This window comes from Camellia sinensis, chromosome 6, assembly GCF_055761805.1.
Source record: "Camellia sinensis isolate YWXY chromosome 6, ASM5576180v1, whole genome shotgun sequence".
NCBI classification, from domain to species: Eukaryota; Viridiplantae; Streptophyta; class Magnoliopsida; order Ericales; family Theaceae; genus Camellia; species Camellia sinensis.
Window position 1 is genome coordinate 163,122,457 of NC_138966.1, and position 72,089 is coordinate 163,194,545.

Sequence of the window (72,089 nt, forward strand, 5' to 3'; positions counted from 1 at the left end):
GTAACTTTTCCACTAAAGCATTGACTTGGAAAGACTCGCTCAGAGACATACCCTCAGAATGAATATCATGTAAAATTAATTGAAAACTTTGAACTTGAGAAATTACCGTTTGGGAGTCTACCATAACGAAGTCCAGAAATTTACCGACAACAAATTTCTTCGTGCCAGCATCCTCTGTCTTGTATTTCTTCTCCAAAGAATTCCACAATTCTTTTGCTGACTTTAAAGGACTGTAAAAATTATACAGCATGTTGTCAAGGCCATTGAGGATGTAGTTTCTGCACAGGAAATCTGAATGTTTCCAAGCATCTACAGCGGCAACAACTTGTCGATCACTTTCACCCTCTTTAAGTGCTGGAGCCTCTTCATGGAGAAACCGGGCCAAATTAAGAGTTGTAAGATAGAATAGCATCTTCTGCTGTCATCTATTAAACTCAGTACTGTTAAATTTTTTCAATTTTTCTCCATGATTTATTGGTACATGAACATGGTTCTGGATAGGGACCGGTGTTGGTGTAGCAATCGGAGTACCACTTCCAGTTGCAGTTTCAATAGCAGTAGCCATAATCTCTGATTGTAAAAATTAGAAAAATTAAAACACAAATTAATTTTCTAGTTACTAAAACCAGAAAATAAATTATAACACAAAATAGTTTTATTTTCCTTGTTACTAAAACTAGAAAAATAAAATATGACAATAATTTTCTGTAACACAAATTTAATATTCTGCAATTGTTAATGACATCAGTATATTTCTACTAGTTATCAAAGAAAATAGACAGTATATTATCACTATCTGTCAAAAAGCATAAACCACTATTTGTTTTTCCAACCATAATATGTCTTTATGAAATCACAGAAAATTAAATACAATGAAGATACCAAAAATATTATGTCTTAAGATTGTTGGACAGTCTTCACTATATTTAAAAGATTAATTCTGTTTGTGTATTTAACAATAAACAGAAAACAAAAGAAATAAAGGAAATGAGAGAAAAATGTTTGATTACAAAAATTAAACTAGAAATAGAATTAAATAAATAAAAACAGATTTTATTTTGTTACCAAAACAAAAATAAAATCTAATTTAAATAAATAATAATAAAACAGAAAATAAACAAATAAATTACTTGATTAATATCTTGAATATTATTCTGATCAAGTCCAGTGTTTGACACTGTGTCCTTAAGACAGATTCGTCTTCTCCACGGTGCTTTCAGAATATGGACGTCTATAACGAACACACTAAGTGTTTATACTTTTTCTGACAAAAAATAAAATGCAGCAAAATGAAGAATAAAATTGCAGAGGTGAAGTACGAAATTTCTGAAATGTAAAACATCAAATGAGGGCTGTCCTATTTATAGATGTATTGGTGGCTGCAGGTTTTGAATTAAACAGGTGCAAACCTATTTGAACAGGTATGAAACCTGTTTGGTTTTGAATTTAAACAGATTTGAATTTGTTGGGTTCAAAATTCAAACAGATAAACACGGAAAGGGACTTGTTTGGGTGTACAGAAAAAAATCGGACCAATTTATTTCTGGAATTAATTTGAATTCTGGATTTTATTTTTCAAAAAAAATAAAATAAAATTCAAATGTTTTTTACCCAAAAAGATAGGTATTGGGCCGGCCAAGCCCAACCCAACCTCACACCACCCGATCGGACGGACGGCGGCGGCAACGCGCTTGTGGTGATTTTTGGGTCCAATGGGTCTAGCCCATTTTGCCCATAACCTCCCTCTCTAAATGTCACGCCCCACTTTTTATTACTCGAAATCATTACCAAATTCATTAGTTTAATTCAATATTAGAGATAACATGCAAAAAAAACTCTTTGGTTCAACAAATGGAAATAAATAACGATTCTCTCATTCGTATGCAAATTATATACAACATGAGCACACTAAATAAATTGCCTTTGGGCTTATATCATTAAAAAGCTAAGAAGAAGGGTATAACCCTTTTACATAAATGGCCTTCCGCCAACACAAAAGAGGCCCCGTGACCAACAAATAAGAAGATCCAAAACCTTGTAGCACATTCTGGCTATCACCTGAAAAAGATTCAACAACGTGGGATGAACATATAGTCCAGTAGGGATCTCAACATGATCTCCAACAATAACAACTTACAGATAGCTATGATCATGAATGCCCAATCTCATACTAGAATAGTAATGTGAGAGTTTATACAAAATATACATAAGTATGAACTTTCTCGAAAACAGCCATTTCATTCAATGCTATAAGCGATTCATCTTTCCTTTTTCTTTCATTAACCCCAATCTTTCATAGCATTAACAATTACTTAGGAAATAATCTCACTAAGCCCATTACTCTCTTCCATTTTCCACACATACAACAGATGTGCCTTTTCAAAAAATATTTTCTTTAAAATGTTCGATCTCCTTCACACTTTCCAAATGACAAAATGACATTTTGGTTTGTTCCCAATACAATCATAACTATACATGCATACCTTTATAAAAAGGGAGATAACAACTCACTAACATGTATATAATCAACCAATGCGGTAACTTGGCCCTCCGAAACTGTAACTAACCAAATCCATGATGTCCTCAAATACAATGGAACAACAACAACAAAACTTTGCTCTACCAGCTATGTGCGTAGTAAGCCAAAGATACACCTCTCACAACAACATACCAGCTTACCAGGTGCTAGCTGGAAGGGTGTGGTGCCTTAGATTCTCACCGCAGTTAGTTCTCCAGGCGTTAGCTGGAAGGTCACGGTACCTCTGATTTTTAGCGCAAGGTATAACACCACCAACCAAAATACAACAGGGCATAACTAACATGTATAACGCATATACATAAACCATCAAGATACAAGCAATGTGTTAAAGTATATGAACACATAATTAATTCCCTCCGAACAAGTATACATATATAATGTATCTCAACACTTCCTCACATACAATGTTCAATCAACAATGGTATAATGCATACACGACAATTCAACACAACCATGTCATACTCCACCAAGGACAAAACCTCTAGATGCAAGTATTTAGTACATCTATTAAAGGCTCAATTACTATGAGACCACAAACCCAACAACAACACTAACATGGTAGTGTAAGATACAACCCCCACGTGTGTGTATATAACACTCAAGAAACAACAATCTAATTTTCATACTTATATCAAAGATACTTTTCTCATTTCACAAAACAAACTCCATTTCCTTTTGTTTTCACAAAACCAACTCCATCCCTTTTGTTTCCACAAAACCAATTCCATTCCTTTTGTTTTGCAAAACCAATTTTGTTGATAATAAAGCCATAACTCACATTAGTCCACTAAATTCGTTTCAAAACCATTCCAAAGCCAAAGTTAACCCCTTAGGCATTAACACCTTCACCCAACTCACATTAACAATAGAGATTTACAACATAGGTTAACTACCCTACATTTTTAATTTACCAAATCAAAATATAATTTAGGGCTTTCTCTTCTTTCAACAATAACATGCTAATTTTACTCTCTAATTAGTCCAAACCACAGTCAATGATAACAAAACCATTCTCAAACAACCAACCCGAGGTTCCCCTCATGATTTTCAAACAAATCCAATACGGATATGGTTTTCATGCAATACAAAACTACTACATGTCTATCTATAGACGGAGTATTGAAAAAAAACAAAGAAATCCCTACCTCAAATGGAGAGACCAAATGGAGAAGATGAAGCATTTCGAAGGTGCTCCAAACCCAATAATTTTCGAATCAAAATGAAGAGCAAGCCATCCCTTCCTCTTCCTCCCTTATGAAAATGCTTACTCTCACTCTAAACACTCTTAATCTAAACTCAAAATCTAAAAAAAACAAATGGAGAGAGATATGGGAAGAATCATAGAAGTTGAGAGGTGAGCTCAATTTATAGGCAACCTTGATGTAGTTGGTATTGAAAGGTTGTTATTAAAGCCCATTAATTGGAAAATGAAAGGACAAGTTAGAATTAAATGAACACTAATTGAAATTAAATGAACACTAGTTGGAATATGAATGGACAAGTTTGTCATAAAATCCCACTAATAGAATATGAATGGATCACTAATTGGAATTGAATGAACCATTATGAAAATTTAATAGACACTAGTTGGAATTAAATGGACATCAGCCCTTGGTTTTCAAACACAACCAACCTGTTTCAAACCTGCCCAACACGACCCAAGACTCATGTACAAAGAGTAAAGGACGGAAACGGGAATAAGACAACAACACATCTATGGAACCGAGTCCGGAATACAATTAAACAATGAAGGGAAAACCGGGATTGCTATACTAAAACACTTGGGTACCCCTTGGGGCACACCCCAAGTTCCAATCACATGCCTTATAAACCCATTCAAAACTTCCCACCAAATCAATGTGGGACAAGCCTTATTCAAACCTTTAAGAATTTTCCACCAAAACTTCATTTCCATGGAGCATACTTTGGCTTCAATTTCCCATTCACTTGGTAATGGTTTTGAGCAACCAAGTACGAAATTTCTGAAATGTAAAACATCAAATGAGTGCTGTCCTATTTATAGATGTATTGGTGGCTGGAGGTTTTGAATTAAACAGGTGCAAACCTGTTTGAACAGGTATGAAACCTGTTTGGTTTTGAATTTAAACAGATTTGAATTTGTTGGGTTCAAAATTCAAACAGATAAAAACGGGAAGCAGCCTGTTTGGGTGTACAGAAAAAAACCGGACCAGTTTATTTTTGGAATTAATTTGAATTCTGGATTTTATTTTTCAAAAAAAATAAAATAAAATTCAAATGTTTTTTACCCAAAAAGATAGGTATTGGGTCGGCCAAGCCCAACCCAACCTCACACCGCCCGACCGGACGGATGGCGGCGGCAGCGCGCGCGCGTTATAATTTTTGGGTCCAACGGGTCTAGCCCATTTTGCCCATAACCTCCCTCTCTAAAATACTTGGGTACCCCTTGGGGCACACCCTAAGTTCCAATCCCATGCCTTATAAACCCATTCAAAACTTCACACCAAATCAATGTGGGACAAGCCTTGTTCAAACCTTTAAGAATTTTCCACCAAAACTTCATTTCCATGGAGCATACTTTGCCTTCAATTTCCCATTCACTCGGTAATGGTTTCGAGCAACCAAATATACCACGTGAATCACAATGCGACATAGAACACGTTACCACTTTGACCCGCGAAAATCGACGCATAGGTCCCACCTAAATATTAGACCAAAATTAGGAAAAAATCTATTTTTTACCCAGATTTTCCAAACAATTTCCAACATATTTGTAAACATTGGTTTACTTAGTGAAACTTATTTTCTGACACTATTATCTCCTTCCTTCTTTTACTTTTGTGATTAGTTCTTCTGAATTTTCTCCTAAAATAAGCCACCAGTAAAAGTCCTCTTCATTGAGGCTAAAAAAATTTTGAAGCAATTGTTTGTTTGTTTGGTTGGCATTTATCATTTCTGTAAGGATTTATTAAACCTCATTGGCATGCTCTAATTACATTCTTAACTTTCGAAAGCGAAAAAAGCCAACAAGTATATTTGTACAGGAGTAATGTTATACAAACAAAAATATCATACATAATTTTTATACATAATGATCCAGCTCATTGTAAACTTTTCACTTCAAAATAAAATACCGTTGAAGTTGAATTTATTTAGAATAATATATTTTCACATCATTCTTGTGAATTTTTTTAGGGGAAATTACACAAAATAGTGTGTCAAACAAAATATTACAAAAAATAATAAATTTAAAAAATATTAATTGTTAAAATCATAAATTCTTTCACTATTGTATAATAATTTTTAAAATTACCTCCTACATAATAATTTCTCTAATTTTTTATATAAATTTATGTGTGAATTGAATTTTTGGTTCACACAGTAATCTTTTTGGATGGTTGATGAGTTTTGCAATATGATAATGATATTTGACAATTGAAGGCCAGCTACTGATGAGTTTTATATTTACGCAAAAAATAGTAAATTAGTATCCAATGCATAGAGCTCATTTGGAAAGTTGAGGTTTGGAATTTTTTAGTTAAAATAATTATAAAAAAAAATAAGTTTTTTAGTTAAATAAGACAAAATATCACGTCTAATCCATAATCATTACATTCTTTTTCTCACAAAAAGTTAAAAAAATCAAAAAATTCTTTCCAAACGAGATATTTTAGCTCAAACTAATAAAATCAAAAACTCGTAAAGCCAACCCATTATCCAAATGAACCATAGCTCTATAGATCCGCACATTAATATTTTCTTTCTTTAGCCAAATCCTATAATATTCCACATAAAATCTACTAATAGACTCAGTTATGGTGGGATCTATTTATAAAATAAATTTTATTCTGTCAATATATTTGTTAATCTATATTTGATCTTTCTTGTCATAATTTCTTTAAAAAATTCTTACAAAAAATTTATACATATTACATTTTTACAATATGCTATATGTGCCAGAGTACTGCTAGAAAATGTACCCTTTAGATTTAAGGTTAAAACATTTTTCCTCATATTATCTAAATTCAGTTAGACAGTCCCTCAGTGATTTTGGGATTAGTGTAACTCGACGTAATATGATTTTAATATCTCTAAAGCCAATTGCCTTTTTTTTTTTTTTTCTTTCTTCTTCTTCTTCTCTCTCTATTATATGCATAATTTTAATTTAACCAACATTGATTTAATTAAATTATAAATTAATCATAAATTTTTAATTATTTATTTTAATTCTTAACTTTTAACCTAATTTTAATTTTATTATATTTTTGTTTGCTTTTTGGCTTTCGAATATTAATATTGTAATTTTAAACGTGCCAGTAAGAATCAATCAATCCTTACAAAAGATTAATTGACAACCAATTATCAGACGATTGTATTTTAGTTCTTTCAGCCTCAATGAAGAGGACGTTTAATGGTGGCTTGTTTAGGAGAATTTAGTAAAGAACAATTAAGTGAAGAATAATTACAGCATTTCATTAAGTAAAAATGAAAAACTTACAATGATCTGACCCAGCCTCGTAGAGGTTTACAACAACAAGCTATTTGAAACTACTCCTATGAATGAAATGCAATACAAGAATTTGAAGTAGAGAAATGTAAAGAACTATAAAACTGGAAGGAAAATAAAAGCAGATAAAACTGATTTTTTGATCTGAGTCTAGAACTTCCTTTCTGGGGTCTTCTTTGCTATTTATACTTCTCAATGACAACTGTCGAAGTGGACTTCTATCCGTCGAAATGTCCCTCCATGATCGCTGATCATGCTTTCTCACAGTCAACCCCACTACGCCATGTTTGCAGTTAGACTTCCCTCATGATTTTGAATTGAACCTTGTGAATAACCATTAGGCCACATCACCTTATATGCTTTGATTATTCTAGTGCTATGCATATCCATTATTACCAGTATGGGTTGACACGTGTCTGACTATGGTTGGCAACTTATATTACCTCCCCAAATTGCCCTTTTCATGTCCCGTGTCAATTTGCAATTTACTTATACAAATTATACAGCCAACATTACCCTTCGCACTAATATATCCAATACTTGGTGATATTAGTAGATCGAAGCACTTTACCCACGTCCCAGGACGTGCATGGGTTTTCATCTTCTTAGAACTGTAACCGACTGCATTAAATTCTTTTCTATTCCTTGAACATTTCCCACTATCTGAGCATTCAAAAAGACTAATACAACTCGCATGGCCAAACAAACTTTCTTTGACATAGATCAAGCATACGAGGAGTTGTTAGATAATGATATTCGCCCTTGAAAGAATTTTCATGCATTTATTAGCCACATTTATCCATCTCCATATATTCAAGTCATGAAAGCTTTTGCAAACTATCGACCTTTGGATTACGAACCTATTATTCATAATTCTTTAGCCCAAAACCTTGCAAACATGGATATTGGAAGCTCTTCTTCTAACCCAAAACTTTCTGTGTGGGATGAGGCTGCGACTTCTTCTTCTTCCTCTTTCTACGGCTTCTGGTTGGGGAAGTTGGCCAAAACCTGAGGAATCCAAGCTGAGAGAGCGAATTAATCAATCGATTCGTCGAATTCACTGATCCTCTATTTTTTCCTCCTTTCGCTCGGAGCTCGGTGGTTTACCCGTATGTATCCATCAATCGCCGACGCAGTTTGGAAGACAACTTACTTATAGCATGGTACACATCCTCTATGCCTATGAAGATAGTGCATGCCACTCGTCATCCAGAGGAAGCACAAGGGTACAACCCGTCATTCTTAGCCCAGAGGGCAAAATTTTGCTCTTTCGACTGGCTTAAATGTGTAAACAACCCCCAGTTCCCTTTTTCTTTTGAAATGGATCCTCCTGCATCTCCTCTTCCTTAAAACCCTCACTGGATGGAAGAATTGAGACTAACTCTATTTGGGAATCAGTTTCTTCCTTCCTATGAACCTCTAGCTCCCCCCACTATATTTGAGTGATATCAACCTCAGCTTTTACTTGCGGCATTTTCTTACTTGCCCTATAATCTTGAGGGTGATGTTCCTCTTAAGAACTTTTGATGGGCTTGTGACGTTATGACCCGGGGTCATGTCCTCAACCCCATTGCCCAAGCAGAGCTTTAGATGTTTTTGGATCAACTCCCACTATTTCTTCATTGGCACCAAACTTCTTTGGCTACCACTCAATCTTTGGACAAAATCTTAGTCCGTTGAATTCATACCCAGTATGAAGTAGAGAACCTTATCGACAAACATAATGATTTCAAGAATAAAGACTTTGCATGGAACAAGGATTGAAGGAAACATAGTTCGAAATAAAAGCCGAACAACTTTTTTATCAAATAAGAGCATATCAGCTTCAGCAACTTAACTTGGAGAGGATAGAAGAAAGAATAAAAAAGGAACATAAATTCATTGACCACAGTTGGAACAAATTCCATGACCTTATCATTTTCTCTATTCCTTGTTTTTATGAAATTGAATATATAGCTAAAAAGGCTTTCTGATGTAATTATTTTCATCTTAATAAAGCTAAGTTTTCCTTTCTTTATTCGGCATGGTCTGATTTTATTCTATTTGTCCAAAACAAACAAAATCAGAGCTTCGAATTCACCAATTTTGTCATTCGAAACCTGATTTGAACATATCTAATGGAATATTGGAAACCTAATTTGAACTTCCCCAACATATGGAGTGTAATTGACAACCTTTGCCTTAGGTCTTCCCTTTCCAATCATATGGTTAACACAATCAACAGTTTCAAATCAACTATTTTTGCTTTGAATAAACAGTCTACATTTTCCGAAGTATGGAAACTTCCCTTAAGGATTGCACTGTTTTATTCTATAAAAAAAATGATTCCTTTTGTGTCCGTCACTGCTTAACCAAATATTGGTTTTATGTCACTTTGAAGTCTAGAACAAACAAATTTTAACTGCAGAGTATTTCAAATTTTACTTTGAAGGATTTTACTTTCAACAAGAAACCTAAAAGCAGGTCTTTAATCCTCTTGAAGTAAACAAATACCAGAACACTCTTGTACTCTTAGGTGTGAAATGTGCTTCGAAGTCAGCTTCCTGCTTTCGAAGCTCTAGCTGGATGTTTGTCACCTGATTTTGGAGCCAAAGCTTGGCTTTGAAGCCAAATATTTGATTTCGAAGCCAATATAAGTATTTGAGATATGTTTCCCTCCCAAATTATCAACATTAAGAGAAACTTTTCGCATCCTTACCTTCAGTACTTCTTTATGAATTTTACCCATTTAAAACGATTGGGTATTTTTCAGACAGAAAGGTTTAAAAACCCTTTTATTTCGTACTTTTAATTCACTTGCTCGCCCAACACACAAACCCTTCATCTCTATTGACTTCTCCTTTCCCTTACCCTCTTTCTCAACTTCGTCTTCTGAAAACTCCTATTAATGGCTTCTTCCTCCTTGAAGATACCAGTCGTGGAGCGTGTGAGTCCATCCGTAGCCTTAAAAAGGATCATTGCTGAAGAATGTAAGAAATACAAGGCTGGTGAGAAAAGTGCTATTGATGGGTGCATCTTCATTCCTCGTCGCCATGAAAAACAAGAATATGTACTTGGGCCTATTTTTAAAGAGGTCCCCACTGAGCTTCCATCTCTGTATCCACTTCTATTGCCTCCTTTATGAAGGAAGTCTTGATTGGGGAAGCTGGAGGATGAACCGACTCCATCGCTGCTGGCCCACAGTAAGGCCAGAATGAGAGAAATGGTATGATCGGGTCGTCCCTACTTGGACACTAGATCTTCAGGAGCTTTGCCTCTTTAACGCCTTTCAATTGTCCAGGTTCACCATTTCAGAGGACCCATTTTTAATACCTGCTACTCTTTGTTTTTGGAATTCTGCTTTCAATTTCTTCCAATTTAGATGTGGGATGATGGCTCCTACTGTCCTTGACATCTGCCATCTGTTAGGATTATCCCCTATTGGTACTTCCATTAGTCCAGACTCTCCTAACCTCAAAACCCATTTTTCTCTCCCCCCCTCTGAACTCATCCTATAGTGACTTTGTCAAGGTTGAGAACAAAAGAGAAGGCCTTATGACTGATAGAGAATTCTTTTCTTTTTTATTATATTAGCTTTGCAAATTCCTCTTCTGTACTTCTTCTCAGAAAATCATGCCTGAGTTTGCCCCTCTTGCCAAGGCCTTTGTTTTGCATAAAAAGATGGCCATAGCTCCATATGTTTTGGGTCATGTCTATAGAGTTTGTTCTCTCTTTTGTGAAAAACTCATGGATGCCAATTAAAGAAGCCCATTTTGGATACTCCAACTTTAGGTTTTTGCATATTTTACTGATTTACAGTCTAAATGTTTAAAGTTTTTAATGCCAAATCCTACCACTCATGGTATGAAGTTAGCCAATGTTTCACTTTATCCTTCCAACTTCGCCTTCTACTCTTCTTTATTTCACCAACTCCCAGCTTCCCTTCTTCTCACACCTTCTGCCCCTTTGAAGTTACCAATATTGGCCCAGCCTGGTTGAGGACCTTTTTGTGTGATAAGTCCTGCTCTAGGCCTCAGTACAAAAACACATGAGCTTCTATTTTGATTCCAAGAGAACTATTCATTGGTCTATGAACCCCAGAGCTTATAAGTACATCTCTGAGCCCTATTGCCTGCCCAATTTGCTAGGGGACTCTCACAAGAGGTCCCTATCCCTCTCTACAGTCAGTCCAATTTAAACCTTGCCAGCATAGATTTGAAGGTTCTAAGATCCATATTAGAAGAAGCAACTTCCAAGTTTATCCAAGATCTAATTGATTTTGAGTACCTACCCTTCATACCTCAAAACAATACACTGAAAAGGTACTAGAACTGGTGGATGGCCAATATGGAGGTGCACTTGGCCATTTCTCCTCAAGATTTATTAATGGTACTATACGTGCCTCAAGCCAAGTCTAAAAGGACTGGAGTTGGTATTTCCTCCACTGCTCATGCTACCCTAGTTCTTACCCCTGCTACTACAAAGTCTGCTCCTACTGCCTCACCTCTTCCTAGAGTTACTCGAGCTGCTTCGAAGAAAAGTATGCACTGCTGCTTCTTTTCTTTCACATTCTTTATGATACTTTTTCTTTTTACTTATAGTTCCTTCTTTGGTGCAGGTGGCGTAGGCGCCTCACAGGGAGACTCTCCTCAAAGAGCTCAAGCTTTAAATCTCCTCAAGAGCAAGCAGAAGCAACAAAGGAAAAGAAAGCTCTTGCTTGATCCTAAAGAAAAGGTACCTGAGGCTCACGTAGAAGAAGAGGAAGTAGAAAAAGAGCAAGAGACACCATTAAAAAGAAAGAAAAAAATGATAGTCTCTCTCTCTGATTTCACTGGGGACCCTACTCATGAAGCATCTGCTAAAGCAGTGGAAGCGGAACACTCTAAAGAAATCGTTGTGTTCCAGAGGGCTGAGAAGAGGAGACAAGCTTAGGGATGAAGCTGCTACTGCTAATGCACTCCAAAGAGAAACTGCAAGGAGACAACAAACTGCTAAACATTATACTCTTCGCAGTTCTCCCACCATTGCTACCACTTCTGAAACTAGTAATTTCCTTTTGTGTCTCTAATTTCCTTTCTCAAGTTTTGATACTGAAACTTAACATTGCTTTGTATTTCTTCTTTTGCAGCAACAACTATTCTAACTAGGACTTCTTCAGTTTCATCTAAAGTTGAAAGACTGTTAGAAGCACCCTCAAAAAGGAACAAAAAGACTAGCACTAAAGTTCCTCAAAGTGTAGAGCCTATTCAGGCAATATTCCCACTCTCTGGATCTATATTTTTCACATCTTTTGTGAGGTAAAGCATTCCTATATCCTTATCCTTTAGCTTGACTCCATACCTTCCTTTTCTAACCTTTAAATCAACCCAATTTATTCTCCCTACAATCCTTGCCGCTCCTTCCCCTTTTGAGGAGATCCCAGTTATTACTTCATCTCTAGTGATAACTGATTCTTTCAGAGAAGATACTGGTAGCTCACCAGTTCTTTGTCCACTATCCCTATCCAGCTCCAGTCCCTCTTCTCTTGACCTACTGGTAGCCATGACTATGGAAACTGTTAGGGACACTTCATCCTCCTCTCATATCCCTATGCAACCATCTCTTCTTTCTACTAGAGCCCTTTCTGCACCTACCATGTCAATGGAAGAAGTGGAAATCTTCGAAGTTAGACTAGTTAGCCTTTTTAACATGCCTTCTACCATTCCAACAGCTAATAATGAAATTGAGCCATTGGTTCTGGCTGATTCTCTCTTAGAAATTTTTGAGAGCTCTTCCACCATCAGTAGGGCTTTCTCACCTTCACTGGATTTGGGTAGTTGTTTGAAGTTGCTGACATTGTTCTCGAGGATCCCTTTTGAAGCCTTGCAAAGACCCATTAACAAGAATGGTTTCCTCTAGTGCTGCAAGGTTATTGAGCAATCAAGTATGGCTATTTCAAGTTATTTTCTCAAGCGGCAGCTACCATTGACTTTTATATCAACATTTGCCATGTTGCCAAAGTTGCAGAGGAGAAATTGTTGAGAGACCAGAAATTTGTTTCCAAGATACATGCTGAGGTGTTTGAATTGAAAGAACAACATTCTTCTTTCTCTTAATTTCGAGCCTAACTTTTGGAGAAGAAAGCTCAACTAGAAAAAGAGTTATCAGCAGTTAACTTGGCTTTGGATCGAACTGCCACCAAGTTGTAAATTACCAACTAAGGACTGGCTAATCAAAAGCAGGAGATGACTACAGCCATCCAGTTGTTCCCATCTCTTAAGAGTAGAGAATCAATTGTAAAGGAACAATTGAAACATTGTATTGACTTTTGAGTCAATCTATGACTGCATGTATTTAATTGCTTATGAAATGAATTCTTTATTTATCATTTGAGTGTTTTCGTGCTTCTCTTGTTTAATACTTACTATACTCCTTGTGTTTCCATACAGTTGGGTAATAAGGCTTCAAATACCTGTCATTAATTTTCTTAGGGTGTACATACCCATTCAAATTTCTCAAATGATATACTCCCCAAGGCAAGACTCTATGAACTTGATATGGTCCTTCTCAATTAGGTAACCATTTGCCAAACTTATGGCTTTTAATTCCTATTGGGAGTATTGTCTTCCATACCAAAGAACCTTCATCAAAGCTAATGTGCTTGACTTTCTTATTATAATTTTTGGCTGCTTTCTTCTTTTGAAAAATAATGCTATTTAATGCCAAAATTCTACCTTCATTCATATTCTTTAATTCTAAGAACATACTCTGATGGTACTGCTCAGGAACTAACTGATCCTGGCATCTCACTCTCAAGGACTTGCTGTTAATTTCTACAGGTAACACTGTATCATGCCCTTATACTAAGGCATAAGAAGTAACTCATGTACTTGATCTTGGAGAAGTCCTATAATCCAACAGTAAGTTATGCCAATCCCTGGGATTGTCTTCCATAACTCTTTGTATTCCTTTTTTCAAAGACTTATTGGATGATTCTACATGACCATTTGCGTGTGCATAATAAGGGGTAGAATTAACGAGGCTAATTCCAAACTCTGCCACAAAAGACTTTACCATCTTCCCATCAAATACAGTCCCATTATCCACAGTTATGGTCTGTGGATGCCAAACTTATGGATCAGATCTTTAATGAATCCAATAACTTCAGTTTGGTCTACAGCCTTATATGGTTTAGCTTTGACCCACTTAGTGAAGTAGTCTGTGGCAACTAAGATGAGACAATGATGCTTCGAAGAGGGTGGATGTATTTTCCCTATCATATCCATAGCCCATCCTCTAAATGGCCAAGGCTTCACAACTGCATGCAAATCAGTTATTGGTACACGTCTTACCGTGCCATGCTTTTGGCATGCTTGACAACCTCTAGCATACTCTATACAATCTTTAAGGATGATTGGCCAATAGTAGGAATGTCTTTCGAAGCAGCCATCTCATCTTCATTCTAGGCAAATGAGCACCACAGATGCCCTCATGAACTTTAGCCATGGCTATCAATGCCTCCTTTGGCCCTAAACATTCCAATAACAACCCATTTGCTCCCTTTTGTAAAGAATATTACTAAAGACACCCCATTTTTGACCGTCCTCAAGACTTGGATGTCATTGTTTGAACACTCAGTGATCATCCATTTTCGTGTTCTTTTTGAGTTCTCGGAGGTCTCTGCTACGCGCCTTGCCTTAAGATCTCTCGACTTGCTTGTTTTGTGTTTGGTTTTGCACCAAACACTTGTTGCTTTCCTTCTGAGGGTAGGGAATGGCTTGTTGGTCATCCCCACACCTCACCGGCCATAGCTTGAGACCACCGGCCCTGTTTTGTTGGTACCGGCCATTGGTGATAGCCGGTCGGCACTCTTTATGGTCGGCCGACCATTGTTTTGGTCAATTTGTCATTTTTGGCTAGCCAACCACTGTTCATCTGCTTTTGGTAAATATTTTGTGCCAGCTGGCACAGCTGACACGCACAATGCCCCCCTCCATACACGTATATGAAGGGATTTCCCTCTTACTTAGCTTGTTTTGTAAGCTTTGCAAGATTGGAATTCCTATAAAGGGAGGGCTTCTCCTCCCTTCTCAAGTTTTCCAAAAATTTCCAGAGGTCTGATATTAGGGTTAGAGAAGTCGTATATCTATCTATCTCTATATCTCCCTCTCCTTTTGATTTGTGTGTGTATAAAGATGTTTTGTTCTTAGTTTTGCACTAAGACACATAGTATTACACCATACCTTGGTTGCTGAGGTGCCAAAGGGTTGTTCTTGGAGTTTTTGAGCTGGTTTTGACCTAAGGAGGTTGCTGGAGTGGTCTTCTTGAAGAAGGTCTTCAAGGGTAAGAACCTTACTCCATTATTCCCCATTTTTGCACAAGCTTTTGACCTATCTTGCATCTGTTTTTTAGCTTAGTGCATAACTAATAAAAGTTTTAATTCTGTGTGTTTTAGAACTTTTTTTAAGGTTGCTTTGAGGTTTGGGGTTGTTTCCCTCCTCCAAGACCTTGTTAGGCCTTATTTAAGGCCATACCTTTTGGCCCTCGCTTTGAGCCTTGCATGACCTCTCTACCACTGAAATCTAGAGGATTTTCAGTGTTGGAGAGGTGGTTTTGAGGTCCTAAATGGGAGAGGGTCATCCCCTCTCCATGTTGCCTTTGATGCTTGCACAAATGGCTTGTGTTGTAGCTTGTATGCCTAGCTTGCTTTAGCTTCATTTCAGCTGGTATTTGTGCTTATTTTGTCATGATATAGCACTGTTTTAAGTTGGTTTAGACACACCATGCATGCTTTTCATACTTGTCTTGTAATACCACGAAATTGCCCTAACATGCATCATGATGTACCATGACTTTCTAGCATGATTTTGGCTTAGCTTTGTGGAGATTTTATGCATGTTTTGGTATGCTTAAGGTCTGATTTTGGTTGTTTGGGTCATCCATGACTTGCTTTGTATAGCTACCATGCAACCTAGCTTGTAGGCTTTGAGTATTAGATCCTCTAGCATGCTTTACTTACATCATTTTAGTGACTTGGACTCACTTACCATATCATTTCAGTCCATATGGCATGCTTGTTTACTCACAATTGATGCTTCTTTAATGTCTTAGATAGTTTGTGTTTCATGCTCCATGTTTGTGCCATTATGTATGCCGTCATGTGTAGGCATTTGGGATGCCATCTAAGTGTGTCTTTGGCCTTGTTTTGGTCTGCCTTGGGACTGCTTTGAGTCCCTTTGGCCCTTTGAAGCTTGGTTGGCATGGTCATGGCTTGAGCCCCTTGGCTAGCCTTGAGCCTTGGACCTTGTTGCATGCTTTGCTTGATTTGTTTAGTTGGTTTGGCACCTTTTCTAACATGATTTCAGAGCTTACAATGTGTGCCATTTGTCCATGTTTGTTCCTTTTAATTGTGCTTAAAAGTTGCCTCTTTATGCTTAAGTATTGGGCCATGTATGCATGCATGTTTGTATGTACATTTGCCTCCATTTCCTTGGCATATTGGCCACTGTTTTGGACCTAGTAGAGAGCTGTCCATCTTGGTGTAAGTCCATCCTTTGCATGTTGTTGCATGCTCGCCTTGCGTGTTGTTGCATGCTTGAATCACTTTGCATTTGGCATGCATTTTCTTTGTTAAGTTGCTTTACATGTTTCCATGCTAAGTCCCCTTCACATGTTGTTGCATGTTTGTCATTAGCATTGTTGTTACATGCCTTGCATGCTTGTTTGCTTAGGTTGTGTGCCTAGTACACATTGCTTGTTTGCATGTTCATGTTGCATACTTAGCTTGCATGCTTAAGATGCATAACATTGTGCATATCATGCATGCCTTGCCTCTTGATGAAGCATGATAGAGGTAGGGTCCTTTATGTGTTTTGTGTGCATTCCATTTGACATTGAAATTGCACACTTTGGCGTCTTGGACCATCATGCATTGAAATGCGCGATTGGTGGCCCGAGGGTCGAAGACCAAACTCCCTTGAGTCCATGACATGATAGGGAGGTTGGTTGTGCAAACATTTGATGTGAAATGCATTGCCATGTCTTGTCTATCCTCTGCTGCTGTCAAAACAGGGTTCTGCAGGAAGATATGGTCGACCGACCATTTTCAGTGCCGATCGACCAATAATGGATGGCCGAGAGCATCATAGATGGTCGATGACCACTTTAGCATGGCCGGTGACCATTCTTCTTGGTCGGTGACCTTCCACAGTGATCAGGGAGTGATGTTGAAGCATCCTTGGGACTTGTGCAGTCTTCAGAGATACAGAGCAGTGTAAACAAAGGCAGCTTGTGCATGGTGGTGGATTTCCAAGCGGAGCCGAACACGCATGCATTGGACCCTTATCCTAAGGCTGTTTTACCGCTTTATTTGCTTAGTTAATTTGCTTAACTAGTTAAGTGGTTTGTAACTATTTAATTAGCTTGTTAGTTAGTTAAATTTGTATTATTCTTTTGGTCCCTTTGAGAAAGGGCAATTTGTAATAAGTGTGCATGCGTGTGTGCATGTCTTCCAACCCCCACTTCTTTCTCCCTTTTATTTAACCGCTTATGATGGTTAGTTTTAGGGCATATTTCATTTAGCATACCTTATGCAATGCATGCGTGCATCCATTCATCTGTATTGCATGCATTGGGCTCGGCGCATCATACTAACCGCACAGTATTTCAATTCCAATTTGAATACGTGCATCGAGTTGTTGCATTTCACATGCCATCCTTAGATTAGCCGAGCCTATTCTAGTGACATTTTGTATGCGATGCATTAGCCATTTTAACATGGACTTGGATCATACATTGATTGCTAACATGTTCTTCTTTTTGGCTCGGAGTACACTGTGAGTGTTTATGCTTTAGCATATTGCATGTATGTGAATATGAAAGCATGCTTGCCATGAGGCTAATTGCTTTGTTGATTTACTACCTGAATGCTTGTAGGTGAAGGTTAGGTTGCTTGAATTGGAATAATTCGTCGAAACTCGTGTTTTAGCCTACTTGCGAGTAGCAAATTTCAATCCATTTTCAAAACAAACGGATATGCGATGTTTTGTTCCAACTTAGACAATCTAGTCTATACTTGTGGCCTCGTTTGGGAAGTGGCTATTTTAGTAGGCTATTTTAGTTTTTGACTATTTTAGTAGGTTAAAATTTTTGTGTTTGGGAAGATGATTGGATTTTTTTGTGGTTGGATGTGATGTTTGTGAGAGAAAAAGTAAAATGATTATGGGTTTGATGTGATATTTTGTCTTATTAGTTATTTTAGCCTATTTTGTCTTTTCATGAATTTTAGCCTAAATTGGTCTCTTTTTTTTTTCCCAAACACCCCCTATATGCTGTGTGCATCACATAGTAAGATTAGCTAAATAACCGGAATAAGGATGCATAATGTTTTCCAAACTAGATATCATGGTTAATAGAGGCCGATCTTTGATCGGGCAAGTGGGGGTGCTCATAGCTGACCTTCCCCAATCGTACCCAAGTTCCCGAGCCGAGGCAACTTTGGTGATGACGGACACGTGGCCTTAGGCAAACGAGGCAGGGTTTCCTAAATTCCCCCATAAAAAATATTTAGGTGGCGACTCTGTATCTGGCAAAGCAGTCCATGTTTGGCACTTCTTTCTAAAAATTTGTTTTTCAAAACGATTTGCTGGATTTGGACTCTTTGGTGATTTATCAATCTCACATTGCACATTGTGAGATCAGATTAAGAACCGTGACATTTGAGTCCGAACTGTAGTGAGCCTAAATGAACAAAATGGGGGATTCCCACCCGGGGCGTTCAGGGACGTCTACAGTTTCTGGCGACTCTGCTGGGGAGTTAGAGAACTTGACTCGAACTCATGATATCTTGTTTTGACTACACTTATGTGTTTCTTTGCATTGCATTTGCGTCGGTGTGCCTAAGACACCGTGTTTGCCGTCTGCTATTCCTGAATGGTTTGTCGGAGGCTCGCTTTGAGAAGCGTGCCATAAGGCTGACCAGTTACGGGCTCTGTCACGATGGGAACACAAACCCTGATTTTTACCAGGGCACCCCTTTTGACCATTCGATCTAGTGCATATCAGAATCCATAGTGACCATCCCAAACTAGGACAGGTTGCTTACCCGATTGTAGGTTATTTGAAACCGTTGTATGCGTAGTGAAACCCTAGTTCTTGACGAAACTAGGACAGGGAAACCTTACCCCAATATAGGGGTGTATTGGCTTTCATTTGCTTGTTATATGTGCTTTTAGAGTTGACCTCTACAGGGAACGCACATATCTGTTTGCAAGTCTGGGCATCAGGCCTGCGGGCATCAGTGTTAGTGTTTTGAGAATCAGTAGTATCTGCGGGTATCAGATTCAGTTTTGGCGCAGTAGTTTTGGGGAACAGTGATCAGTGATCAAATACAGTTGTTCAGTTGTGCTTACGATTGTTTGGGTAAAATTGGGCTGAGACGCTGCCTATTTTCTCTTTCAGGAGGAGGGAGGGTTTCAGAGATCTGAGTTCTGAATAGCCAGTGTTCCCCTTCGCTGAAGCAAGGCAGATATCTGATCAGTCAAGTCACCAGTCACATCACCTCCGTTCAGTTTAACGGATTTATGATGTCACAGAATTCAGAGGAAGTTGTGGTTATGGCAGCCGCACTAAATCAAGGGATCATCTTACAAGGTTAGACCAATGTTGAGATATCACACCCGCCCAGGTTGCCTGTTGCGCGCCCGATCTGGGAACCCCAGATGTTTCAAGCTCGTGAACCCACCATGTTTGAGTTAATGGGAATGATTGGCGACCTCCAGAGATCTGTGGCTGATCTAGCCTATGGGATGTCGGCTCCACCACCAGCCACATCATACGCCGGGAACTTCATGCCACAGGAGCCCTCGCTATTGGGGTGAATTGTAATTGAGCTCAGCCAGCCTGAAGCTATCTCGAACTTCGACAATGACATATCAACGACAACGGGGCTTTGCACTGAAGCAACAACCCAAACCTCCTACCAAGCTGAGGCTAGTTGGAAGAATAAGATGAGGGCAGATACAGATCCCTATGCACAACTCCAGCAAGCTATTGAGGCTCTAAAAGCCGAGGGGTTGAATAAGCAACAAGTACTCGTAGTTATGGCTAAGACTGTGGATGACATCTTCCCCACTCAGACCGAGAGTAGTTCAAGCCAGAGGGAAAATCGGGATAGGGACCGTCGTACCAGAACCGTTCCTTTCAATCCTAACCCTGCACTTGGAAAAGATCAGAAAGCCAAGGTGGCACCTGCTGATTGCTACCACGTCCCGCAAAGATCCACAGACTTCGAAGTATCTGCCCCGAGGGTGCAGGGCTTTTCATGCTCTCTACATGCCTCTGCCTAAGGCGTTTCACATCCTTGTTGAAAAAGGTCATCTCAAACCTATTGAGCCTCGGCCTCTCCCTGCTCATCTTTCACCGGGTCATGATGCTACCCAGTACTGTGCGTACCATCAACAGGCTGGTCACACCAGCGACAATTGCTTTCATCTTCGCCACGAAGTGCAAGACTTGATCGATAATGAGGTCATCCTCCCGCCAAGCTCAGCCAAATCTGTTACCACCGAGTTTGTAGACTTCGAAGATAGTACAAGTATGTGATCAGGGGTTGGACCACCTACGGGCAGCGCTCGGCTTATTTCAGATATAGCGTTTGGCACGCACTATTTTGAGTGTTTTGCAAATGATGACTGTTGTACACTCTGACTTGGGTATTGAGTCAATTTTGTGGTTTTGTTTTGAGTCTGTCTCTTTGTTTTGAGTCAGTCTTTTTGCTTGAAGGACTGTCTTGTTGTATCAAGTCAGTCCTGTTATAGAGGAGTCGGGTGATCCCGGAGTTGTTACCTCGGACACCATTGTCGTTTTTATGCTTGTCCTTTCCTTTCTTTTGAGTCTGTCTCTACTGTGGAGCCAGTTGCAACCAAGAAATCTGATTGAAATAGCTGTGGCTGTCATGCTTTTGTGCTTGTTGCCACTTTGAGCCTGTTGTGTCAACAATGTTCAGAACGAAGTGACAGTGCTTTTCACTTACTTTTCTGTGCTTTGAACTCATTGTATTTACCGAAGTTTTTTCAAAACCTTTTCAAACATTGTGATGAAAACGAAGAGGAAGGAATACCTCGGGATTTGCAAAAATTTGATCAATTGAGAGAAAGAGAGACGTGCTAAGCCCTTAATAAATGAGATCATGTTTGTTAATGTGAGTATTGAGAAGGATCCTAGCCTGATCTAGATTGGTTCTATACTGTCTTCAGCGCGAGCGATTCGTCACTTTCTTAAAAGTTTTCAAAAAATGTTTTGCGCGGTCCTGCGAAGACTTGTGTGGAATCACTCTTGAGATTGTGCAGCCTAGGACCGCAGCCTCGAGACTCGACCCCTCATTTTCAACCTTGGACTTAAATTCAGAATGTTCAATGGTCGACCATCAAAGGAGGCCTGTGTGGCCAGATTTGAAGTAGCCCTCAAACAAGAGGCACCAAAGGCAGATCAAGAAGATCAGATGTCGTCAAATGAAGCTTGCGATGGTAGATCAAAAGCGTCCCTCGAATTAGGGACAAAAATGTCAAATGTGCTCAAAAGATAGATCATTCTGCAAATCAACAAAGAGTGGCAAGAATGCCAAATCCCAGAACGGGAGAAAATGGATTCAGATGACTTCGAGGTCTCAAAAACCATTTGACATGGACAAAGCTACACTTTTACCCTTGAGAGCCTTGCTGGGCCGAAAACCCGGAAGGGCGACCCAGGCAAAAGTTAGAGCAAAGGAAAAAGAAGAAAAAAGAAAAAAGATAAAAAATGCAAAGATAAAAAAATGAAAATGAAAATGAAAATGAAAAAAGAAGAAAAGAAAAGAAAAAAAGAAAAGAAGAAAAGAAAAGAAAAAAAAGAAAAAGAGAAGAAATGAAAAGAAATGAAAAAAGAAAAGAAAAACAGAGCTCGCAACGTTGAAACCCCGGAAGAGCGGCCTTGGCAAAAGTTAGAGCGCAAAAGGAGAGGTTAAATACCTGAGTGTCCTTTAACCGGAACTACGTAAGGCTTGATTCCCATGTTTGGGATACGTAGGCAACTTCGTCCTGAAGTCCAGCCACAAACACTTCCAAATTGATTATGTCCATGTAATGGTTTTGATCATCTTTGTCTTATCTGTATCCAAGAAGTTTGGTTGTGTTCGTCACTCTGAGGACTGACTACAATGCACTGTTGTGCCATTCAAACAAGGGGCAACTTTTCGTTGCCATTCAATGCGCTGCGGTGCCATTCAAACAAGGGGCAACTTTTCGTTGCCATGCAGTGTCCTTCAGACAAGGGGCAGTTTTCCTTCTGATCTGAGGTTGTGCATCTCAAGAGTAAGCTCTGTGCTTGTTGAGCAGTGGCTGTTTGCCAAAATGGTTTTTGAGAATTTTTACTGAGGTTGACTGATTCTCTTGAAAATTATCCCATTTTTTTCCAAAACTGGACCATTTCTTGGACCCAAAAAGGAAAATTTTCAGTGCTCATAGCCTGACTTGCATGATTTTAAATCAGAAAGTTGAACGAGCATGTTAATCAAACTTTTATATTGATCAAAATTGTTTTAGTAGAAAACAAAAACAAAAAAGGGTCAAAATGATGAACTAGGGGTACAGTTGAATCAGGCTTCCTGTCTTTTCCCCGTTATCCATGCGTTTGCCAGAAAGGGCACTCTACCTGCCAGAAAGGCACACAGCTGAAGCTAACAACAAAGGACTGAAAGCTCTCCACATCCTCCGAGCAACGAGGTATCAAGCCAAGTGCGAAGCATGAACTCGAGTGGATCAAGTTACTCCATTCCTTCCTCTAGGGCCTTGACTAAATGGCATCGGAGAAGATAGCCGCGAGCTAATAGTGTTGGGCATGAACCCACAACCTTTTATTTATCCATCAAACCACCCAAGGGAGGGATAAAAAAATGAGAGATTGAAGAATAGAGAGATGTGCGTTGAGAGAAAAAGTGAGGAAAAGGGCTTTTTTCAGAGAAAAACAGAGATTGAGTGCCAAAGTGATGTGAGAATCACAAATGAGAAAGGGTGGGAAACAATACCCGGAGAAACTGGCCTCTCGCTTTTGTAACACGTCCGAGTGTCGTGTCTTTTGTTTGTCTCGATTCTTGTCTTGAGTCGTTTCAGGTGTCTGTGTTTGTCTTTAGGTTGTATACCTTTTGTTTTCTGTTATTGAGTCTTTTTTCACTATGTTCAGTTGTAGGCTCAATACCCGATTGAGAATTCATTTCTCGATTTTCAAAATGAATCGCTTTGTGCTCAGAGTGCTGTGCCATTCTCCACATTTGTTCTTCCACATATGGAGCATCTGAGTATGTTTCAACTTTTGCCAATCCCATCTTTGCCTCCCGTCTGTTCGGATCGAACTGTTTGTTTAGGATTGGTTGTGTGCCGAATAAACCGAATGTTGTGTTATAGGCTGTGGGTTCAGAATGAGCAATGTTCAGAATGGGCTGTGTGTTCAGACTCCGTAGTGTCCTGTATGAGCCGTATGACCAAAATGAACAGAGTACTGTGATGCGAGCGGTGTGTTCAAAACGAACACTTTATGTGTTGAACATATTGAGAACTTGTGATTAGTTCCATTTCTAGTGCCTTCCAGTGTTGATTTTGCAAAGTCACACCTGTATTACTTCAATTTGCTTATCGAGTTGTTGCTCATTTGCTTATCGAGTTGTTACTCATTTTTCTTATCGAGTTGTCGCTCATTTGCTTATCAAGTTGTTACTCATTTGCTTATCGAGTTATTGCTCACTTGATTACCAAGTTGTCGCAATTTTATTTATCGAGTTGTTACTCTTTGTTTATCGAGTTGTAAACTTGTCAAGGTTTTATGGCTGCTTATTGAGTTAAGTTGCTACGTTGGTCTACCTGACCTGATGATTCATGCTTACTCCATTTCCAATTCAATTACATTGTTATGTAATATGATGCGATGCGATGTATGAAATATGCGATGCAACACTTTTTGGGAAAAAGTTTGTTTCATTCCATCATCTTTTCAAATACATAGTTTTGAAGAAAACAAAACCTGCCTGCGGTAGTACAATGTGCTCAATCTACCAGCAAAAAGAAAAAGAAAGAAAAGCAGCAAAACTCTGGATCAATGTCAACTGGTCTCAGGCATGAGAGTCTGTCCTCGTCCTCTTCCTTTTCCTGGACGAAGGTCCAGGAGCATCGTCGACGACTCCACCATCTGAGCTCGGGCCCGAATCATCTCCAGTCTCATCCTCCGATGACTCTGCCTCTGCCTCCGTCTTGGACTCATCATCATCCGGAATCAGTGCCCGTGAGCTGCTCCCAACATGAGTGCGCCCCGCCTTGGTGCGGGGGTGTACTACAGTCCCTTGCCCTGCTCTCCCTCCTCCTCGGGTAAATGCAGATGGTCCTACTGGAGCACCCTCTGCAACCGGAATCTGGAATGGAGGCTAAAAAGCACAAATGACAAACGCATCAGTATGTTACTCAAAAGGAGGGTATGAATATCAAGTACAGTGATTGAATACAGTGTATGAATACTGTGAACAGGTATTAGTGCAGAATGCAGTGACTAGGTACAGTGTATGAATGCTGTGAACAGAGTATTAGTACAAAATGTAGCGACTGAGTGCAGTGTATGAATGACGTGAGCAATGCTGTGAGCAGTGTATGATTATAGCATACCAATGCCATGAGTGCCGTGTATCAAGTGCTGTGTTGGCGGTGCGATGCATCAGATTATGTGAAACAGTTTATGTAGAGTTTGAGACTGTGTTTGAAAGACTGTGGTTGACAGAACTTACCGGGATACTGTAAATAGCCAGCAGGTCGAGGCTCCGCAGTAGCATCCCCATCACGGAGGCGGTCAACTCTAAGGACTGGTGAGTATACTCGGAGGAAGCCTGCAAAAGTGTGCATCAGTATTCTGCGGAATATCAAACGGGATGAAATGAAATGACGGTACAGAATACAAAATGCAGTAGTACATACTGGGGACAAGTCGTAGAACCCGACTAACTCATGATCAGCCAGAGAGGGAGCGATGGGGATCTGATAAGTCTCCCCACCCTGCCCTTTGCATGTCATCATCGTAGGTAGCGCTGGCCACCCAGCTCCCTGCCCTCTCCGGGGCCCACTCTTACCACGGGCCCGAGCCATCCTCGGTGCTCCTGCTCTTGCTCCTGCTCCAGCCACTGGCGCCACAGGCCTCTCCCTCTCAGCTCGGCCAGCACTATCCAAAGGCCGCATGATATAGGTCTGGACGTACTCTGCATAGTCGCCCTCGCCTTTAAAGCTCTCTAAGTCCCAACCGATCGTATAAAGGGCCATCTCCTCTGGGGTGTATATCACTGTCTGCCTCATGGTCATAGGAGGCAGCTCTGGAACTGTCTGCTCTGGCACGCCTAAGGTCTGCCGTAAGAAGCGCTCGCCTAGGCACCAGGCCCGACAGACCGGGCCCTCTAGCAAAATCCTGAACTAGGAGGTCTCCTGAGCGCCCTTATACCGCTCTCGTACTGCGATGGGCAATGAAGCCCATGGCTGCCAGGTGATCTATAAACAAAATACAGTTTGTTATCTACTGCTATTGAAAATGCAATGCAAAGCGAAGCTTAAATGAATTGTAATGTTTGACATACCTCTGCTACGGTGATGGTATCGAAATAACGGTGGAAGAATATAAAAAACTCCCGAGGTCTCCGCTCGCACCTCACGTCGAAGCGGTGAGAGAATGGGATCATGGGAGGCATCTTCTCCTCTGGTACTGGGGCAAGCCTCGGGAAGTAGGCGTATACCCACAACTACAGTATGACAGAACATATATCAATATGCTTATCAGATAAAGTAGAATGCAGAATAAAACAGAAGGCGCAGAACCATGCATCGAGCAGTGCATTGTGCAGAGTGTACAGTCCATGCAGTATACAGTCAGTGTAAAGCAGATTGCGTGTTCACAGTATGTGCAGTGTACAGTCAGTTGGCAGCAAATTGTGCAGTATATGAAGTGTGTTGTGCAATGTGTGCAATGTGTAAAGCAGATTATATGTGTGCCGTGGGTGCAGTATATGACCAGTGTGAAGAAGACTGTAGTATGTACAGTATACAGAGTACAGAGAATGTAAAGCAGAAATGTAAAACAGAAGAAGAAGACGTACCTCCCAAGCCCGCCAGTAGCCTCCGAGCAGCTGTCCGCTGAGTTGGGAGGATGAACTCATATAGCCGTAGAGTGTGGCCAAGCCTGCGCCACTCCAGTCATAGCTGCGAATCCTGGTCACGTCAACCAGTGCACTCAGCAGGCAAAGGGGCACGGTGTTCGCCCGGTCGGCGAAAAGTGTTGTCCCTAGCAGAAACATGATAAAGCCACGAGCGTACTGCTCCTCCTCCTCCTGGGTAGTGGGCGCCTAGACCCAAAAATGGTCCTCGAACCATGAGTATCGCACGAACCCTGCCCGAGCGAGAGGTGGTTGAGCGCCGAGCAGGTACATCTGAGCGGCGTCCCACTCGTCCATGTCAGTATCGAAGGGGATCGGATCACCCCCCACTCCGATGCATGTGAGCATGGAGAAGTCGAAGGGAGTCATCGTCATCTCCCTGGTGGCGGAAAAGTGGAAAGAGTCGGTGGTGTCCCACCACCTCTCCACCAGAGCAACAAGGAGAGACCTACTCACAGTAAGGCGTGAGAGCCCCATGTAGAAAGTGCCGAAGCCGGCCTGGTCAACGATACGGCGAACCGCCTCAGGAAGCTCCATGTACAACCCCCGGGCCATGACGTTCCCATACCCCCGGAAGGCATGGGAATCCCCCTGTGGTCAAAACAAACAGTTGCGAAGCAGTGTTACAAATACAGTGTTGAATGCATTCAGGATCAGCGAAAATGTAGTGCGTGTGTGTATGTTTCCAGTTAAATAGATATCAAGTGCGGGTGTGCTCGCAATGAACTCCAGCATGTGATGCAACAGTTTGCTCGGATCATTTCAGTGAAAATACAGCGCGTGTGCACGTGTTCAGATTCAAATAGATATCGGGTGTCGGTGTGCTCACAATGAACTACAACATATGATGTATCAGTGTAGTGTGTGTGCACGTGTTCAGATTCAAACAAATACCGAGTATAGGTGTGCTCGCAGTAAACTACAACATATGGTATATGGGTGTATCCGGGCTAAGCAATTAAAGAACAAGATCGACTATTGCAGTTGTGTTCTACATTGCGAAAAATAAAACGGGGAAGAGTATACCTTGGAAGTGCCGTAAGACAGATGTGACTTTGGCTCGCACAGTAGAAGCTCTGGTGGCATGCCCCTGGCAAAACTCCTGAACTGGCGAAATCCGTTAGGAGGCAGCACGTGTATCGCCGGCTTGTAGGTCATCGCATCAAACGGCCGGATGTGGAGAGGTAAGAGCTCGACCTCGGGGTCAACATCCATCTCTGGAGGAGCCCCACCCTATGGTATGTCTTCTTCCATCTCAAAGAGAGTGCAAAAATGGCCGGAAGTGCAAAAATCAGGCAAGAATGTGAAAAGTCAACTGAAAAGTCAACCCCGAGAGGGTGAAAAATGTGCGAAAAGCTCGAAGTACAGAAAAGGCACGAGAATCAAGGTAAACTCGAGGGAAACAAACCCCGAGTGGTGGAAATCGAGAAAAATGCACCGAAACCAAGATTTGTTCGGTTCAAAATGTGTGAAACGAGAATGTGTTCGTGAATCGAACGACGAAACAGGCTCAAAAACTGAGGAATAACGAGGAATGAAGGTCGGAAAATAACCTAGAGAGAGAAGGGAGAGATTTTCGACCAAGAGGCAAGTGAGAAATAAGGGCTTGAAGCCCTATATTTAAAGACCCGTAGCGAATTGACAAAACTGCCCCGATACAGGCATTTTTGGCCGGTCGACCACATTGTTGGCCGGTCGGCCAAATATTTGGCCGATGGCCTTGTTTGGCGGTCGGTGAATGGCCGGTCACCTTCCCTAGTGGCCAGTGAATCTCCTACACCCTTTTTTTGGGTCATTGATGTGGTTTGGGACTTTCTTTGCTCAAGATAGTGCAAGGAACTGCATTTTGAAGCTTAACCGGTCTCTGTGTCGTGTCTTCTGTGCGTAGCACTCGAATACGTGCAAGGTGTATCCTTTTCGTATCCTTTTTGTATCCTGTAAAGGTTCGGAAACTACTTCAAATACGTTGCATTGTTATGCATGTCTGCATGCATTGTAGCGCACACCATCTCTTGCATTGTTATGCATGTTTGCATACATTGTAGCATACATCATCCCTTACATTGTTTTGCATGTCTACATGCGTTGTAATGCGCACAGCTTGCATTGATATGCACTGCTCATTTGCATTGTCATGCATTTCAAAAGACGCGCGTTGTCGCGCATTCAAGTTCATTTGCATTGTCATGCATTTCAAAAGACATGCGTTGTCACGCATTCAAGTTCATTTGCATTGTCATGCACCTCATATGTTATGCGTTGTCACGCATTTTGAATTCATTTGCATTGTCGTGCATCCCAATAGTATGCATTGTCATGCATTTCAATAAGTCATGCATTGACATACACTTCAATTACACGCATTGTCATGCATCTTTGTCGTACATTTCAATTACATGCATTGTCATGGATTCTCGTTCATGCATTGTCATGCGTGTCTCATTTCGCATTGTCATACATCTTTGTCATACATTTCAATTACATGCATTGTCATGCATTTTAATTCATGCATTGTCATGCGTGTCTCATTTCGCATTGTCATGCATCTCAAATTACACGCATTGTCATGCATGTTTCCTACTATGCATTGTCATGCATTTCAATTACATGCATTGTCATGCATGTCTCACTTTGCATTGTCATGTATTTCAATTCCATACATTGTCATGCATTCTCATTCATGCATTGTCATGCGTGTCTCACTTTGCATTGTCATGCATTTCTCTAACTTGCATTGTCATGCATGTCTCATTTGCATTGTTATGCATTTCTCTTATCTTGCATTGTTATGTGCATTCCACCCGCGTTGTTTCGCATTCTTAGGTTGCATTGTCTTGCATCCTCTCGTCCACTCGCGTTGTTTCGCATTCTTAGGTTGCATTGTCTTGCATCCTCCCGTCCACCAGCATTGTTTCGCATTCTTAGGTTGCATTGTCTTGCGTTCTCCCGTCCACCAGCATTGTTTCGCATTCTTAGGTTGCATTGTCTTGCATCCTCCCGTCCACCCGCGTTGTTTCGCATTCTTAGGTTGCATTGTCTTGCATCCTTCCGCACACACATTGCATGCGTTGTCGCGTTATGCTTTACTTATATGTGTTCAAGTTCTTACACACATTGCATGCATTGTCGCGTTATGCTTTACTTATATGTGTTTAAGTTCCTATACACATTGCATGCGTTGTCGCGTTATGCTTTACTTATATGTGTTCAAGTTCCTTTATTTTCACACATTGCATGCGTTGTCGCGTTATGCTTTACTTATATGTGTTCAAGTTCCTATACACATTGCATGCGTTGTCGCGTTATGCTTTACTTATATGTGTTCAAGTTCCTTTATTTTCACACATTGCATGTTTTGTCGCGTTATGCTTTACTTATATGTGTTCAAGTTCCTATACACATTGCATGCATTGTCGCGTTGTGCTTTACTTATATGTGTTCAATTTCCTATACACATTGCATGCGTTGTCGCGTCATGCTTTACTTATATGTGTTCAAGTTCCTATACACATTGCATGCATTGTCGCGTTATGCTACTTATATGTGTTCAAGTTCCTTTATTTTCACACATTGCATGCGTTGTCGTGTTATGCTTTACTTATATGTGTTCAAGTTTCTACATACATTGCATGCGTTGTCGCATTATGCTTTACTTATATGTGTTCAAGTTCCTATACACATTGCATGCATTGTCGCGTTATGCTTTACTTATATGTGTTCAAGTTCCTTTATTTTCACACATTGCATGCGTTATCGCGTCGTGCTTTACTTATATGTGTTCAAGTTCCTATACACATTGCCTGCGTTGTCGCGTCGTGATTTACTTATATGTGTTCAATTTCCTATACAAATTGCATGCGTTGTCGCGTCGTGCTTTACTTATATGTATTCAATTTCCTATACACATTGCATGCGTTGTCGCGTCGTGCTTTACTTATATGTGTTCAAGTTCCTATACACACTGCATGCGTTGTCGCGTTATGCTTTAGTTGTATGTGTTCAAGTTCCTATACACATTGCATGCGTTGTCGCGTCGTGCTTTACTTATATGTGTTCAAGTTCCTTTATTTTCACACATTATGCATGTTGTCGCATGTGCTTTATTTACATGTGTACATTTCATTCTTGCTATACACATTGTACATATTGTCGCATGTGCTTTACTTACATGTGTACATTTTATTCTTCGCTTTACACATTGTACATGTTGTCGCATGTGCCTTACTTACATGTGTATACTCTTCCTCACCTCCACACATTGCACACGTTGTCACGTGTACTTTACTTATATGTGTTTGTGCCATCATAGCATTGTTATGCTTGTTTCAAATTGCATTGTTATGCACACACTTGGGTTGCGTTGTTATGCACCCCTCTCACCCGCATTGTCATGCATCCTCTCACTTGCGTTGTCACGCGCTTTTCACTTGCATTGCTATGCATGTTTCTACCGATATTGTACCTGTTAAGTTCTTTTTCTTTTTCAGGCACGATATTGTATGTACGGTTCATTTGAGGCTGGCATAACCAGACGAACCGGACAGGCACGATATTGTATATACGGTTCATTTGAGGCTGGCACAGCCAGACAAACTAGACTGGAATGATATTGTATGTACAGTTCATTTGAAGCTAGCACAACCAGACGAACCGCACAGGTATTATATTCTCCGCGTGAAACGTAACGAGAATTACATAATTCTCTAACATCCTTTCTACATTGTAATGTAGTTTGGTTTTCAGGTTGCTTAAAACTGTTGCATTTATTGTATATATTTGCTTCGTTACAGCTCTCTTTGCATGATCATAAGTTATGCTCAGCTTTGTGCATTGTTCTTGCATTTTGCCCCTGCCTTCCGGCGCATACCTTTGTCTGTAGCTTGTATGCTTGTCTAAGTCTTCGGCCTTGTCAAAAATGGGTCGTCTCTGGGCTTTGACACTCACTCCCGTCATTGTTATGACATTCGAGTTCTGTCAAAGAGGGGTAACTGTAGACACCCCATTTTTGACCATCCTCAAGACTTGAACGTCATCGTTTGAACACCCGGTGATCATCCGTGTTCGTGTTCGTTTTGAGTTCTCGGAGGTCTCGGCTACGCGCCTTGCCTTAAGATCTCTCGACTTGCTTGTTTTGTGTTTTGTTTTGCACCAAACACTTGTTGCTTTGCTTCTGAGGGTAGGGAATGGCTTGTTGGTTATCCCCACACCTCACCGGCCATGGCTTGAGACCACCGGCCCTGTTTTGTTGGTACCGGCCATTGGTGATGGCCGGTCGGCACTCTTTATGGTCGGCCGACCATTATTTTGGTCAGTTTTTCATTTTTGGCTGGTCAACCACTGTTCATGTGCTTTTGGCAGATATTTTGTGCTAGCTGGCACAGTTGGCACGCACAATGCCCCCTCCATACATGTGTATGAAGGGATTTCCCTCTTGCTTAGCTTGTTTTGTAAACTTTGCAAGATTGGAATTCCTATAAAGGGAGGGCTTCTCCTCCCTCCTCAAGGGTTCCAAAAAGTTCCAGAGGTCTGATATTAGGGTTAGAGAAGTCCTATATCTATCTATCTCTATGTCTCCCTCTCCTTTTGATTTGTGTGTGTATAAAGGTGTTTTGTTCTTAGTTTTGCACTAAGACACATAGTATTACACCATACCTTGGTTGCTGAGGTGCCAAAGGGTTGTTCTTGGAGTTTTTGAGCTGGTTTTGACCTAAGGAGGCTGCTGGAGTGGTCTTCTTGAAGATGGTCTTCAAGGGTAAGAACCTTACCCCTTTATTTCCCATTTTTGCACAAGCTTTTGACCTATCTTGCATCTGTTTTTGAGCTTAGTGCATAACTAACAAAAGTTTTGATTTTGTGTGTTTTAGAACTTTGTTTAAGGTTTCTTTGAGGTTTGGGGTTGTTTCTCTCCTCCAAGGCCTTGTTAGGCCTTGTTTAAGGCCATACCTTTTGGCCCTCGCTTTGAGCTTTGCATGACCTCTCTACCACTGAAATCTAGAAGATTTTCAGTAGTGGAGAGGTGGTTTTGAGGTCCTAAATGGGAGAGGGTCATCCCCTCTCCATGTTGCCTTTGATGCTTGCACAAATAGCTTGTGTTATAGCTTGTATGCCTAGCTTGCTTTAGCTTCATTTCAGCCGGTATTTGTGCTTATTTTGTCATGATATAGCACTGTTTTAAGTTGGTTTAGACACACCATGCATGCTTTGCATACTTGTCCTGTAATGCCATGAAATTGCCTTAACATGCATCATGATGTACCATGACTTTCCAGCATGATTTTGGCTTAGTTTTGTGGAGATTTTATGCATGTTTTGGTATGCTTAAGGTCTGATTTTGGTTGTTTGGGTCATCCATGACTTGCTTTGTATAGCTACCATGTAACCTAGCTTGTAGGCTTTGAGTATTGGATCCCCTAGCATGCTTTACTTGCATTATTTCAGTGACTTGGAGTCACTTACCATGTCATTTCAGTCCATATGGCATGCTTGTTTACTCACAATTGATGCTTCTTTAATGTCTTAAAGAGTTTGTGTTTCATGCTCCATGTTTGTGCCATTGTGTATGCCATCATGTGTAGGCATTTGGGATGCCATCTAAGTGTGTCTTTGGCCTTGTTTTGGTCTGCCTTGGGACTGCTTTGAGTCCCTTTGGCCCTTTGAGGCTTGGTTGGCATGGTCATGGCTTGAGCCCCTTGGCTAGCCTTGAGCCTTGGACCTTGTTGCATGCTTTGCTTGATTTGTTTAGTTGGTATGGCACCTTTTCTAACATGATTTCAGAGCTTACAATGTATGCCATTTGTCCATGTTTGTTCCTTTTAAGTGTGCTTAAAATTTGCCTCTTTATGCTTAAGTATTGGGCCATGTATGCATGCATGTTTATATATACATTTGCCTCCATTTCCTTGGCATATTGGCCACTGCTTTGGAACTAGTAGAGAGCTGTCCATCTTGGTATAAGTCCATCCTTTGCATGTTGTTGCATGCTCGCCTTGCGTGTTGTTGCATGCTCGGCCTATCGCATGTTGTTGCAAGCTTGAATCACTTTGCATTTGGCATGCATTTTCTTTGTTAAGTTGCTTTACATGTTTCCATGCTAAGTCCCCTTTACATGTTGTTGCATGTTTGTCATTAGCATTGTTGTTACATGCCTCGCATGCTTGTTTTCTTAGGTTGTGTGCCTAGTACACATTGCTTGTTTGCATGTTCATGTTGCATACTTAGCTTGCATGCTTAGGAGGCATAACATTGTGCATATCATGCATGCCTTGCCTCTTGATCAAGCATGATAGAGGTTGGGTCCTTTATGTGTTTTGTGTGCATTCCATTTGACATTGAAATTGCACACTTTGGCCTCTTGGACCATCATACATTGAAATACGTGATTGGTGGCCCGAGGGTCGAGGACCAAACTCCCTTGAGTCCATGACATGATAGGGAGGTTGGTTGTGCAAACATTTGATGTGAAATGCATTGCCATGTCTTGTCTGTCTTCTACTGCTGTCAAAATAGGGTTCTGCAGGAAGATATGGTTGACCGACCATTTTCAGTGCCGATCGACCAATAATGGATGGCTGAGAGCATCATAGATGGTTGATGACCACTTTACCATGGCCGGTGACCATTCCTCTTGGTCGGTGACCTTCCACAGTGATCAGGGAGTGATGCTGAAGCATCCTTGGGACTTGTGCAGTCTTCAGAGATGCAGAGCAGTGTAAACAGAGGCAGCTTGTGCATGGTGGTGGATTTCTGAGCGGAGCCAAGCATGCATGCATTGGACCCTCTTCCCGAGGCTATTTTACCGCTTTATTAGCTTAGTTAATTTGCTTAACTAGTTAAGTGGTCTGTAACTATTTAATTAGCTTGTTAGTTAGTTAAATTTGTATTATTCTTTTGGTCCCTCCGAGAGAGGGCAATTTGTAATAAGTGTGCGTGCGTGTGTGCATGTCTTCCAACCCCCACTTCTTTCTCCCTTTTATTTAACCGCTTATGATGGTTAGTTTTAGGGCATATTTGATTTAGCATACCTTATGCAATGCATGCATGCATCCATTCATCTGTATTGCATGCATTGGGCTCGACGCATCATACTAACCACACAGTATTTCAATTTCAATTTGAATACGTGCATCGAGTTGTTGTATTTCACATGCCATCCTTAGATTAGCCGAGCCTATTCTAGTGACATTTTGTATGCGATGCATTAGCCATTTTAACATGGACTTGGATCATACATTGATTGCTAACATGTTCTTCATTTTAGCTTGGAGTACACTGTGAATGTTTATGCTTTAGCATATTGCATGTATGTGAATATGAAAGCATGCTTGCCATGAGGCTAATTGCTTAGTTGATTTACTGCCTGAATGCTTATGGGTGAAGGTTGGGTTGCTTGAATTGGAATAATTCGTCGAAACTCGTGTTTTAGCCTACTTGCGAGTAGCACATTTCAATCCATTTTCAAAACAAACGGATATGCGATGTTTTGTTCCAACTTAGGCAATCTAGTCTATACTTGTATACTGTGTGCATCACATAGTAAGATTAGCTAAATGACCGAAATAAGGATGCATAATGTTTTCAAAGCTAGATATCATGGTTAGTAGAGGCCGATCTTTGATCGAGTGAGCAGGGGTGCTCATAGCTGACCTTCCCCAATCGTACCCAAGTTCCCGAGCCGAGATAACTTTGGTGATGACGGACACGTGACCTTAGGCTAACGAGTCAAGATTTCCTAAATTCCCCCATAAAAAAAAATATTTAGGTGGCGACTCTGTATCTGGCAAAGCAGTCCATGTTTGGCACTTCTTTCTAAAAATCTGTTTTTCAAAACGATTTGCCGGATTTGGACTCTTTGGTGATTTATCAATCTCACATTGCACATTGTGAGATCAGATTAAGAACCGTGACATTTGAGTCCGAACTGTAGTGAGCCTAAATGAACAAAACGGGGGATTGCCTCCCGGGGCGTTCGGGGACGTCTACAATTACCATACACTATGTATTGCATAGATTGTAATTTGATATTTCTGCTAGCTTTCGAAGATAGGCTAGTTAGGTACTACATTATTGGATATCTCCAATCTTGGTCTTGTAAGTCATTATGATTGACTTCTAGCACCACATTCCTTTTAGTCAATGGTGGTATTACTTTTTGATATATTGCTTGACTTATATTCATTTGAGTGCCATCCTTTCTTTTGAAATTTGAAACTTTCTGAGCCACATTATTGGCTTTGTTATTCATGAATCTTGGGATATAAGTCACATTTGCTATTTGAAACTGAGAGAGTAAATGTAATGCAACAACATAGTATGGCAACATGCTTGCACTTTGACATTTGAAAATTCATTTCACTTGGCTAACCACCAATTGAGAATCTCCAAATATATCAACTGCATGAGCTTGTAATTTAATAAGTATTTCCAGTCCCATTATTAAAGCTTTATATTCAGCTTGATTATTGGAACAATTAATTTTATCAACTCTGAAACCATGTGTAGTTTCTACCCCTTGTGTTGACTTAATCACCACCCCAATTCTAGTTAGACCGTTGGCTTTTGATCTATCAAACCACATTTGCCATGACTCAATGTTAACCATACCAAGATGCATTATCTCTTGGCTTTCTGTCTGACATGGATGATCTACCAAGAAATTGACTAAACTTGTCCTTTTACTGCTTTTTGGGGAGCGTATTCTAGATGAAATTCTGATAAAACTAGTATCTATTTGCCAATTCTTCCTCTCAACATAGGTCTAGATAACATATACTTAACGAAATCTATGGTTGCAATTACCAAGACAGTTGTAGGCAAAAGATAGTATCTTAGTTTCATTGCAGCAAAATACAATGCAAGGCACAGCTTTTCTACAGCTGAATATTTACATTCACAAGAATTTAAGAACCTACTAAAGTAATAAACTGCTTGTTCTTTGCCTTCTTCATTGTCCTGGGCCAAGAAAACTCCCAATGAATTTTCTGCTACAGCAATGTACAACTTTAAAGGTTTATCACTCTTTGGTGGCATCAGCACTGGAGGCTTGGCCAACTAGGCTTTAATTTCTTCGAAAGCAGTTTGACGCTCTGGCATCCAGACAAACTCCTTTTCATCTTTCAACCTTAATAAGGAAGAAAATACTTTAGTTTTCCCTGCAGTGTTAGAAATAAATCTTCGAAGAAAATTAACCTATCTAAGGAATTTTTATACTTCTTTCTTACTTAATGGAGGCTTGGCTTCAATGATGGCTTTGGCTTTATTTTGATCAATCTGTATTCCTTTCTTGTGCACTACATAGCCCAAGAAGTTTCCAGCTGATACACCAAAAGCATATTTGAGAGGATTAAGCTTCAACTTGAACTTTTTCATTCTTTCCAAGTGAAACAAATGTTTCTCCATGGATTGGGACTTCACTACAATGTCACCAATGTAACACTCTAAATATCCTCAAATGAGATCATGAAAGATAGTGTTCATAGCCCTTTGATATGTAGCCACAGCATTCTTTAGGCCAAATGGTATTTTAACCCATTCGAAGGTGCTAATGTTCCCAGGACATCTGAATGTTGTCTTATGGACATCCTCTTCTGCAATGCAGATTTGGTTGTAATCAGAATGCCCATCCATCATTGACAAAATATTGTGCCCTGCTGAACTATCCACCAATAAATCTACTATAGGCATGGGGTACTCATCTTTTGGAGTTGCTAAATTCAGGTTTCTAAAATCGATGTATACCCTCATTTTACCATTCTTTTTAACCACAGGCACAATATTGGATAGCCATTCAACATATCTAGCTGTTCTAAAAAGTCTGCCTTAAGGAGCTTAAGAATTTCCTCATTGACCTTCTGAATCACTTCAGGACTCATCCTTCTTGGTTTCTGCTTGTATGGCTTGAAATTAGGCTTCATAGGGAGCTTATGTTCCACTAATGACCTATCCAATCCTAGCAGTTCATTATAAGATCATGCAAAACAATCTTTATATCTCTTTAAGACCATCAATAGCTGGTCCTTGTCAAGAGCACTTAACCAATCACTGATGTAGGTGAGTTGCTGTGTATAACCTTCCCCTAAATTAACTTATTCCAAGGGATCTTGTGTTTGAGAACTCACTAATACTTCTTTTTTGATTTCTTCTGTCTTCGAAGCAATTTCTTTGCTTTGTCCTGCTCCCATTTTCTCTGATTCAACATCTTTGCCCTCCTCCTCATAGACAAAGTCTGTCCATAAGGCTTCTTCCTTCTATATTTCTTGGACTTTCGTTTCGATGTCCAATGCACAGTATTTATCAAAGGTCAAAGGACTGACCTTTTGTTGTTTATGCTTACAGCCAACCACCATTGCTTCCTTCTCTTGTTCCTGACCCTTTTGGACTATTGATTTTAAGTCCAATGCTGTGAACTTGACTAAAGCCAAAGGTCTGGCTTCTTAGGTTTCATCTTCTTGCCTACAACCATGCATCATTATCATCTTTGATGACGAATTTTTCATCAGCACTCTCCTGCACTAAGTGTTTCAGGTGTGCTACTTCCTCATCAGCCGTCACTTCGGCTGAACCATTAGGTTTTCTCAATATACTGAGTGGTGTTACTCCTTCAATATACAACTTGGCCTCCGCAAAGTCAACACAAACAACAAAGGGTTGAGGGTCTACATTGATCTCCTCTATCTCTCCATTGCACAAGGCCATTATTATCTTCTGATGTAGAGAAGAAGGCACACATTTGTTGGTGTGAATCCAATCCTTACCAAGTAGAGCATTATACTTAGCATTGTTGTCAATAACAAAGAATGCCGTTATGCAATCTCTGGTTTCTACACTCAAGTTGATGGGCAAAATACCCTGAGTCATCTATTTATCTCCAGCAAAACCAGCAATGGTTGTGCTGGTTGGGATTAATCTGGGGTTCCTTTTCCCTAGTTTCTTCAAAGAAGATTTCGAAAGTAAGTTCATCGCTGCTCCATTATCCACCAATCCCTATTCATCTGTATCCATTGAAAAAAGCCTTGATATACAAGGGCTTGACATGCTGTGTCATGGATGTTGTAGGTTACTCAAAAGGATATGGAAGATTAATACTCATTTCTTCCTCACTCTCGTCCTCAGTTTCCATTGGTGTGGCCACTTCGGATTCATCTTGAACCATACTAACCTGTGAATCTTCACTAGAAACTGGAATAAGGTCAATATCCTGACCTTCTTGGTTTTCATTTTCAGCCTGGAACTCCTGTGGTAGTATATGCACCATACTCACTGACACTGGAGGAAATGAGCCAAATTGAACCACTAGCAGTACTTGCTTCTTTTCCAGGCCAACTTGTTCAGTTACTTCAGAAGCATCTTCCATGCTGTATTCTGGCACTTCAATACTAGTGACTTCTTTCGAATGGTCTGTCCTACTGGTTTTTCAACCAAAAATGTCTGTTTAGCCATGAAGGCTTCAAACATCTCCTCCTCAACCATCTCTTTCCTTTGGCCTAGGTCAGTTTCTCCCTCTGTCTCATTGTCGCTTTCTATCAAAGCCTTTTCAAGACTTGCTAAACTAGATCTTTCCTTGGCTCTCAGTTCAGAGTGAACTTTAGCCAACTGCTTTTTGCTTAAACTCCTTCTGTCCTGAGGAGTCGATTTTGGACTATGATCTAACTTTAGACTTTCTTTTTCCTCTGTCTAGCCTTTTGGCTGGGCCAATGAAGAACTCTCCCCACTTTCTTTCAGATCCTTTTGGTACTGAGTGTACCTTCGCTGGATCTTCCTCCTTTGGGACCTAGAAATTACTGGGACCATATTTGGTTCCTTTGTTTTTGGATGCTTTAGTAACACCCAATTATTTGGAGCCACCAAGGGAGGTTTAACTATCCTACCCTGGTCTCCAACAACACTTCTCTGGATAGGCATTTCCTTAGGCTTGTTCTGCATGACAAAGCAATCTGGAACCCCAGGTACCCATGAACTCACTAGCTCAGTTGTTGAACTATCTCTTTTTGCCTTTGAAGCTAGTTTCGAAGCTGCTTGTGGAGGCCACTACTTGGCCCTCACTCCCTGTCTTGGGCCTGGCCTTCCATGAGGGTGGCTACTTTCCATCTTGTGTGAGGCTGGTCTAGGAGGCCAATCTCTGGCTCTGATCCCATAACTTGAGCCTACTTTAGACATCCTCTCAAGATGATTGCCCTCTATCCTGTAGTAGTTGGGTAGTCTGAGCTCATGTAAAGGTCTCTTGCCCTTGAAATGCACTCTAGTAGCTGTTGGTCCAACCAAGAATGGTTGCTGTCTGGGAACAGTTGGGTATGGCCTTTTGTTGTAGGCACTGGTTGGTTTAGGGCGTCTCTGTACATATTTGTAATACTGTTTCCCATCAATTGAGAGCCCTTTCAACCATTTGTAATTTAATCTGCATCTGGGACACATCCTTTGTATGGCAGCTGCCTTTAAATAGCCATCATCCAGTGCCTCCTCACTAGAGTCTTCCCTTTAGTCTGCAAAGCTCTGCCTATTCACTGGTGAACTTCTGGCATCTTTCTTGACAATATTCTGGCTGGCAACATGCATCTGCATATTAACCTCTTCCAATTCCTTCAAGGATAAGTTCTGGAAGTCTGACACAATAACATTGGATGTAACTTCTCCAATTTCTGGGAATGGATTAGTATCAATCCCCATAGCTTTCTCTGCTTTAGCTGGGAATTTTAAAATCCCCTTTTGAATCTGTTCTTGGATCCTGTCCTAAAAAACAATACAGTTTTTAGTTAAGTGAGACCAAGAATTGTGCCATTTACAATACATTTTTCCTTTAAGTTCTTCTGGAGAAGAAATTTTGGCTCATTTTGGTAACTTTAGGAAATTCGCTACAAGCAAATGATCAAAAATATCATTTGCCTTTGTTAAATCGAAAGAATATTTCTTATAAAGGTTTTTTTTTTTTTTTTTTTAACTGCTGATCTATTGTAGTGTCTTTATGAATTAACGCCTCACAGATCACATGCTCTTTCCATACGATCTCTGCTATATCAATCTCATAATTAGGATCTGTATAATAAGTCTTGTATGATGCATTACTTCGATCTTGTTCTTCCTCAAGTAATGATTCATATCTAGACACCTTATAGGTTAATTCCACTAAATCTCAAAACTCAGTTGAGTCAAACTTTTTTCGAAGCCTAAACTCTAAACCATTTTGAGCCAATTCCACAAATTCAGGCTCTGGTAGAATGACCCTACACTTGTTTCGTGCTCTTTTGAATCTGGAAATAAATTGAACAGCCTTCTTATCAGGTCTTTGACTCAACCTTGCCAAATCTGTCATAAAAACTTTTGGTTCTGTTTAGAAGAATTGGGCATGAAATGCCTCCTCCATTTGTTGCCAAGTTTGGATAGGGCTAGGTGTAAGGTTAATATACCATACAAAAGCTGCCCCAGTTAGAGAATTTGGAAAAAGTCTTAACTTCATGTAATCATTATTAGTAAATTCACCACATTGGGCAGCGAACCTAGCAATATGTTCTACTGTTGACTGGTTTCCATTTCTATAAAAAAGAACAAGTCTGGTACTCTTAACCCTCTTGAGTATTCATGTACTCTATCCACCCATTCTGGATATGGTTTCCTATACACAGGAGTTTGAACCCCCCGAGCCATAGGTCCATACATTTCTCTAACAATATCAGCAATTTGGTCCCTAGGAACCATATTTTGTGCTTGTTGGACTACCACTGGAGGAACAAACACAAGATTTGGTGGAAAATCTTGTGCTTGAGGTCCTCTTAGTCCATAGAGAGGTATATTTGGGACTGGATGTCCCTGTGGTGCTGGTTGTTGTTGAGGATATAGTTGACCTCTCTGAGCCTGTCGTGCGAAAAGACCTGCGAAAGGTGTTGTAATAGGAGGAACAAGTGTTGTTTTTCTTCCAGCCGCAGGAAACCCTTCCAACCCCTCGGGTACGAATTCAAACAAAGGATTAGTGAATCTCCTTGTGCCAGGTATGGCTTCGAACATGGGATTTGGAAACATTTTCATGCCATTTTCTTGTGTTGGCCCAGATCCACCAATTTGCATGGCTTCACTATTAAGTAATGAGGCATTTTGATTTACCATAGGCCTCGAAAGAGACTTATACCAAGACTGAGGTGATGATCTTTCATAATTTTGATTACTAGTTTGACCATTAGTATGTCCATTACTTTGCATAGGCTGTTTATCTTTAGCTAATCTTTGTTGAGAGACATTTGAAATTTCCTCCATATGCCTTGTGTTAGTTGGTTGATGGGTATTCATCCGATCCATAAAGGATATTGCCCATCTTTCCATTGTGTTCATTAACTATTGTCCCATGGTATCTACTAGGCCTCTCCACGGATTCATTGGCTGAGTAGATGGAACAGTGGATAGTCTAATTCCATGGTCTCGTGCACTATTTTGGACACGTGGTGCATGTTCTGCATTACTGGTCTGTTCGACCATAGGTTCTGATGAGATAGGTGCTTCCATAGGATGTGTTATCACATTATCCTCTGGATTAGGTACCTCTACCTCTCCTTCTACGCCTTCTTCTAGGCGTTCATTTTCTCCTTATTTCCTACGTCTAGCTATTTCAACGGGTCACACTGGGCGTGCCAAAAATATATGTTGGCTTTTTGACTTTCGAAGGTTAGTATTGTAATTTTAAGCGTGCCAACAAAGATCAATCAGTCCTTACAGAAGATTAATTGCCAGCCAATTATCAGACGATTGTGTTTTAGTTCTTTCAGCCTTAATGAAGAGGACTTTTATTGATGACTTGTTTAGGAGAATTTAGTAAACAACAATTAAGTGAAGAATAATTGCAACATTTCATTAAGTAAAAATGAAAAACTTACAATGATTTGACCCAACCTCGTAGAGGTTTACGGCAACAAACTATTTGAAACTATTTCTATGAATGAAGTGCAATACAGGAATTTAAAGTACAGAAATGTAAAAAACTGTAAAACTGGAAGGAAAATAAAGTAGATAAAACTGGTTTTTAATCTGAGTCTGGAACTTTCTTTCTGGGGCCTTCTCTTCTATTTATATTTCTCAATGATAACTGTCGAAGTGGACTTCTAACTGTCGAAATGTCCTTCCATGATCGTTGATCATGCTTTCTCACAATCAGCCTCACTACGCCATATTTGCAGTTAGACTTCCCTCATGATTTTGAATTTGAACCTTGTGAATAACTGTTAGGCCATATCACCTTATATCCTTTAATTATTCCAGTGCTACACAGACTCATTATTACCAGTATGAGTTGACACGTGTCTGACTATGGTTGACAACTTATATTACCTACCCAAGTTGCCCTTTTCATGCATCGTGTCAATTTGCAATTGGCTTATACAAATTATACAACTAATAATTTTAAATCAATGCCACAAATATATATATATATACACATATCTTAGGGCCAATAGAGATGCTTGGAGGGGAGAGAAAGGGACAAAGGTGGTCTTGGTAGGGAGAGGGGCGACAACAAAGCCAAGGGAAGGAAGAGGAGGTTGCGGTGAATCATGAAGAGGGAGGTTGTGTTTAATTTCACTATATTTGAAAAAAAAAAAAAAATCACTTGAAAAATTTGCTTGTGTATGAAAAAAATATCGATTATACTTTAATCTAAGATTATTTGAAGACTGTTAACTATTTTTGAATTGTAAAAAATAAAATGCCTAACCTCAAATAATTAATCCTTTTTATAATGTGGGTTGCATTCATCTTTGGCCTATTGCGAATGCTTCAATCAATCAATCAAATAAATCAAATACGTCGTTGGCGAGAAACATAGGGCAAAAGCTATACTTAGTGGGATTGGCCCCTCTTTCAATTTTTTTTTCCCCTTTTTTTGAACGGGTCCCCTCTCTCATTGTTTGGCCTAATTTGGTATGTTATTTATATCCAATAGTAGAGCATGAAACATTAAGATATACAGCTCACTTTCACCATCTGCATCAGCATAATCCCCCAGTAGATGTGGCTTCTTTCCCTGCTGTGTGCCTGAGTCATGTGTCTTACAGCTGTCTAAAGGGAGGATAGAGCATGACATAGAATTATAGAAAAAATTATGAGGTGGTCCTGGAGCAAATTTATATGGTGTCTCAATTTATTTATTTATTTATTGACAACAATATTTGGAATACAGAAATTAAATATAGAGTGAGGGACATCTGTGTCCTATATTGTATTTATTTTTCTGTGCATTTAGACTTAATATGTGTTTGATTAATGTGTGGTTTAAACTCAATATTATTTTTGCATAATGTGAGATTCAAATGAATAAATTTGAATTACATAATAACTTTTAATTTTTTTTTTTTAAATGTTTCAGAGTTGCTGATACATAGGCCTCATTTGTCAAAAGATTTTTTTTAGATGGAGTTTGTTAATAGATTAAAATAGTCAAAAAAAAATTATTATAAATTATCACATTATTTTCTCTATTTAAAAATATGGATATTTACACAGAAGAGCTAATTTATAAACTTATATTTCATTAAATCCTAACTAAGATTTTTTGAATCATCATATCCCATTAAAATTTTAATAGTCAAAATTGCTCTTCAAATAATGATTTTTCATCATTTATGATTATCTATAAAAGAACATGATGATTTGATATTTATTTTGATTTTCAAAACCTTAAAATATCAACTTTCAAATTGAAAAAAAAAATTACGTGTAAAAAAAAAAAACTAATGCTTTTCTTATTTAAAAAATTGAATTATTTTTTTTGTGCAAAACTAAAAATTTTGTATCTATAAAGGAGTATGATGATAGAACATTGATGTGCAAAACTAGAAAAAAAAAATTAAAATGAAAAAACTGATAATATTTTCAATTTTAGAATTGAAAATATTAATAATGTTTTCGATTTTATTGGATAGCTAAATTAAACCAATAAGTAAAAGGGGAAAAACATTTAATCGCATACTCTATTTTTTTATCAGTTAGTGAAACAATTATCTGGAACATTACTATGCAAAATTGATAATGTTCTTAATTTTAAAAATTAAAAAAAACTGATAATATTTTATAATTTTATTAAATAGAACTTATTAATTCAAAAAAACCTTAAATAGAATCTGAGTTATCATAATATTTGTAAATAGGATTTTTAAATAATTAAGTCTTAAAAGAATCGTTGATATAATTTGATAAAATTATAAATGTTACTGTTGCGAGGACAGTGTTTGGTTGCTCCCTTGATCAAAATCAGAAAGGACAATAAATGATCACATTAAAGATGGATGCTACAGAGATAGAGATTGGAGCTTTCTGTCTGTGGCTAGTAGGCCAACCAAGTTCAGACAGATGATCAACTTGACCCTCTTCCTTTTTGGGAAATTGAATTGAATTGAAAACTTATTGGCTGATTTTGTTTGGAAAGTTAAAAAGTTAAAAAAATTGTAAAAAGCTAAATATCTCAATAATTTATAATTTTTAATAAAACAAAAAATATATATATATATATATATATATTTACAAACACATTACTTTTTTTCTACCTCATAAAAATTTAGAAATAAAAAAATTACTAAAAAAAAATCAATTCTCAAATGGCAGACTTGTCTTCTTGTCTTTCATAAATAATTATAAAAGTTATAAGTCTCGGTATTTTAACTAATAAAATGAAAGTTAGGCACCACATATACATGCCTCAAAAATAAAATACTTTTCCAGTAATGTTGTAGAAATAAATTTCTAGAGATTAATATGGGCATCACATAATAGATTGTGATCCTTTCTATTACATATTTATAATAGAAAATTTTCATTATATCATCCAAATATGAGTGCAATTATATCTTTTAATTTAAAATAATTATAATTTTATATCTTTATTTTATAGCCATTAAAAACTGTTTTGATAAGTTGGTTAAAAACTGACTTTTTTATTATTATTTTTTTTGGCTTTTTTTTATAAAAAACATATAAAAAAACTGAGAGATAATTTGACTCAAAATAAATTAAAAGTAAAGTTTCCAAATTAAGCCTAAATATGTAATGGAAATATTCCATTACATAGATGAAATGGAGATGATCAAAATCTTCATGCGATTGTCTTATTTCAAGGCAAAACACCTAGCAATATTGTTCAAAATTATAAAAATACCATCATTATATCATTCATTTTGTATAAAAATTCATAATTTCCCTCAAGTGCCCCTCCTCGGAATCAAATCCAGAGAAAAGTATCATGCAAAAGCAGTGGTTTCATTTGTGAGTACGCTGGATGGACAGTTGGAAAAGTAATTACTTGGCCACACAGAGTAGAACTCATTTACTGAAGAGAAGGTGGTAGATAGGTTCAAGGGGACCAACCTATGTTGTCATGAAATATATGTCTATAAAATAAGTATATACTTCACAGCTTCATGGCACTGCACTGCTCTCAGCATTGCCAGCTAGGTTTTTTTTTTTTTTTTTTGTTGGAGAGCTCTTTTCACTGTAGCAAATTACACTTTTGGAGATTAAAATTTTAGTCGTCAAAAGTCATTTTTTAGTTGTCAAAGATTTTTGTCAACTATAATATTTGATCGCCCGTTTGGTCGTTGACTAATTGTCGGCAAAAGAATTGGCGACTAATTTTTTTTAGTTGCCAAAATTTGCCAGTTGGCGACTAAAAATTTAGTCGTCAAAAAGAAAATATTTTTCATCTTCAGTTTTTTAGCTACCAATTTTTTAGTGGCGAAAAACTTCATTTCTGTTTTGGCTACTAAATGTTTAGTCACCAAAAACCGTTGTTTTTTTTTTTTTTTTCTAACACTGTATCTCCTTCATTTTTTTACTTTTGTGATTAGTTCTTCTAAATTTTCTCCTAAAATAAGCCACGAGTAAAAGTCTCCTTCATTGAGACGAAAAGAATTTCAAAGCAATTGTCTGATTGATTGGTTGGCATTTATCATTTTTGTAAGGACTTATTGATCCTTATTGGCACGCTCTAATTACATTCTTAACTTTCGAAAGCCAAAAAAATCAACAAGTATATTTGTACATGAGTAATGTTATACAAACAAAAAAATCATACATAATTTTCATACATAATGATGTCGCTCATTGTGAACTTTTCACTTCAAAATAAAATACCATTGAAGCTAAATTTATTTAGAATAATATATTTTCACATCATTCTTGTGAAATTTTTTAGGGGGAATTACACAAAATGGCCTGTGAAACAAAATATTACAAAAAAATAATAAATTTAAAAAATATTAATTATTAAAATCATAAATTCTTTTATTGTAAAAACTTATTGATCCTTATTGACATGTTCTAATTACATTCTTAACTTTCAAAAGCCAAAAAAATCAAAAAGTATATTTGTACAGGAGTAATGTTATACAAGCAAAAAAATCATACATAATTTTCGTGTATAATGATGTGGCTTACTGTGAACTTTTCACTTCAAAATAAAATACTATTAAAAATGAATTTATTTAGAATAATATATTTTCACATCATTCTTGTGAAATTTTTTAGGGGGAATTACACAAAATGGCGTGTCAAACAAAATATTACAATGATCAAAAAAAAAAAACAAAATATTACAAAAATAATAATAATAAATTTAAAAAATATTAATTATTAAAATCATAAATTCATTCACTGTTGTATAATAATTTTTAAAATTACCTCCTAAATAATAATTTCTCTAATTTTTTATAGAAATTTATGTGTGAACTGAATTTTTCGTTCGCAGAGTATTCTTTTTGAATGGTTGATGAGTTTTGCAGTATGATAATGATATTTGACAATGGACAAGTTCAACTTTAACGAGGCCAGCTACTGATGACTTTTATTTTTGGTTACCTATGCATGGTATTAATAAGTGGACTTGTTATTTAATAGGTCTTATGAAAAAAATTTATCATAAAAAAGCTACTTATTGTAAGTTTTAATGACAATTTATAAAAATCATGACAAAAAATAGTTACTAATTATCAAGTTTTAGCAACGTATGTAAAAAATTGTTACAAAAAAATTATTTTAGTGACAATTTTACCAATACTTATTTTCAATAGGACTTGATAAGAATTAAGTTCAACTATTAGAACCTATTGATAGTTTACCATTTATTTTTACGCGGAAAATAGTAAATTAGGATCAAATGCATAGATAGCTCTATAGATCGGCACATTAATCATGCTAAGAATCTCAAATAATTTACTAAATATTTTACCAAATCACTCACATGGACATAAGATCCACACAAACTCACACGTATGTGGGTTCCACACTCGTGTGTGGAGGTCCCACATCCATATGAAAAATTTAATAAAATATTTGATAGATTATTTGAGCCTCTAGTATTACTCTTTATTCTGTCAATATATTTTTTAATCTATAGTTGATCTTTCTTGTCATAATTTCTTTAAAAAATTCCGACAAAAAATTTGTACATATTATATTATTATAATGTGTTGTACGTGTCAAGTACTGCTCGAAAATTTATCCTTTTGATTTAAGGTTAAAACACTTTTCCTCATATGATCTAAATTCAGTTAGATAGTTCCTGAGTGATTTTGGATTAATGTAACTAGACGTAATATGATTTTAATACCTCTAAAGCCAAGTGGCTTTTCCTTTTTTTTTCTCCCTTCTTCTTCTTCTTCTCTTTTCATTATATGCATAATTTTAATTTAACCAACATTAATTTAATTAAATTATTAATTAATCATAAATCTTTAATTATTTATTTTAATTCTTAACTTTTAACCTAATTTTAATTTTATTATATTTTAAATCAATCCCACAAACAAATATTTATACACATATCTTAGGGCCAATAGAGATGCTTGGAGGGGAGAGAAAGCGACGAAGGTGGTCTTGGAAGGGAGAGGGGCGACAACAAAGCCAAGGGAAGGAAGAGGAGGTTGCAGTGAATCAGGAAGAGGGAGGTTGCGGTTAATTTCGCTTTATTTCAACACAAAAAAAATTCACTTGAAAAATTTGCGTGTGTATTACACAATCTGTTAGTTTGAATGAAAAAATACCGATTACACTTTAACCTAAGATCATTGAAAGACTGTTAATTATTTTTAAATTGTAAAGAATAAAATGTCAAACCTCAAATAATTAATCATTTTTATAATATGGGATGCATTCATTCTTTGGCCTATTGTGATGCTTCAATCAATCAAATAAATCAAATACATCGTTGGAGAGAAACATAGGGCGAAAGCTATACTAGTGGGATTGGCCCCTCTCTCAATTTTTTTTTTTCGTTTTTTGAACTGGTCCCCTCCCTCATTGTTTGGCCTAATTTGGTATGTTGTCATTTATATCCAACAGTAGAGCATGAAACATTAAGATATACAGTTCACTTTCACCATCTGCATCAGCATAATCCCTCGGTAGACCTGGCTTCTTTCCCTGCTCTGTGCCTGAGTCATGTGTGTTATAGCTGTCTGAAGGGAGGATAGACAATGACAGAGAATTATAGAAAAAAATTATGAGGCGGTCTTGGAGCAAATTTATATGGTATCTCAATTTTTTTTATTGACAACAATATTAGGAACATAAAAATTAAATATAGAGTGAGGGACATCTGTGTCCTATTTTGTATTTAATTTTCTGTGCACTTAGACTTAATATGTGTTTGATTAATGTGTGATTTAAACTCAATATTATTTTTGCATAATGTGATATTCAAATGAATAAATTTGAATTACATAATATTTTTTTATTTTTTTTATTATTATTTTTTTTTATGTTTCTGGGTTGTTGATACATAGGCCTTGTTTGTCAAAAGATTTTTTTTAGATGAAGTTTGTTAATAGATTAAAATAGTCAAAAAAATTACTATAAATTATCACATTATTTTCTCTATTTAAAAATATGGGTATTTACACACAAGACTTAATTTATAAAGGGTCCAACTTGTCTCAAGTTGAGATCAAGACTGGACCCGTCCAGTTCGGCCCATGGGGCCCATTTTTTGGGCCCGTTTTGATAATCCGAATCATTAAATGTGTAGGAATCGTCGAGTATTACATGCCTGTAAAAAATCACGTTAATTGGATATCAATAGCTACGTGATCAAATTAGTTTTGCATAAAAAAATGGACGGTGAAACAATTAATGGTTGATAAAAAACTGTTTTGTTCACATAGCTATCGATATTCGATCAACGTGATTTTTTATAGGCATATAGTACTCGACGAATTCTACACATTGAACGGTTTAGATTATTAAAACGAGACCCATGGTGGGCCCCCACGGGCCCAACAGCACGGTCCAGTCCGATCTTAGACTGGACCAAAGCCACTGCCATTTATAAACTTACATTCCATTAAGTCATAATTAAGATTTTTTGGATCTTCAAATCCCATTAAATTTTTAATAGTCGAAATTGTTCTTCAAATAATGATTGTTCATCATTTATGATTATCTATAAAAGAACATGATGATTTGACATTTATTTTAATTTTCAAAACTTTAAAACATCAACTTTCAAATTGAAAAAACTAAAAAGAAAAAAAAAACTAATGTTTCTTTTGAAAAAATTGAATTATTTTTTTGTGCCAAACTAAAAATTTTGTAGCTATAAAGGAGCATGGTGATAAAACATTGATGTGCAAAATTGGGCAAAAAAATATTAAAAATGAAAAAACTGATAATATTCTTAATTTTAAAACTGAAAAGAACTGATAATGTTCTTGATTTTATTGGATAGCTAAATCAAATCAATAAGTAGAATGGTAAAAGCATTTAATCTCATACTATGTTTTTTTTCATCAGTTAGTGAAACAATTATCTGGAATATTACTATGCAAAATTGATAATATTCTTAGTTTTAAAAATTAAAAAAAAAATGATAATACTTTGCAATTTTACTAAATAAGACTTATTAGTTCAAAAATCCTTAGATAGGACATGGGTTATCATAACGTTTGTAAATAGGATTTTTAAGTAATTAAGTATTAAAAGAATCCTTAATATAATTAGATAAAATTATAGATGTTACTGTTGCAAGGACAGTGTTTGTTGAGTTGAGATCCTTTCCTTGAGCTCTCTTCTTACTTTCTTACTTGCAACGGTAAAGATATATTTTGAGTTGATCCAACGGTTTAGATTTAATTATTTAAAAATAAAAAAAATAAAATAAATTCAAATTTGTGTTTTTTTTTTTTTTATCAAATCTGAACCATTAGATCAACTCATATTACATCTCCACCTTTGCAAGTAGGAAGGTAAAGAGAGAGCGCACAGAGGGTATCTCAAGTCGGGTTTGTTTGGTTGCTCCATTTGTCAAAATCAGAAAGGACAATAAATGATCACATTAAAGATGGATCACAAGCTATAGTGACTGGAGGTTTCGACCTGTCTTTGGCTAGTAGGCCAACCAAGTTCAGACAGATGATCAACTTGACCCTTTTCTTGTTTGGGAAATTGAGTTGAAGTGAAAACTTATTGGCTGATTTTAAATGTTTCACATTAGTTTGTTTGGAAAGTTAAAAAGTTAAAAAAATCATAAAAAAGCTAAATGTCTCAATAATTTATAATTTTTAATAAAACAAAAAAAAAATTCATAAACACATTCCTCATAAAAATTTAAAAATAAAAAAATTACTAAAAAAAATCAATTTTCAAATGGAAGACTTGTCTTTTTGTCTTTCATAAACAATTATAAAAGTTATAAGTCTCACTATTTTAACTAATAAAATGCAAGTTGGGCACCACATGTACAGGGCTCAAAAATAAAATACTTTTCCGGTAATGTTGTATAAATAAATTTATAGATATTAATATGGGCATCACGTGATGGATTGTGATCCTTTCTATTACATATTTGTAATAGAAAATTTTCATTATATCATCCAAGGATGAGTGCAATTATATCTTTTAATTTAAAATAATTATAATTTTATATTTTTATTTTATAGCCATTAAAGATCATTTTGGGAAGTTGGTTAAAAATTGACTTTTTAATTTTTTTTTTTGGCTTTTTTTAAAAAAAAATATAAAAAAGTAAAGAGATGATGCGACTCAAAAATAAGTTAAAGAGAAAATATCATTTTGTCCTCCAAAATATAACTCGTTTTTCATGTTGACCCCTATATTTCGATTTATTTCAATTTAATACCTGAACTTTTTACAAATTGATCAATTAGACTCCTGTCGTCACCTTCCGTCTACGCTTATAAAAATTAAAAATTCATAATTTTCCTCAAGTACCCCTCCCCAGAGTCAAATCCAGAGAAAAGTATCATGCAAAAAAGTGGTTTCATTTGTGAGTACATTCACTACAAAAAAATACACTTTTGGCGACCAATGTTTTAGTCTCCAAAAGCATTGATTTTAGTCGTCGAAATGATTTGCCGACCAAAAATTTTGGTTGCTGGCTTTGTCGCGGATACATTGTCAGCGAAGGTATTGGCGACTAAAATTTTTTTAGTCGCTAAAAATCCAACAGAATGGCGACTAATCTTTTAGTAGGCAAAAGAGGCAGCTATTAGAGACTAACAATGCTTTAGTCGCTAAAAATCCAACAGAATGGTGACTAATTTTTAGTAGGCAAAAGAAGCAGCTATTAGCGACTAACAGTGCTTTAGTCGCTGATGATTCATATTGGGGACTAAGATATTAATCGCCCAAAGGGTGCATCAATTCATTTAACTCATATCTTCAGCTACTACATCTGTTGTCGCCAAATATATATGTTATATATGGCCCTCCTCGGAATCAAATCCAGAGAAAAGTATCATGCAAAAACAGTGGTTTCATTTGTGAGTACGTTGGATGAACAGTTGGAAAAGTAAATTACTTGGCTACACAGAGTAGAACTCATTTACTGATGAGAAGGTGGTAGATGTGTGATACCCCCTGTTCCGTAGTATGCTAATTGGTCCTTAAATTGAGTAGGATTATGTGTTTATCATGATTTTATGTGCCATTATGTGAATATATGTGATTTTGAAGTTTTATCCGTTCACCGTAGGAATACCTGTTTGACTAATCAACTTTGGAAAATTAATCGAGGGCCTTATCGGCCACAGAACCCGAAATTGATTACGCCATTGTGATTGGCATAATTTTTAGAGCCTACGGTGAAATTTAATTGAAAAATTGATTCGGACCAGATTAAGTTGATTAAATTGGTAAATTGGTGCCCAATTATTTACTAATATTATATTGACTTAGTGGGACTTGCCATATTTGAGCACTACACCTTATTTCTCTCCCTTAGCTTATTTTGGCTGATTCTTGAACTCAATTTGAGAGGGAGAGCCGACTATAGGGAGGGAGAAAGAGGGATTGTGCAACTTTGGTCTTGAAACTTGGAGATTGGAAGCCTAAGTCAAGATTTGATCATATATAGATTGTGAGAATCAAGCTCCTAGGTGAGTGATTCTTGGATTATAATTGTAATTTTGTGCATGTCCAAGCTATCTTGGTGATCAAGAACAAGATTGTGATGAAGTTGAGTTGTGTTTGTTGAATTGAGGCTTAATATGTGCATGCATGTAAGAAATACCTTGAAATTTGCATGTTTAAGCACAAATGTGTATAACCCATGTGAAATGTTAAAAGGAAACTCATGTTTTGATCACCATTTGTGTTATCTAAGTTGAGAATGTGGCTAATCCATCACATGCATGTACAAATTGAGAAGACATGAGCTTGAATGCATGAATTGGTTATGTTAATGATTGAGTTTGACATATTTTGGGACATGCATGTAGATAAATTATGAAATTGAGCTTCAATATGTTATAATTCTATGTTTGTACCATGTTAGTATATGATTTTGTGAAGTTTGGACCGAAATCACGCATTTAGAGCCTTTGAATGTCAAGATGAAGCTCAAGAACTCAATCTGGAAAACCCAGATTTTCGATGTCCGCTCGAGCGGGTGAAGTGACGCTCGAGCGGAGAAATCGAGCTCCTAGCAGTTTTTGCAGACATGGTTCCCACTCGAGCGGGGAAGTTGACGCTCGAGCGTGGGAGCTATTTTGTCAGGCCTTCCGCTCGAGCGCCCTATTTAACGCTCGAGCGTATTTTTCATGCAACCAGTACTTTTGCAGGCCTTGAGGGTCCGCTCGAGCGGGTAAATTGACGCTCGAGCAGGGACCCTAATTTCTGGAATTCTGTTCATGCGTTCTATGTTTCGTTTTCCGTTCTCTTTCACTTGTAATCACTCTTCGGCGTGTGTTAAACATTATAAATGAGTTAATGAGATAAGAATAAAGCCTAAAGAGGAATATGTGAATTAAGGGACGGATTGAATGGTTAATGACCCTTTTGTGTGCATGGAATGTGTAGGGTCAAGCTCCAGGGCGAATCCACAAGCCGATCACTGTGAGTAATATCAATATTTGAAAGCTTGTCAATGTCCAATTGTTATTCCCTTATAAACTTTATGGGTTGTTAATTGGGATTGTGGACAAAAGTTTGACAGGGATCAATGAATGGACCGAAGGTCGTTTTGATAAGAATGAATGGACCGAAGGTCGTTTTGATAAGAATGAATGGACCGAAGGTCGTTTGGATGTATATGAATGGGTCGTTTGGATGTATATGAATGGACCAAAGGTCGTTTTGATGTATATGAATGGACCAAAGGTCGTTTAGATGAATATGAATGGACCGAAGGTCGTTTTGATAAGAATGAATGGACTGAAGGTCGTTTTGATGTATATGAATGGACCAAAGGTCGTTTAGATGAATATGAATGGACCGAAGGTCGTTTTGTCATGAATGAGTGGGTCGAAGGCCGTTTTGACGTAAATGAATGGGCTAAAAGCCGTTTTGACATAAATGGATGGGCCGAAGGCCGTTTGACATAAATGAATGGGCCGGAGACTGTTTTGACAAGAACAGAAACCTGAATGGGCCAAAGGCCAGCACGTTGGAACTACAATCACTTGATCTAAATTTTGTATAAGTATATATATAATATACATGTTAAGTAGAAATGTGAATTGGGCCAAAGGCCGTTTGGAACATGTTGTTCTACATTGTTATGTAACTGTCATATTTGATATTATTCACTGGGCTATCGCTCACGCTCATTCATGTGTTTGTAGGTGAGCCAAGGGAAGTCCAAACCCAGCCCCAGTGAAGTCTGCTAGGAAAAAAAAATTCGAGTTTTGCGGAAGTCAGCCTTGCGTCTCACTCTTGAGACCTACCCTTGCCTTTTTGCTATGTAATTATATTTTGTCTTGCCGGCAAGGACTTTATGTATATCTGTAAATAGTCTGTCATAGGTTGACTCGTTTTGGATGATCCTGTCTGTAATGAATTTTGTGGAACTGTACTTTTGATGTGGGTTATTAACGTAACTGAATATGGTCTGTTAATTTGCATATAAGCACGGCTCTATGGACAAAGTTTTTATTTATTGCTTCCGTTTGGCCCCTTTACTCTGACAAGTTATGTCTGTTTTGGTCTGAGGCCGTAGGTAATCTCAAGATTGCTGGCCGGTTATGTCCTTAACCCATAGGGGCGGGTTCGGGTCACGACAAGATGGGTTCAAGGGGACCAACCTATGTTGTCATGAAATATATGTCTATAAAATAAGTATATACTTCACAGCTTCATGGCACTGCACTACTCTCAGCATTGCCAGCTAGGTTTTTTTTTTTTGTTGGAGAGCTCTTTTCACTGTAGCAAATTACACTTTTGGAGATTAAAATTTTAGTCGTCAAAAGTCATTTTTTAGTTGTCAAAGATTTTTGACAACTATAATATTTGATCGCCCGTTTGGTCGTTGACTAATTATCGGCAAAAGAATTGGCGACTAATTTTTTTTAGTTGCCAAAATTTGCCAATTGGCGACTAAAAATTTAGTCGTCAAAAAGAAAATATTTTTCATCTTTAGTTTTTTAGCTACCAATTTTTTAGTGGCGAAAAACTTCATTTCTATTTTGGCTACTAAATGTTTAGTCACCAAAAACCGTTGGTTTTTATTTTCTAACACTGTTATCTCCTTCCTTCTTTTACTTTTGTGATTAGTTCTTCTAAATTTTCTCCTAAAACAAGTCACCAGTAAAAGTCATCTTCATTCAGACGAAAAGAATTTCAAAGCGATTGTTTGATTGATTGGTTGGCATTTATCATTTTTTAAGGACTTATTGATCCTTATTGGCACGCTCTAATTACATTCTTAACTTTCGAAAGCCAAAAAAATCAACAAGTATATTTGTACAGGAGTAATGTTATACAAACAAAAAAATCATACATAATTTTCATATATAATGATGTAGCTCATTGTGAACTTTTCACTTCAAAATAAAACACCATTGAAGCTGAATTTATTTAGAATAATATATTTTCACATCATTCTTGTGAAATTTTTTAGAGGGAATTAAACAAAATGGCCTGTCAAACAAAATATTACAAAAAAAAATAATAAATTTTAAAAATACTAATTATTAAAATCATAAATTCTTTCATTGTAAAAACTTATTGACCCTTATTGACATGCTCTAATTACATTCTTAACTTTCAAAAGCCAAAAAAATCAAAAAGTATATTTGTACAGGAGTAATGTTATACAAACAAAAAAAATCATACATAATTTTCGTGTATAATGATGTGGCTTACTGTGAACTTTTTACTTCAAAATAAAATATCATTAAAGATGAATTTATTTAGAATAATATATTTTCACATCATTCTTGTGAAGTTTTTTAAGAGGAATTACACAAAATGGCGTGTCAAACAAAATATTACAAAAATAATAATAATAAATTTAAAAAATATTAATTATTAAAATCATAAATTCTTTCACTGTTGTATACTAATTTTTAAAATTACCTCCTAAATAATAATTTCTCTAATTTTTTATATAAATTTATGTGTGAATTGAATTTTTCGTTCGCACAGTATTCTTTTTGGATGGTTGATGAATTTTGCAATATGATAATGATGTTTGACAATTGACAAGTTCAACTTTAACGAGGCCAGCTACTGATGGCTTTTATTTTTGGTTACCTATGCATTTAATAAGTGGATTTATTATTTAATAGGTTTTATGAAAAAAATTTATTATAAAAATGTTATTAATTGTAAGTTTTAGCGATAATTTATAAAAATCATGACAAAAAATAGTTACTAATTATCAAGTTTTAGCAACGTATGTAAAAAATTGTTACAAAAAAATTATTTTTAGTGATAATTTTACCAAAACTTATTTTCAATAGGACTTGATAGGAATTAAGTCCAACTATTATGACATATTGATAGTTTACCGTTTATTTTTACGCCGAAAGTAGTAAATTAGGATCAAATGCATAGATAGCTCTATAGATCGGCACATTAATCATGCTAAAAATCTCAAATAATTTACTAGATGTTTTACCAAATCTCTCACATGGACATAAGATTCACACAAACTCACACGTATGTGGGTTCCACACTCGTGTGTGGAGGTCCCACATCCATATGAAAAATTTAATAAAATATTTGATAGATTATTTGAGCCTCTAGTATTACTCTTTATTTTGTCAATATATTTTTTAATCTATATTTGATCTTTCTTGTCATAATTTCTTTAAAAAATTCCGACAAAAAATTTATACATATTATATTATTGTAATATGTTGTACGTGTCAAGTACTGCTAGAAAATTTATCCTTTTGATTTAAGGTTAAAACACTTTTCCTCGTATGATCTAAATTCAGTTAGATAGTTCCTGAGTGATTTTGAATTAATGTAACTAGACGTAATATGATTTTAATACCTCTAAAGCCAAGTGGCTTTTTTTTTTTTTTTCTCTCTCCTCCTCCTCCTTCTTCTTCTTCTTCTTCTTCTCTTTTCATTATATGCATAATTTTAATTTAACCAACATTAATTAAATTAAATTATTAATTAATCATAAATCTTTAATTATTTATTTTAATTCTTAACTTTTAACCTAATTTTAATTTTATTATATTTTAAATCAATCCCACAAACAAATATTTATACACATATCTTAGGGCCAATAGAGATGCTTGGAGGGGAGAGAAAGCGACGAAGGTGGTCTTGGAAGGGAGAGGGGCGACAACAAAGCCAAGGGAAGGAAGAGGAGGTTGTAGTGAATCAGGAAGAGGGAGGTTGCGGTTAATTTCGCTTTATTTCAACACAAAAAAAATTCACTTGAAAAATTTGCGTGTGTATTACACAATCTGTTAGTTTGAATGAAAAAATACCGATTACACTTTAACCTAAGATCATTGAAAGACTGTTAATTATTTTTAAATTGTAAAGAATAAAATGTCAAACCTCAAATAATTAATCATTTTTATAATATGGGATGCATTCATTCTTGGCCCTATTGTGATGCTTCAATCAATCAAATAAATCAAATACATCGTTGGCGAGAAACATAGGGCAAAAGCTATACTTAGTGGGATTGGCCCCTCTCTCAATTTTTTTTTTTTCGTTTTTTGAACTGGTCCCCTCCCTCATTGTTTGGCCTAATTTGGTATGTTGTCATTTATATCCAATAGTAGAGCATGAAACATTAAGATATACAGTGAATCCCTCGGTAGATCTGCCTTCTTTCCCTGCTCTGTGCCTGAGTCATGTGTCTTACAGCTGTGATAGAGAATGACAGAGAATTATAGAAAATATTGTGAGGCGCTCTTGGAGCAAATTTATATGGTATCTCAATTTTTTTTTATTGACAGCAATATTAGGAACATAAAAATTAAATATAGAGTGAGGGACATCTGTGTCCTATTTTGTATTTAATTTTCTGTGCACTTAGACTTAATATGTGTTTGATTAATGTGTGGTTTAAACTCAATATTATTTTTGCATAATGTGATATTCAAATGAATAAATTTGAATTACATAATATTTTTTTATTTATTTTTTATTGTTATTTTTTTTTTATGTTTCTGAGTTGTTGATACATAGGCCTCATTTGCCAAAAGATTTTTTTTAGATGGAGTTTGTTAATAAATTAAAATAGTCAAAAAAATTACTATAAATTATCACATTATTTTCTCTATTTAAAAATATGGGTATTTAATTTATAAACTTATATTCCATTAAGTCATAATTAAGATTTTTTGGATCTTCAAATCCCATTAAATTTTTAATAGTCGAAATTGTCCTTTAAATAATGATTGTTCATCATTTATGATTATCTATAAAAGAATATGATGATTTGACATTTATTTTGATTTTCAAAACTTTAAAACATCAACTTTCAAATTGAAAAAACTAAAAAAAAAAAAAAAACTAATCAGTGTGTTTGGTTTGAGTTTTCTGGATTAAGTTTTTTGGAAACTAAGTTTTTTGATTTTCGTGTTTTTTTGTTTTTAGTGAATATTTTTAAAATTTTAATTTTTTTTTTACTTTTTTAGATGCACCTTACTTAGATGTATCTAAAAAGTAAAAAATTTGTGAAAAAATATTTTAAAAAATTAATAAATACATAAAAATATAAAAAATATACCGAATTCTTATATTTTTTTGTATTTTTGGTATTTAGTGAATTTTTAAAAGGTTCTTTTTATAATTTTTTTACTTTTTAAGTGTATTTATGTTAGGTGTGTCTAAAAAGTAAAAAAATTGTTTAAAATATTAAAAAAATTCAGTAAAAACAAAAAAACACGGAAAATAAGAGAATATAATTTTCTGAAAAGTGTTTTTTGAAAAATGAAAACAAGCAAGGTGATCTTTTGAAAAAACTGAATTATTTTTTTGTGCTAAACTAAAAATTTTGTAGCTATAAAGGAGCATGATGATAAAACATTGATGTGCAAAATTGGGAAAAAAATATTAAAAATGAAAAAACTGATAATATTCTTAATTTTAAAACTGAAAAAAATGATAATGTTCTCGATTTTATTGGATAGCTAAATCAAATCAATAAGTAGAAGGGCAAAAACGTTTAATCCCATACTATGTTTTTTTCATCAGTTAGTGAAACAATTATCTGGAATATTACTATGCAAAATTGATAATATTCTTAATTTTAAAAATTGGAAAAAATTGATAATACTTTGTAATTTTACTAAATAGGACTTATTGGTTCAAAAATTCTTAGATAGGACCTGAGTTATCATAACGTTTGTAAATAGGATTTTTAAGTAATTAAGTCTTAAAAGAATCCTTAATATAATTAGATAAAATTATAGATGTTACTGTTGCGAGGACAGTGTTTGTTGAGTTGAGATCTTTTCCTCGAGCTCTCTTTTTACTTTCTTACTTGCAACGGTAAAGATATATTGTGAGTTGATCCAACGGTCTAGATTTAATTATTTAAAAATAAAAAAAAAATAAAACAAATTTAAATTTGTTTTTTTATCAAATCTGAACGGTTAGATCAATTCATATTGCATCTCTACCCTTGCAAGTACACAGGTAAAGAGAGTGCGCATGGAGGGGATCTCAAGTCGTGTTTGTTTGGTTGCTCCATTTATCAAAATCAGATTGGACAATAAATGATCACATTAAAGATGGATCACAAGCTATAGTGATTGGAGGTTTCGACCTGTCTTTTGGCTAGTAGGCCAACCAAATTCAGACAGACGATCAACTTGACCCTTTTCTTGTTTGGGAAATTGAATTGAAGTGAAAACTTATTGGCTGATTTTGAATGTTTCACATTAGTTTGTTTGGAAAGTTAAAAAAGTCATAAAAAGCTAAATATCTCAATAATTTATAATTTTTAATAAAACAAAAAAAAAAATTCATAAACACATTCCTCATAAAAATTTAAAAATAAAAAAATTACTAAAAAAATCAATTCTCATTTCTTGTCTTTCATAAACAATTATAAAAGTTATAACTCTCACTATTTTAACTAATAAAATGCAAGTTGGGCACCACATGTACAGGGCTCAAAAATAAAATACTTTTCCAGTAATGTTGTATAAATAAATTTATAGATATTAATATGGGCATCACGTGATGGATTGTGACCCTTTCTATTGCATATTTGTAATAGAGAAATTTCATTATATCATCCAAGGATGAGTGCAATTATATCTTTTAATTTAAAATAATTATAATTTTATATTTTTATTTTATAGCCATTAAAGATTATTTTGGAAAGTTGGTTAAAAACTGACTTTTTAATTTTTTTTTGGCTTTTTTTAAAAAAAAATATAAAAAAGTAAAGAGATGATGCGACTCAAAATAAGTTAAAGATAAAATATCATTTTGTCCGCCAAAATATAACGCGTTTTTCATGTTGACCCCTATATTTCAATTTATTTCAATTTAATACCTGAACTTTTCACAAATTGATCAATTAGACTCCTGTCGTCACCTTTCGTCTACGATTATAAAAATTAAAAATTCATAATTTTCCTCAAGTACCCCTCCTCAGAGTCAAATCCAGAGAAAAGTATCATGCAAAAAAGTGGTTTCATTTGTGAGTACATTCACTACAAAAAAATACACTTCTGGCGACTAATGTTTTAGTCGCCAAAAGCATTGATTTTAGATGTCGAAATGATTTGCCGACCAAAAATTTTGGTTGCTGGCTTTGTCGCGGATAAATTGTCGGCGAAGGTATTGGCAACTAAAATTTTTTTAGTCGTTAAAAATCCAACAGAATGGCGACTAATCTTTTAGTACGCAAAAGAGGCAGCTATTAGCGACAAACAATGCTTTAGTCGCTAAAACTCCAACAGAATGGCGACTAATTTTTAGTAGGCAAAAGAAGCAGCTATTAGCGACTAACAGTGCTTTAGTCGCTGATGATTCATATTGGCAACTAAGATATTAGTCGCCCAAAGGGTGCATCAATTCATTTAACTCACATCTTCAGCTACTACATCTGTTGTCGCCAAATATATATGTTACATATGGCGAACAAATTACTAGTCACCAATAGTGTCATTTTTAGCTACTAAAGATTTTGTCATGGAAAGGTTATTCTAGTTTAGCTACTACACAGTTTAGTCGCCAAAAGTGTTTTCAGTTTTAGCTACTAAACAATTAGTTGCCAAAACTATTTTCTATTCGTTTTAGTTACTAAATATTTAGTCGGCAAAAGATATATTTCTTTTTTTTTTGGCTACCAATTTTTTTGTCACCAAAAATGTCATTTTTTATTTTTGTTTATTTTTTTTCATTTTAATAAATTTTTTCAAAACTTGTATATATCCATCGCAACCTATAATAGGTATACAAACAAATCAATATATATATTATCACCTATTCTGTAATGCATGTTTCACTTCAACCATTAAACAAAAAAGAACGCCTTACAATGTAAACTTATATACAAACCAACTAATATATTCCAATTACAAATAATAACGTCATACATTCCGACTATGTTACCAAAACAATGTCCTCTATACACAAAACATTGTTACTATACTATGCATTGTAATGACCATTTGGCATGGTACAAATTATCATGGTAATATGTACCACGACAAAAGGTAATCTATATATACCACCAGAGCAATTAATACAAGTTCCAAAAATACTATGTACCCCTCCAAAAATACTATGTACGATTCATCCAATTTCCACACAAAAAGCCGAGGACGACCAAAAACTTCCCAACTTTGCAAAACTGTGAATTATCTTCTAGACAAAAAAATAGAAGATCCACATGTCAATGCCAAAAGCCATCTACACATCAAAAATAACACCCATTAGTTCCATTGTAAACAAAAATTTTCAACAAAAAGTATGTACAAACGTTTGAGGGGGCAGGACCCTACTTGATGCGCCCTTCCCTCTGCACCTGGCATCAAGTATGTAAGCATAAACAAAAAAAGGATGAACCACATGAGGCTGTCAATAAAACAGATTCTAGGGAGGGCAAAGGTCTAACCATAAAGAAGAAAAATAAAAAAAAATTAAAATCCATGCAGAGTGAATAATTAGCTATCATTTTGTTTCCACCACAATATATGCTCATACATACCATTTCAGAAAAATGTAAAACTGAGAGGAAGGTTAAAGTTGAATGATCACCACAGATTCACAGTTGCCATGAAAAGATTATGACACCGATCTCGTTTATTAGCTCCAAAAGTTTCTGAATTTTTATTCAACTTCACAGTCATTCTTTTGTTGAGCAAAACGCTTAAAATTCCAATTCAACATGACTGTTGTTCAGCCACAACAGTGATCCTGTAACAGATGAGGTCTATATAGTCCATGTGTTTCGCAGCATCATACAATTTCAAGAGTGTATTTATTACCCAGTAACTTGTAAATTTCACATTTCCAAGATTTGTTTCTCACACTTAAAATCTAACATCTAAATCTCCACAATGACAATATGTGAAAATGTGGAAAGGCATGTACTGTGTACAATATTGTGAAAATGTGGAAAGGCATGTACTGTGTACAATATTGTATTACAATAAAACTTAATGCACTTGGAAACTCAATGCAAAGGTATGTGTTGTGTAACATTTACGTTGGCTTATAGAACAAAGTCTACTTAAATGTGTTGGTATTGTCAAAATCTTGGTAATCATGATCAAAAGTCACAAATAGGTTACAATTCAGATGGGTTCGGTTGAGTTGAGAATTTATTCATATTTGAGTGTAAAGTGTAAACAAATTTCCCAAGTCATGCATGAACCCCAAGTCAAGTTTAGTCTAAAGTGTACACATATATATATTTTATCTATAATCAAATAGAACTTGCTAATGTGGGGCCCAAACTTCATTTAAAATTTCATTATCCCCAAACTATCAATTAGACCCCTGAACAATATGAAGTTTGGGGGTCTAATTTATATTTTATAGATAGTTTGGGGGGACAAAATAAAATTTCAAACAAAATTTCAATGCCATGTCAACATCTTCCGTTTGATTATAAACGGCAGCTAACGGCAAGGGTAAAATTGATCCAAAATCAAATAGTTTAGGTGTAAAATTGATATTATTAAAAGAACAAGGGTTGAATTAATTTTTGAGTGATAGTTTAGGAGGCAAAATGATATATGCTCCTTTTTGCCTTCTATCATTATTATTTATCAGTTTACTTTTTTGATAAATAAGCAATCTTATTGAAATAGCATCAAGAAGATGCTAAAAGAATACAACGAACGAACCCAAAAAAAAGGCAACTATACAGAACACATCTGGACTGGCATCTCATGTTTGATCTTTCTAGGGTCATGAAACAAATATTAATCATTCCATTAAATTCTTAGAACCAACATTAACGTTGGTTGCTATAATCTAATACAAGGATTCGAGGTCATATTACAGTAAACAACTGGAATCTTCAATGCTCCATTAGCAGAATATACTCTTTTATACATTGGAGCACTCTTGACAACATGCCCAATTCATCACAAACACATTATTAGAAGTTAAGCAACCATCTCAACTTGAGCTACTTCAAGGCTTTCTAAGCAATACCTAAAATTTTATAATTCAAAGGTATATGGTTGGGTTTGTCAAAGAAGAGAGTGTGTGCAATGAATAAGTCTGCCATGCATGAGATGGATCAAAATTAGTAGCAAAACCAGCACTTTCTTTTATGAATAGAACAAACAGTAAATTGAGTTAAGACAGTATGGTAAGGTTCATGTGGTTTATCATCCATTATCCCCCTCTAATCCATCATCATTGAATTTTCTAAGAATTTAATATTCAGAGTCAAAACAGTAAACCCTAGATAAGCAGACTTGTCTAGCCACTCCAGACATCAATTGTTCAGAAAACCTTTAATGATTTAAAGACGCATTGGAAAGTGAAAATAAAAAACAAAAAATTTGTAAGGGCAAGATTTTCTGCAGACTATGAGGGAATTAAGAAAAGAGACTTTGATTGAACATAAGGATGAAAACAAACCTGGAAAGCAGGCCCACTTTTAGCAGAATTCGTGATACTCCAGCCAGCCATGAATGGAAAGAGGAATAATCTTTTAAGGATAATTGCAGTATGAGGAACTTCCACAAAACTGAGCAAGTTCTTGACCCAAGGTGGAGACTCTTCTACTTTCTTTTTTAACCTGCTTTTCAAGTTGATTTTTGTTTTCTTCCTATTTATGAAACTTGCCATTTGTATTTTTTCAAAAGCAGCTTCTATTGCTTCCGCACTTCTTTCATGCCGAGCATATTGATCCAAAAGAAAATTACGGGAACCCTATAGTGGTTCGGGTGCTGCTTTCAATTTTCAGTTTATGGCGTTTACCACACCAACTCCTAACGTACACATGCTAATTATGTCCCGTTTGTCCCCACAAGTCGTATTTGAGACGAGAAAGCTACCCGTGCCATCCATAGAGTGCTTCGGGGGCTGATTTGAATTTCAGGCCCCAAAAGGCCTTTTCGGCTAAGTTTATGGCCTTTTTCATGCCAACTCCCAATGTATATGTGCTAATTATGTCCTGTATGTCCCCACAGGTCTTATTTGAAGCAATGAAGCTACCCATGCCATCCCTACAGTGGTTCGGGGGTTGCTTTCAGTTTTCGGCTCTCGAAGGTCTTTTTCGACTAAGTTTACGGCGTTCTTCACACAAACTCCCGACGTACACATGCTAATTACATCCCACATGTCCCCATATGTCCTATTTGACACAAGGAAGCTACTCGTGCCATCCGTAGCGTGCTTCAGGGGCTGATTTGAATTTTCGGCCCTTAAAGGCCTTTTCGGCTAAGTTTACGGCGTTTTTCACGCCAACTCCCAGCGTGAATGTGCTAATTACGTCCTGTATGTCCCCACAGGTCTTATTTGACACAAGGAAGCTACCTGTGCCATCCCTACAGTGGTTCGGGGGCTACTTTCAATTTTCGGCCCTCAATATAAACTTTTCGGCTAAGTTTACGACGTTTTTCACGCCAACTCCCAACGTACGCCTGCTAATTACATCCCGCATGTCCCCACAAGTCCTATTTGACAGAGGAAGCTACCCGTGCCGTCCCTAAAGTGGTTCGGCGGCTGTTTTCAATTTTCGACCCTCAAATGCCTTTTTTCGATTGAGTTTATGGTGTTTTTCACGCCAACTCCCAACGTACACATGCTAATTACGTCCCGTATGTCCCCACAGGCCTTATTTGATGCAAGGAAGTTACCCATGCCATCCCTATAGTGGTTCGGGGGCTGCTTTCAATTTTGGGCCCTCAAAGGCCTTTTTCGGCTAAGTTTACGGCATTTTTCACGCCAACTCCCAACGTATACGTGCTAATTACGTCCCATCTATCCCCACCTGCCCTATTTGACACAAGGAAGCTACCCATGCCATCCGTAGAGTGCTTCACGGGCTGATTTGAATTTTTGGCCCTCAAAGGCCTTTTTCGGCTAAGTTTACAGCGTTTTTCATGCCAACTCCCAGCGTAGCTGTCATCTAAGTTGCTTGAATAAATTGAGAAGTGAAATTGCTCATATGGCAATTACTTAGAACATTTATAAATCCATTTCTCCTGCCCTTCTGGATTAGAAGTTACCTAGTTTGGGTAATTGTGACTCAATGTTGTGGTAAGATAGTTATTCTAGCGTCTGGATGCTTGTTGACATGAAAAGATACTCATAAGTCTGCCCGTACAATAGGCTATCTTGACATGACAAATGTTAACTTCTAGAGAATAGTATGTATTTTGTTATTCATAGTATAGCCAAATGTTATCCAGCATGGACATGGACGGTGTAAGTTCACATAAAAAAAAAGTACATTCAAACTAAAAAAAAAAAAGGGTCATCATTTTTCTTTCTTTTTTTTATTTTTTTATTTTGTTGGAATTCCACGCTGTTCGAGTAGACTCCACTAAAAAAAATTGGGGTGGTTGGAGGTTTTGTTTCAAACAGCTACTTCTTTTGGTGAAACTAACTCTTCTAACTTTCATGTTTTGTGCTCTTGTTGCTGATGTTGGTATATCTACTACATGTTGGAAACTGATAGGCATTGACTTGCTAATTGAATGTTTCTTTATGGAGCGAACAACCTGAGAACATTCCCACATGTCTTGCCACAAAACCCTACCCTAAATCTGTAGTGTCGTTATTTTTCAAAAAACTGAAACTTTGCAAGTGATGAGATTTTTTTAAGTGTCATCGAAGAATTTTAGCAATGCAGAATTATCATCTTCTGCATTGTTATAAAGTGAAGTCATATCCTATAAATACATTTTCAATGATTTTGTTTCTTTTTTCTTCAATGGTGAAGAAACTTGTGTTTGGAGCTGAAATAAAGATGGTATCAACTAATATTTGACATCGTAAGTTGCATTTGTTGTATTAGAAATCTTAACATGCAGGATTTGAGCCATCCATGCCAAGTGCCACATCTAACATTTGATTAGGCTTTTCCTTTTTATTCCAATGTACATTGCAATTGATTTTGGGACATCAAAGGGAGCATAGTTATGGACTAACAATGGCATGACTAAATCTAACCTTTATGCACCTATTGATGATGACCTACTTTTATTCCTTAGTTATTTGAAATAGATTGGAGCCAAAATTCACAGATACTGTTCACATTTCAGGATTAGCCTGAACTATTGTCGTTCCTTGCCTTATCGAACTCCCAAACACTTGCATGCCCTTAATGTTTCTAACCTATCTACTGGTCATAAAAACTTAGTACATAAAAACATACTTTAGCATTGCACATCATCAATCTTTGATAATATAGCTTTTAACATGGTCACTTGCACTTTTCCTAGATTTTGATAATATAGCTTTGTAGCTGATAATGTAGCTTTTGATATTATGAGAGAAAATCCCTTTGTTAATCTTTACGAGTCATATACAACTTTATATTTTACCGATCTTTTGGGAGCAAAATTTATTGTAGTCAGTCCTATAAATATATTTTGATTAGTTTGCTGCATCAAATTTTGGTGACATAACTTGTAAGGGTATCCCCTGTTTTTCTCTTTACCTCGGGATTTTTTTATTCACAAGTGAGCTAGATAAGTTTACGACGTTTTTCATGCCAACTCCTAACGTATATGTGCTAATTACGTCCCGTCTGTCCCCACATGTCCTATTTGACACAAGGAAGCTACCCGTGCCATCCGTAGAGTGTTTCAGGGGCTGATTTGAATTTTCGGCCCTCGAAGGCCATTTTCGGCTAAGCTTACAGTGTTTTTCATGCCAACTCCCAACATACATGTGCTAATTACGTCCCGTATGTCCCCACAGGTCTTATTTGACACAAGGAAGCTACACGTGCCATCCCTACAATGGTTCGGGGGCTGCTTTCAATTTTTGGCCCTTGGTATAAACTTTTCGGCTAAGTTTACGGCGTTTTTCGCGCCAACTCCCAACGTACGCGTGCTAATTACGTCCCGTATGTCCCCACAGGTTCTATTTGACATGAGGAAACTATCCGTGCCATCTCTATAGTGGTTCAGGGGCTGTGTTCAATTTTCAGCCCTCGAAGGCCTTTTTCGGCTAATTTTATGGCATTTTCGTAAGACAACAAATAACCTAGATACTCTAATATTAACTGAACTAACATAGTTTTCCAATATGACAATAATGAAGCTCGTAATTGTCCAATGGATTCAACATGGGCAAAAAGGAGAAAAATACCCGGACTTATGTTGATTACAACCCAAATAAAATCATGATTCACGTATTAGCATCCTTTTTAGGCAACAAAAATTACAATTTTTTAGTGGAATTATTGAGACGTGGCAAACAAAATACTTGAGCAATGTAAATATTGTTAAACAATTCCTTGTAGATAGAAGCATTAAAAAAATATACACCAAATAGTAGGATGAATATCACATCCCACTGTGACAGAGGTAAGTAGGAAGTAGGTGTTGGGCAGATTGCCTGCCAAAATGGCCCACTTTTGGGAAACTTAATGTTTCATTGAAATCAAGTGGTTACCTTATGGAAATCAGATTACGGTCTGTCTACTGCAAAGTCTACTCACATTATGCCTCAAAACCTATTCGAAGCACATAACAAAAAAAAAAAAAAATCATGGCAACTTTAGAAAACAATTCTATGCCAATATGATCCATATTTTTCTAGAACTTGCATTAGCTTATCAATAAAATTATGTTTACCGAATAGTAGGATGACCATCTGAACCCTGCAAGAGGGTTGTGAGTCGTGACACCACGTTATTCAAATGATTGAGTTGTACTTGTTGTGCCTCCCGTGCTTTTTTTCCTTCTTCAATTTGTTTCATCAGCTCCTCTCTTTCCCTCATGATTTCCTCTATATCTCTTTGGCGCTCCTCTTTCTCCTTGACCAACTCCTCGTGATCTCTTTGGCGCTGCTCTTTCTCCTTCAGCAACTCCTCATGATCTCTGTGGTGCTCCTTTTTCTCCTTCAGCAATTCCTCGTGATCTCTTTGATGCTCCTCACAAAGAACCTCCAATTCCACTCTCATTGACTCCATATGTTTATCACGTGCTCGTGCCGCACTGGAAGCTGTTGAAGAGGGTTGTGGGCCTATCCCATATTCACGCAAGTAATTTTTTTTTACCCCGAGCACTTGCCTTGATAGTTCTTCGTGGGTCAATGGAAACCCCGCATCGGTGGCTACGACTTGTAGATTCACCATATCATCCTGTCATGGCAAAAAAACAATAAAGTCAAGATGGTTGAAGGAATTGAAAACAACTTTACTAATTGATATGCAACAAAATTGGTTTCAACATTCAATACTCACATGTAGCTCACCACATTTGGGGTCAATCTTGTCTCCCGTCTTCTTGGACTTGTGTGATTTCTTATAAAATTCAAGGAAATCTATTTCTCCATCCTCATTTGCCTATTATGTTTGAAAAAATTCCATTGATGAAGTAGTACATAGTAATATTCAAAATGAAGAAGAATCAATCATCCATTATATTACTAAACAAACAACTACTTCTCACCATAAGCGACATTGCTATAGGAAATGATCGCGATTCACTTGTATGATTGTAGGGGAGCATACCCCTATTTGCTTTACCAGCTTTAGAGCATTTCTAACAAGAAAAAAAACAAAAATTACATGTAGCAATAATTAGTAAAGAATTTTTATTGATATTCACATAAATGAATTTCAAGAATGGGGTTTCTAATTAATTTCTTACCAAGTGAGATTCGTCTTTCCAAGCAATATCAATAAGATATTTCCAGTCATCCAAGATCACTCCACTAGGTGGATGACTATAGGGGTCATCAACACCCTTTTCCTCAAGTTCGAGGAACTCTTGCTTTAGATTGTACCTCTAATCCTTGTATAGCAAATATGCCTTTCTATCGAGGATTTGTTGAGCTCGTTCATCATTGTCAAAATCATCCCCGATAACAAACTTGTCCTACAAACATAATAAGACAATTAGTACATCAATTAATTTAAGCAATTACAAATAACATAATAACGACATTATGGGAAGATGAATCTCGTACTAGCACCGCTTGGATGACCGCATCTTTGGTACTTTGATCGATTTTTCTCCATGACTTCACGCTCTGAAGAGGGCACAACCGTCTAATTTGCAATCCCAGCTCATTCGTCGCTGGGGTTGCATTCCCTCTTGTGATTGCGTTCAACACCCGATTGACATACACATGTAATTTCTCTTCTTTTTTCCTGGCTATTCTTTTTTGCACTCATTTGCCTAATGTACGTCCTCGTACATGAGTTGACCTTTTTCGCCCTGCTACAAAAGGGGAAGCAAGTCACAAATTACAAACAAATTTAATGAAAGATGTTCGAGTATTGGTTGCTGCTTCATTTAAAAAAAAGAAAAGAAAAAGAAACACATATAAGCATTGTAACAGCAGAGACAATAATTGACTATCAAACTAATACCATTAATTATAAGTGTACAGCCCTTGGTTTCTTTTAAGTTTAGAACTCAACTAAATCAATGAACTTTATGTACAACAAAATTTACATATTTTAATTTAAATATGTAAAGCACAATAAAGCTATAATATCACCTCAACCAACTATAGGCCAACCAAAGATTACATGTGTTGCCTCTGTTAAACTTGAGATAAAAATCTGATTCTCTTTCCTTTCTTGGACATAATTGCATAACCATGCACAACTGATCCGTTCCTTACCAATCAGTGTATCTCCAACAAAATGAATTGAAGGGTTGGGCACTATAGTCAGGATATGTGTTCACTAAGGCATTCACATTGACTAACAAGATTAACAAACAGATTAACCTATAGATTAACAAAGGCATTCCTTACCAATCAGATTAACAAGGCATTCACATTTTCATTGTTTTTCTTTCTGTTTATGGGGTTTTCATTGCCTTAAAGACCTGACTTATGCACCCCCAAAAAAAGAAAAAAAAAATTGTAAACAACTAAGTTCAATGCTCTTACCCACGCCACCTGGCTACGTCTCCTCCACCACCGTTTGTGTATCATCTGGTGGCTGTGTCTCATTAGAGAACGTCAACGGGGTGCCAATAACTGCTGGACATGCTTCGGAGGCTGATAATACGTTGTCACTTGTTGCTGTCTTCCGCCGCCCCGTCTTGATTCCAGGAACCATGGTACCTCCATAAAAAAATAACAAAATGACATGAGTAATAAACGTCACATACATCATTTACATACATATAAATAAACCTCAAATACGTCATTTACATACATTTACATAAACCTCACATACATAAATGTCCAAACATCATTGAATGTTTAAATGTCATTATTTCTTCGACAACCAATCACAGTTGGACTCTTGTATTAAGCAACCAGCAGATTAACCATGAATACAAACATCCCAACCCAGATTAACCAGCAGATTAAGCAACCAGCTGTAACAAGCCCGCGGGGGACCTCGCTACAGCTCGGACTCGACTCTTCGTCAGTCACGGTTCTAAATCTGAACCAAAGAGTCCAAATCCGGCAAATCGTTTTAGGAAAACTGATTTTTGAAAGAAGTGCCAAACATGGACTGCTTTGCCAGATACAGAGTCGCCACCTAAATATTTTATTTTGGAAAATTTAGGAAACCCTGACTCGGTGCCAAAAGGCCACGTGTCTGTCATCACCAAAGTTGCCTCGGCTCGGGAACTTGGGTACGATTGGGGAAGGTCACTTCGTGAGCACCCCCGCTCGCCCGGTCATAGACCGGCCTCTACTAACCATGATATCAATTTTTGAAAACTTTGTGTGTCCTTACCCCGGTTATTAGCCTAGGTTATTATGTGATGCTCACAGCATATAAGTATAGACCGGGTCGCCCGAATTGGAACAAAACATTTCATGTTTGTTTTTGAAAATGGTTTGCTACCCGTAGGTAGGCTTGAAACATTTTGATGATTCATTCCAATTTAGATAACCCAACCTTCACCCACAGGCATTCAGGCAGTTATATCACATAAGCACATAGCCTCATGGTAAGCATGCTATCATGGCATTCACTCACACGCATGCAAGGATGCTAAAGCATAAAGCTTACCGAGTACTCCAAGCCAAAAACAGAAACTACATTAGAAATCATGCATGATCCTAAGTATACAAAAATGCTTAATGCAACACATGCGAAATGCAACTATAGTAGGCTCGGCTATTCTAAGATGGCATATGAAATGTTACAACTAACATGTATTCAACTTGGAATTGAAAATACAATGCAGTTAGTATGATGCGCCGAGCCCGGTGCATGCAAAACAGATGAATGATGCAAACATGCTGTCATACTGTATGCTAATTTAAACATGCCCTAATCTAACCATCAAAAGCAGATAAATAAAAGGGAGAAAGACGTGGGGTTGGAAGACATACAACACACTCACGCACACTTATTACAGTTGTGCCCTCACTCGGAGGGTCCAAATAAATAATACAGTCCAAATATTACAGTCCCCAAATAAAAGAATATTACAGTCCGAAATATTATAAAATTCTAATTAATTAAAGAATTAACTAAGAAAACAAGTAAAACTGGCATGCAAGCCAGGGACTGCCTTGCTTCTGGTGGATGATGCATGTCCGGACTGTCTTGCGCGGAAATCCACCGGAATGCCCCAATTAGCCTCTGTTTACACCTGTTATTCTTGAAAAGCGTGCCAAGTCCCGAAAAGTTGCTG